This window comes from Pinus tabuliformis, chromosome 7 (genome assembly GCF_031772625.1).
Source record: "Pinus tabuliformis cultivar Carrire ecotype Pingquan chromosome 7, CPIR1, whole genome shotgun sequence".
In the NCBI taxonomy this organism is placed as follows: domain Eukaryota; kingdom Viridiplantae; phylum Streptophyta; class Pinopsida; order Pinales; family Pinaceae; genus Pinus; species Pinus tabuliformis.
In genome coordinates, this window is record NC_142293.1 from 12,004,942 (window position 1) to 12,077,030 (window position 72,089).

At 38.4% G+C, this 72,089-nt stretch overlaps 1 protein-coding gene across 2 annotated transcripts; it reads right to left on the bottom strand.

Moving 5' to 3' along the window:
* Positions 1-24,321: 24,321 nt before the first annotated feature.
* On the bottom strand, positions 24,322-28,430 carry LOC149244886 (uncharacterized). 2 transcript variants are annotated; one of them, XM_089455515.1, is made up of 5 exons: positions 28,210-28,430; positions 27,361-27,984; positions 27,126-27,215; positions 24,690-24,757; positions 24,322-24,569 (listed from the first exon to the last, which is right to left on the bottom strand). In XM_089455515.1, the coding sequence occupies exons 2-5, from the start codon at positions 27,973-27,975 to the stop codon at positions 24,431-24,433; spliced, it is 912 nt and encodes a 303-aa protein (XP_089311641.1). In that variant the 5' UTR covers positions 27,976-27,984; positions 28,210-28,430; the 3' UTR covers positions 24,322-24,430. The 2 variants fall into 2 exon arrangements, with proteins under 2 accessions (XP_089311641.1, XP_089311642.1); XM_089455516.1 differs by lacking the exon at positions 24,322-24,569 and having other exon boundaries at positions 24,686-24,757.
* Positions 28,431-72,089: the final 43,659 nt, after the last annotated feature.

The following is a 72,089-nucleotide window of genomic DNA, read 5'->3' on the forward strand; positions in this document are numbered from 1 at the left end:
AGGTGATAGTTGGAATTGATGTCAACATGGTAGTGTAGTGTTGCATTGATTGATGGTTGACATTGATGTCAACCTGGGCTTGTGTTGAAGATGATATGCATATGCTTGATTTCTTGATGGTGTTGGCTTTGATGTTTGGTTGGCCAACTAGGTCTCCATGTATATGACACTTGTGGTGTTTCTCTTGAGATGGCCTTGATGCTCCTAATGATGTCTAAACATGTATTAGAGGCTATTATGATGTATCAAGTTCCCTTCTATAACTGAGCTTCATGATTTATGCCACTTGATATTGTTTTATTCACTCATGAGTTAGTTTATGCACTTATGATGACTACATCATGTATGAGATGAATAGGAGGTTGCAAATATGGTTTTGAGGCTTGTTATGGCTTGGAAAAGCTTTACACATGCCATAGATGTTGATCAAGAAGTTAGAGGCAGTTCTAAGTTAAAGATTTTGTGCTTTCATTGATCCTCTGCCCCAATCGCTCCCTTGCAAGCTTGTCGATGTGGCTGAGAGCTCCAGTCGCAGGGAACAAGGATTATCCATGCAACTGAAGTCGAGAATTACAATGTTGTGCTAGCGGCTATGTTTGTAAGATAATATTTCCCACATTCCTCGCGCATATCAGATGATTTAATTGTTTTTATGATATTTCTTGTTCGAGAATTTTCATTAAAGGTTCTAATTGACTAAATCAACATGTCAAAATGAAGTTTGAAGTGTGAATGCCTTAATGGAGTGAGTAGTGGAGATAATGGCACAAATTGTCTAAAAAGAGGAGCAAGGGACCAATTTAGTGTGAGATTGTGCACCTAGTGTCATGTAGAGGTAAGATAGAAGCTACAAGTCGAGTTCATAGAGGATGAAAGTTTACAAAAGCGCATGACAGAGATCATGGAGTGAGGAGACTCATTGATAGGGAAACTATTATTTTTGGTGAGGCAGAGTTTGAGATAGAGTTTACAGAAGCCTGCAACAGAGGATATCCAGAGGGAATGCCTTCATTTGATTGTGTTGGTGTAGAAAACATATCACTCTAAATATATATGTCATGGCCTATTTTATGTAGTAGCTAACATGTTTATGATTACAAGGAATTCTATTATAGGATTGTTGCATATATTTAAAGATTTTGTATTTTTGTTGAGTAGTGTTTGTAACTTGCAAAAAGATCTTGTTTTGTTCATATGGTTGATTCCATGAGAGAGCTTTATCTCATCTATGCTACTAATAGAGTTGTTGAGTTGATATACTGCTTGTAGTTGAGTTGTTGAGAGTAGATTTTTTGCTGATGTATTGGGATTTTGATGTTGATGTATTGAGAGTTTATTAGAGAAAGAATGTTATTGTTGTTTTGTGTAGGGGTCCAATTTGAAATATTATGAAATGTGGCCCTAGTGATTAACATATCGATATAGCTTGGTGAAGAAGGGATGGGTGTTCCTTGTCGATGGGTGTCAGTAGATTTAGTAGAGGAAGTAACATTCTCATAGTCCAATGGGTGTTGGGTGAGGCTTGTTGGGGGTTGAGGCTTCCAGTGGATGGGTGTTCACAAATTCGATTTAATATGAGAAGCTTCCTTGCTGGACATATCCAACTATGATGATGTAAAATGATTTGTTTGATTAATGAAATTTGAAGTAGAGTAGTAGCAACAACAAAGGGTGGTCTTTGACTTGAGGGGGTTTTCCACCAGAGATCCTTGTGTCCATTGTGCATGTGATTGTTTTTATTTTTTTATGGTTTTCATGTGATGATAATGGTATTTAGATTTATTATTTACTCAATTGGTTAATGTGTTATATGAGATAATCTACTAATGGTGTAATGTGTGATTGTGAATTAGTAAATCGAAAAAGAATTTTAAAATTATACATATAAAACTTGTCACTACTAATTCACCCCCCACCCTATTCTAGATCTTCTGTTTCTTGATATAAAAATTTAATTCTGGATAGACATAGGAAGCTACTCTTATGATTCTCTTCACTACATATGGCATAAATTTAAATTCCATCCAATGGTCATTCCTTCAGTGGATGCATTCTTCTACATTTTGGGTAAAAGATTGTTAATGCTAGTTTTGCCTCCTCCTTATTCTTCTTCACATGCAAGGTATCTATCTGGGAGCTCAGTTCGCTTAATATATCAATTTTGAATCTCTCCAACATGTTTCCAATTTATGATCTAGTGACTCTTCCACCAATAGTCCTATCAATCCTAGCCACCATATCTGAGTTCTGTTGCCAATCTTAGAAGTTCCTCGTGAATATTGCCAACAAAGTTCCACAATGTCATCATAACTTTTTCTATGGGATATATCCTTCTGTCATCAAGTTGATGAGTTCTAGAAAATCATCTTTGATCCCTCACAATAATAAGACTTGAAGTGTCTCCAAAGACAACTCTCCTTGCCTTGATCTTTTCGAATAGTAGCAAAATCTCTCAGCATAGTCTTCAAGGCTTTCATATTTGTGTTGGTTCATTTGGAAGACTTCTTCTCTTCACTCCTTTCCTTGATATTTTTCCAAGAACATATATTTTTTTTCCTATGTCTTGAGGCTTTCCTACCCTAAGTCCATGAACCAACGTAATTTAATGTCTTTAAGGATAACAAGAAAGAATTTCAATTTATATATGCTAGAGACATAGTCATAGCTTCTCCAATGCACATCGAACTCAAAGAGAAAGGCGTTAGTGTCTTCTTTTGAGAGGTAATGAAAATTTAGCAAGGTTGAATGTGTAGTATTTTTTACATGGCCTGCTCTTGTGATTATTTAATGGGGAATCTAAAGGAAGTGTAACACCCTCCTCCCACACTTACCCAAGTTCAACGGTCCACCCAGGTAAATATGTGATGTAGAGTTACTATGGTATGACTCAACCTCCTAGGTATAATTAAGGAAGTGGAATCGATAGACTAAAATCTTACTGACCTTCCTCAAGAGCTACAGCACCCCCTGGAGCCAAACAACCAATCCAAGTGCCCAATCCATGAGTTAAATTTCTCTTTCACTGACCTGGGCTCTCAGTTGCTTGCATAACAAGGAAATACAGTGACTGGAAGCCTCCAATCGCATGAATAACCCTGCCTCCCAACGACTGCAGACTAAATTACTTAGTTTTGTGCAAGTGACCGCGAGATAAAAGCCACTTTTTTAGGGCTAGGATCTTGAGTTCTACTGAGAACTTGATATAACTTTTAGAAATGATAAATTACAACAAGACAAAGCCTTTAAAACAAAACTTGATCATGGACTTGACCTAACTATGCCTAACCATGACAAAAATTTCGTCAAACACATGGTGAACATACAATGTACAAGTCATAAATGCATATCTAAGCATAGGGGTCTCATACTTTATTAAGAATCAACAAGAAGGTCTAATTCCCTCTCATAATAGCTGCAAAAACATCTATTAGGTCATGAATTTAATAACCATTCATTTACTAATCAAAATATGTTAAGAGCCATAACTAAAATCTATCATAAAACCATGTTTGTAACGAACATATAACCAGAATAATAATGATGATAGAACAACCATAAAATCCACATAATAACACGTATAAATACTCATGAATTACAAGAGGAAATGAGCTCATATTAACATATGCAAATCCAACCAAGTCAGGGACTTCCACGTACCACCCAACCATAGATTGGGCTGAACCAAATCTCTCTTTAATCCATATTCGAAGCATGAATATGGGATCTCATGGAATAAACCAACCAAAATCAAACCAGGTATTCTAGAGACCAAACCATCTCAACCCTCGACTAGTGATTCCACCTCACGGTTGGAAATCACTAATCATCACTAGATCAGTCTCTACCTAAGCTGTCCAAGGCTCCAAAGTGTTTTATTCAACCCGGCTCCAAGACTAGTAACTCAACCGACAGATGGCTCCAAATCGTTTGTCCAACCAAGGCTCTAGGACTAGTAACTCAACCCACCAAGGGCTCTAAATCATTTGTCCAACCAAGGCTTCTAGGATTAGTAACTCAACCCAAGCTATTTCAGGGCTTCCAAAGTGTTTGTCCAACCAAGGCTCCAAGAACTAATGACTCAACCCAAAAACAGAAAATAAAAATGGCAAGAACATAAAACATAAAAAAAATATACACAGAGATTTTCCTTTGGATCCCAAAATCGGGACTACCAGATTGATTTTTCATTATATTCCTTTCAATGTTACAATATATATATACATGCCGAAGCATCCATAAACCCCAATCCATTAACATAACCGTAGTTCCCTTGACGAGATCTATAAAATACCATGGACCGAAAACCATTGTGCCCAAAACCATGTGTGAAATCCATGCACAAAACCATAGGTAGGTCTGCCCACCTAATATAGGGTTCAAAAAAAAATTTCCCAGGTCGTTGGCTTGGACCCTGTGCAGGGGGGCTACCGCCCCCCTACATACTCCCATGTGACCTTTTGGTGCAACGTACAAGGGTGGCTACCGCCCCCGCTGTAACCCCCCCCCCGCGCGTGGGCTAGTCGTGGAAAGAATATAACACAACCCAACACACACTGACCTCTTTGCACGTCTGTGGACCTGAGACGTCCCCCTAAAACTTGTATGTTTTTCTTGGTTAATTCTCCACAATCGAATAGTAACTTGGGATACCCTCATGAAGAAAGGCAAAATGGGGCCTGCCTGTTGTGCCCTCTATAAATCCAATTTGGAGGATTGTTTGCACTTATTCATTCTCTGCCCTTTCATTTTGGACATTTGGAAGGAGGTATGCTCTCTCTTGGGGATTAGGTTTGGTGGAGACAGTTCTTCTATCATAGCATGGATTTGCACATGGGAATGCCAAACAAAAGCATATAGGGCTCTTCCCTTATATGTTTTTTTGGGGCATCTGACACTCCAAGAATGATTTCATATTTGAAGGAATTCCTCTTGATGTCAAACTATCTTATCTTCGTATTGTTGCCTATTTTCAAGAAATTGGCCCTTGGAGCCTTAAGGAATCCACCAAGACAATTACTTTGGTGGATTTGTGCAACTCCTGCTGGATTTGGTTCTTTTGTGATTAATTAAGCTTTCCTTCTTGTTCTGTGTTTTATAGGTTATATATCTTTTATTTTTTATATTCTCTCTGTACTTGAAAGCATGTGGTAATTCTATGACTACAGTTCTTATAAGAACACTTGTGTAGCTAGGTAATTTAGTTTAACTATAATAGTAATGGAGTCGTCTAAAGAGGCGAAGGAATTGCCCGGATGGCCAAAAGTTGCCGGAATCCGGGCAAAAAAAAATCAAAATTTTTTGTAGAGACATTGTTTGAATCATATTTTTGATGGTGGAAATACATTCAGCACCATCAAAAACATTTAGGACACCTAAAATTTTGAAGTTGTTAAACTATAACTCGGATTTACAAAAATCCTTGCCAGATTTTCTCTAAATATGACGAGAATTTCTATAACTTTCTCGGCAATTCATCCAACTAGTTAGACTACAGCAAATAGTTTTTTTATAAATGACAATTACCTAATATTACAGAGTAAGAAAGATTATGTAAAACATTTTCCCGCTTTTTTCTCCTGAAAAAATAGTCAGGCACGATAAACCCACCTCCCTTCCTAGGCTAGGGTGAGGCCAGCATTGAACACGGGATACTTGTAATCCGTTTCCTTCATGCAAATCTCGCCTCGGGCTTGAATTCCGTGCAATCCTTTCCCCAGACGGTGGCATAAATGAAATACGGAAGCTTTGAGCCCTTGGTCACATGACTCCCATCTGGTAGCTAAAAAGACGTGGTCCACTGCTTTCCTGTAGCACACGGGAACAGGAGGATAGAGCCTCATAGCTTCAGACAGAGCGGCATCCAATCTGGATGTTGCTTCAATTCCGTGAATTCTGGTCAGGTGTTGCCCGGACCCACACTTTCTCCTTGGAAGTGGAGGACCACGACCATGAATTGATTGATATTGTTGTTGTTATTCATTTGCCGTACCAAGTATAGTTATTAAGATTCAACGCTCCTCCTGGTCTTTCCGGAATCCAAGGTTTAGTAATGAAATACCAACCAGCTGCTTATCATGGTTAATGCGCTCATTATTATAGGACGAGAGACGCTAGACGCTAGTTGCTTTGGTTTGAATGACGTCTTTGCATGGCATTGGTGTGTTACACGGGTGGGAAGGTAAGGAGAATAAATGAGAATGAACAACTTATTTTTACTTTAAATTTGGTAGTGCATTATAACTTTAGGGAAGGTAGCCATAATAAATGAGAATGTAAAGTTTATGGGGCTTTGGATTGATGGTGAATGGGTGTACTGTTAACAACGTACTTCTTGCTATATAGGTCACCGTTTAAATTTCTCCTAAGTGCTTAGATAGTATTATATATATAAAAAATAAATAAATAAAAATACAAAACTTGAGAATAAGAGTTGCCATTATAGAATATAGAGTTATCATAATGTGGTCTTATAAATGAATGACTTACCTTTCTTTCTTAAATTATTTAATGTTTTATGGTGTTTAAAAATGTTGGTATAAAAGATATAAGATGATGGTGAGTGGTAAATTTCCCTTTTCTATATTATATTTTTCATTTCCCTTATAAATCTCTGACTTACCTATCTTAATGTTTTATGGTGTTTAACAATGTATCTCACGTAGAAGATGATGGTGAGTGATCTTCTTTTTTTTAATGAGTTATTTGTTTGCTAGATATCTTATAAATGATTTTTTAAATTAAAAATATTTTTTTATAAATTAATTATTAAAAATTAGAGTATGAGTTCATCAAAATCAATATTCATTTATTATAATTTAAATGAAAAATAAATCAAAATCAAAATCAAAATTAAAAAAATAAAGTAACATAAATTATAATTATAATTATTAATTAAAATATTTTGAATTTATCAAATTACACAAAAATAAAAATAAAAAATATTTTTAATTATTAATTAAAATATTTTTACTTTATGAAATTACACAAATAAAAAATTTGAAAAATGAAATAATAATAATAATAATAATAATTAAACATGCTTAGTAAAGAGGATCAAATCTCAAATCGAATATTTTTGTGTTAATAATAATTATGTTCAAAATTTTTGGATTACTCATATTAAACATTTTTATTGTCCACATTTCAAGCTAGCAAGTTTGGCTCATCTTCAAAACAAAGATATGAAATATGATTACTTAGAAAAAAGAAAAAACGTTAGAGTAGATGAACATTAAAAAGTGAAATATGATAAAATCAACTATTAAAAATTAAACAATCACAATACTGTTTAGATAATCTTCGGCAAAATCACATAATCAATCTTTTGTCGAGGCGTTTCGAACCAACCAGTGTGGTTCATCATCAATACTCAATAATTTTTTTGTTAAAATAATATAATAAATTTAATAAATAAATACAATAATAAAATTATTAATACATGAAAATATTTATAAAAAAAAATCTATATTTAACAAAAATGAAGTTGATTTTTAGAATAATTTAATAAAATAAATGTATTAATAAAAAACTAAAATATAAAAAGGGAATGAACGTTAAACCTAAACACACACACACACACACATATATATATATATATATATCTGAGAATAAGAACATTGAGGATGAAAATCACTTCCTCTTAGAGTGCCCCGTTTAGATCTCAATTTCACAATTTTTGTTACAATACTGACCTTCCTAGCCTTTTACAATGTCAAAATTATAGTGAGCTCGAGAGGCTTCTCTCCAAGCTTTTTGAGAATAGGAATACAATTTTAAATCAAAATAAATAATTTGTTTCTTTAGGTCCGATAGACCAATGTTTGGTCTGCGGACTTTAACCACCACCATCATCATCATCATCATAAATCATGAATAACAAAAATAGAAAATAGAAAATAACTCAGTTTTAATAACACAATTTAATAATTAAAATAAAAAATGTAATTAAAATCTAATATAAAAATAAATACATACATATTAATAAATTTGTTAATATATTAATATGAAGATTAATAATATATGGAAAATTATAATAATAAAAAATGGGAGAAGGAGAAAGGAGTAAGGAAGAAGCTAAATTAGAAAGAAAAAAAAACTTGATATCCAGTTTTTGTTAATCTTCTAGTTATTATCTTTGTTCAAATTGATTGAGTGTTTTTAATCTCTATAGGTTATCTGAACTTTCTGTGACAATAGATATTCATCTTAGCTAGGATCCTAAAATCTTCAATGCAAATATGACACTTGTTTTCTCAACCTGCTTATAGGAACATGACCAACAATGTTTAATGTCAACCATATGTTATTGGATCAAATCTCTCAAGTCTCAAACCTTTTTGAAAGCTAAAAGAGATTTATTTCCTTTCAACACTAGTATATCCAAATTTAAGAAAAATCTAAATTGATTGTAATGATATTATAAATAAAATACAAATAGAATGAAATATATATATATATATATATATATATATATATATATATATATAAAAGTTTATAGTTATTATATTATATTATATCCTAATGTATTCATATATATATTAATATATATAAATGATAAAGGCAATGATATTTTGTATGTTTTTACATATTACATTATATTATATTTTGCATTTATTCTACGTCTGCTCTCCAATCCAATATGGTAGAGATGTGGTAACGTAATGTAATGTATTATAAACATTTTTACTTGATCAAAATAAAATAAAAATAACCCTACATTAAACATTTTTATATGGTCACAATAAAATAAAAACAGCCCTATGTAAACTAAAATAATAAGGTAAAATTGACTTGATGGTGGATTTTGAGCTCCATGTTTATGAGAACCCATGGTAGTATTGACCCATGGTATTCATGTGGAATCTAATCTATTTAAAAGAGGAAATTCAACCATCTTACACCCATAATAACTTTAGATCTACCAAGCACACGAGGGATAAAATACCTTGAGATGCAAACCTCTTTTAATCCCCCTATAAATAAAAATAAAATAAGGATGTTTAATCATGTCAAACGTTTCAGGTGAACACTCCATCCATCATTAGGGACTTTAAAAATTGTAATCACTCCATCCATCATTAGGGACTTTAAAAATTGAATGATTACAAATAAGAGTTGTCAATCCTTTAATCGAAGGAGGCATACAAAATTATCCGTTTAAGAATGAGACTAAAATAAGAATGAAAGTAGTCATTAAAAAATAATAATATTATTGAATCTCCAACAACAAATGCTCAAGATCTGATAGAGTGGATAAAATGTGTTGCAAAAGCGAGAAGGATCATACTAGAAGGATTTTGAGATCATATTGTCTCGAACCTCCCCGAGAAGGATACACCATATGCAATGTGGCAAGCCTTGATCAATTTGTTTCAGAACAATAGTGACCACATGAATTTGGCATTGAAGGACAAGCTTTGGAAGATCAAGATGGAGAACGGCGATACAATACCACAATACCTGCAGGTTCACCCAATGTCGAGATGAACTTTGGAGTGTCGATATTACAGTTGCTGAAGATGATCTGGTCATCCTATCACTTATAGGCCTTCCCAAGAGCTGGCACAACTACCAATATTTGGTAAATGGGAGGGAGAATCTACGAAAGTGAGATTTGTGGTTCGACTTGGTGCAAGAAGAGATAAGGTGGAGCGCCATAGATGGAACCTGTTAAACACACACATGGCAGAAAGAGTATGAAAGATAAAACATGAGAGTACATTTATTATTAATAAATGATATACATTTATAGTACATGGTGTGACCATTTGGTTCCACATCCCAAGGTCTCTTGGACTTCCTTTAGGCTGTTTAGCTTCCACACTAACCCATAGAGGATTAGGTGTCCAACATTCCCCCCTTAATCCGAAGGGTTATGTATGAGTCCAAGAAGAGAGTTGTAATCGAAAATGTGCAAAAATTCATGGCAACACTAGGCTAAATGTGCTCTCTGAAATGTTGGTATAAAGGGCAGTGGTTTAAGGATGACCACCAACACTGGAATGCTTAGTGCAGTTCCCGAAACTCTTCCAATTCTGGCATGAAGCTCAAGTCTTCTGCTAGAGGAAGTGTTCCTGATGTTTTGACGAGGGAAACCTTCAACCATGAAAGGGAGGTCTCACCTCGCATAAAAGGGAGAACTTCAACCTGAAAAGGGAAGTCTCAACCTGTGATGGTTTAAGGATGACCAACAACTCTGGAATGCTTAATGCAATTCGTGGAACTCTTCCGAAACTGGCAAGAAGTTGAAGTCTTATGCTAGAGGAAGTGTCCCAAATTACCAACTGAAGGCATGCTTAGGGGCATCTTTGTCTCTGGCTACAGCTCTGAAACTGGTGTAACAGGTTGTGGCTCAGGCTCGCTTGATGTGGCTTTGAAGCTTGTATATGACCATCATTTTCCCCCCCTGTCAGATACAAGGCGAGAATATGGAGAAAACTCAACTGCAAGACTGTTTAATACTCTTGAACAAGTTCTGACATGTGACTGAAATATCTTCTTGGCTATTGATGCCCATTGCCAAGAAGCGATCCATCCAATACGAATCTTTGTTCTTGTAGGAGGTTTTTTTCTGAAGCATCTGTTTGAAGAATGACTGGTTTTATGACAGTGCTTACATGGATGAAGATCAAAACAGTGATCTTTCAGATGGCCAACTTGGTCACAGTTTTGGAATTTCACAATATGTTGTTGTTGTTGTCGCTATGGAAGGGGGGCAGAATCTGGAACAGCTGGAGGTGAAATGTCATGAAGGAATCCAGCACTCTGAAACTGGATGGGCTTTGAGTAATCTAGAATATGAAAGCACTCGTCCTTCTCATATCCAAGACCTGTTCTGTGCTTGTTATGGACAAGCTCTTCCCAAGGTCTGATGATGGGCTTGAGAAGTGTTGGCTGAATTTTTGCATCTGCATGTGACTTTGCTACTTTATTGGGCACTGGATATGAATCAATTTCAATAATATTGACTTGTTGCTTATGGGAGTCTGTTTCATTGTTTTGAACAAAAATAGGTTCAGAATGATGACTCCAATGTTGTAATTCTTCCTGTTGTAGTTGAGATTCAAGCTGTAAAAAATCAATCTGTTCTTGTGCATATTGTAGACAAGTCTGAATTTCTGAGAGAGAGGCTTTGCTAATTTGGAATGTGTCATTAGAAGTAGATTGTATTATAGTTTTTGAGAACTCTAATACTTCACCAATTCGATCCATTTTTCAAAAAAATGCAGTGCCTTGATGATACTTTGAGTTCCTCATAAAGCTAAAAGCTTCTTAGAAAGATATTTCAAGTTTCTTGAAAAAAAATCTGTCAACCACTCCTTAGAAAAATGGAGCATTACTTTAATCAAAAATCCAAATCTGATGCAGAGACTAGCCAAAACTATTCCACAGTTAATAACAAATCTCCCTTGGCGAGGTGTGGTTCGAACTTCTCCAAATCATACTATGAAAATAGTCATTAGGAAAGGTTTAATTAATTTCTTATGCCATATTCCATTTCATATCATTACATAAGAACTTGTATGCTTCGACTCTTTTAAAAATCGATTATATAATTACTTGAAATATGACAATAAGAAAATCATGGGAGCACGGTATATGGGCATGATCCCAGCTGCTTCAATCCCAACGGTGCTCGATTTTCCCAAAACTACACAATCCAACAATTTTAAGGAGGATTCGCGTTACTATTCGCTGCCAAAATATATTATGCTAACAACAATGTTGGTTAATGCTGATAAGAGTCGTCGTTGAATAAATCATCGGAACGACCGCCCTTCAAAGTTCAGTCACTTACACAGAGGGCATTCGAATTGGTCAATGCTCGTTCCGCACAACACATCACCACATTCCAATGTATATTCAACACAGAAATTCGTCCATGCAACATATGTTGGACCCAACATGCAACACGTCCTACGTTCACTGTTGTTACATGCTTCTATTTTTTTTTTAGTCCAAATTGCAATCTTCAATCAAAACATAAATCTTCATTCATTTTTGTAAGCGTCCATCCATTTCATTCGGTCTTCTGCACAGAATACTGACTATCAAAAAAATTCAACACACGGGCTAGCTTATGCAAAGTCTCACAAAGAGCATCAAGGCATAAAGTCCAACATGTGCCAATGCACCAAAGTTCAAATTCAGGAAAATGAACAATCAAGGAGTTGGGAGTGCACCAGTGGAATTTGTGGTAGCAATGTTATAATTTATTCTCTTTTCATAAATCATAAAAAACATCCATACACAACCCACAGTCTTCAAAAAATAAGGTTAATGCATATACCATATATACGATCTCCACATCATAGAATGCACAATTCAAAACCATGACATACGGTTATAAGTTGTCAGGCCATGACTTTTGAGGTTTTCTAGTCTGTCTTGCATTTGAGAATCATTGTTCTAGAGACGTGTATTCACTGAACCAGGAAAATTAGAATTCCCCATTTCCCAGCCTGCAATTTCAAGCTTGAAAAAGCCATGGATGCCAACGACCATTCGCATCAATTTTCTCAGGCTAAATCAGGTGCTTGGTGGTTGCTAGCCTGCAACACATACTCAACGAAGAGGAGAAATATACCAATGCATACACAATCAATTTGATGTATTCACACCAGACACAGTCAACATTCACCAAACGCAGGAGTTACCAACACAATATAAAATGCAATGCTTCCACAAATCTGCGTACATAACTCAATATGGGTTTCATCCACACTGTCGAGCCTTTTCAAAATGGATACGGAAGAGAAAAAGAACATCTCATCTAATCACTAGCAGTTGTAACGAGAAATTAAATTTATGGATTCCATTACCACATATCTATGACTGGCAAGCGAAGAAGCGGTGTTGTTGGAGGAGGCCTTTGAGTTGAGGCTGGACCCAAGGCTTCTGTCTGTGCTTGTATCAGGTTTTTTTTTTTAGTTATGTTCTTTGAAGAAGAACGGGTGGAATTTCTGTGCAAAGATCTTAATGGTTTCGGTTCTTCGACAATGAAATCAACACTGGCTCTTCTTTTACGTGCCCAAGTTGCTGCATCGGATAAAATCCTCAACAGATTGCACCAACTCTTCGCGGAATGCTCGTTAAGATGGTGTTGTCACGATGTAGAATCTTGCATTCGATTGCATGTTTTTCAATCTCCGTCAACTCACGCCAAGTATGAAACCCTACCGAAATTTTGCTCAAATTTCTCGTCAATTAAGGCCAGAACTCCGATCTAAAGAATTGTTGTTTGAACAATGCACCACTTTTAATCATTAGGGCATCAAATCTGAGCCTCATAGTATTCTAATGGGCCAGAGTAGTTGACCAGGATTCGAGTCTTCGATTTGGGATATGGAAAGCACAAAAATGTTCACGATGTGCAGACTTATGAATCGGGAACCTTAGATCCCAAGTTCAATGGGAACAATGGAGCAGCCGCAGCCATATATTCCAGGAATAAGTTGCTCAGTCATGTAATGAGTGTGATTATGCTGGGTCTTGGTAGAGAAGAGTGGTTGCAAGTGTTGCCTGTGGCATTAGTAGCAGGATTTGTTAAAACTGACAAGGAATTCCAAAAGGAGGAGGAAACTTCTGGAACTACAGTTACATTTGTTTTGGTTGATGGATGGGCGAAACAAAACACTTCGATGCCAAGGTATGAGGGGCATATGGATGCAGAGCGAAGGGGTGTTTAAACATAAGCGTAAGAGTAGCCTTCACAAGCGTTTAGACAACGAATAGTGGTATATAACCAAACACTGAGGGAGACATTCATTCATGCGCAGAGAATCACCATTGTTCAGAGTCAGGAATTTGTGCTGGCAGAAGGCAGATGTGTCAGGCTGCAGAAATGCAGAACATGGGCAGAATAGGCAGAATAAGCAGGTGCATTTTTTTATTTTTATTTGAGACAGTGGATAGAGAACCCAACACAAATCTAGCTGAGAGAGGTCAGCCAGACAATTTGCAGCATGAAATAGGCATGCACACAATAATGACAGTTCTATCTGCAAGAATGTAGAACTGACATGCACAGAGAGGCCACAACTAGTGGCTCAAATTTGAGCAGGGCAGAAATTCGCCTGCAGCTCTAATACCATGTTAAACACACACATGGTAGAAAGAATATGAAAGATAAAACATGAGAGTACATTTATTATTAACAAATGATATACATTTATAGTACATGGTGTGACCGTTGGGTTCCACATCCCAAGGTCTCTTGGACTTCCTTGTGGCTGTTCAGCTTCCACACTAACCCATAGAGGATTAGGTGTCCAACAGAACCCCATCCAAGCATGATGATGAAGATAACTGTGCCTTAGCTGGAAAGGCGAAGAAAGGGAAAGGAAACAAATTCCAACCCAGAGGAGATTCTAGTCAAAGCAGAAAGAAGGACTTGATGAAGATTAAATGTTTTCACTGTCACGAGATGGGACACTATGCCACGAAGTGACCAAACAAGAAGTCCAACAAGAAACCTTCAAGAGGAGCAGCAGGTTAAGTTCTTGCTTCACAATTCGAGTTGGATTTCACCCTCATTGCTTGCATGGTGACATTGGGGATGGGTAAAGTGTGGTATATGGATAGTGGAGCCTCATTCCATATAACCAAAAACAAATAATTTTTCAGTGACTTGGAGGAGAAGGACCTCAAGACATACATTGAAATGGGAGATGATGGAAGGTATATCATGACCAACATCAGTACTATTACTTTTCAGAGTGAGTTTGGTTCTCCTCTCACATTAAAAGTTTTCATGTATGTTCCAGGTCTGAAGAAGAATTTAGTTTCAGTTGCTATGTTAGAAGACCATGGCTACGATGTGATATTTAGAAAAGGAAAGTCTTTCCTTCATCCCAAAGCCACAAGATAAGTGAAGCAGATTAGAGTTCAGGTGAAGAAGCTCTATAAATTTGAAGTAGAAGATTGTGCTTCTTTGAGCACAAAAGCAGAGAAGGTGTAGAGTCAAGACATCAATGAATTATGGCATAGAATATTGGCTATCTTCACCATGGAGCTTTGAAGATCATGCAATAGATTTCTACAGTACTTCCCAAGGGTGCACTAGAGCAGAGAGATACATACAAAGCGTGTACATTGGGGAAGTGTTGATTTTGGGTAGCATCGGATGTGCTCTAGCCACGAAATGTGGTGGAGAGGTTGGGGCACATGAGATATCCAATACCCAGAAATGGTTATGGAAGATTCTAAACATATCAGGAGATATTAAAATAATTAATATTTTTAATGGAATCCCTAAGTCTAAACTTCGGGAAAATAAAATATTAATGTGTATTAATATGAATCTGTGTTAGAGTGGTCCAAAAGACATGGATCAAGCCTAATCTAATCTTAGCCATTGATTAGGGACTTAATCTTGGCCGTTGATATGTCAACGAGAAAAGTATAAGAGGAGGCTTGAGGGTCACTTGGAGATCACACCAGATGGTTAGTCATTCTATTCTCTAGAGTGGGGTTTGCTAAGAGAGATAGAATCAGTGATCGGGAGAGCAGCTGAGGGGCATTGAGTACAGAGAAATAGAGAAGGCAGATATTGTGCTGGGAGAGCAGCGCAACAACCAAGGAGGGTGACGCAGAGCCAACAAGGGCTCACGTAGAGCCACGCAGAGGCGGCCAAGTGCTGCGCAGAGCACCAAAGGGGCCAGCGTAGCTGACACAGAGGCTCCCAGAGCTATTGCAAGGCCTCCTGGGGCTAACACAGGGCTAGCATGGGACAAAGAGGGGCCGACGCAGTCCAGATTGGGCAGACGTTGGGGTTGCAGGAGCAATTTTGTGCTAAGGAACTGCCAAAAGGATTTTTCGAGGTTTCAGCCAGGAGATTTCTCTCAAACTGTGGGGTATAGCTGCTAAGGAAATTCTCTGTTGGGTAGGCCAGTTTCGGCACCCAGATTGTACTTTGATATTGCTTAATAAGAAACCCTCAGATAGCTGCACCGATTTTCCCACATTGGGTTTTTCCGGGGACATTGGTCTAAAAATAATGGTGTCATGTGGTGTGTTTGTTCTTGCTTCTTTTAGTTATTGATCTGTAATATGTTGAACATGCACTAATGTTTATTTTCAGTATTTACATTGTAAATAACTTGTTAAAGAAAAATAACAAGTAGGTAGGAATAAATAAAAAAAAGTGCATGAAGGGTTTCTAAACTAAGTAAACTTAGAAACTTCAACATGGTATCAGAGCGTGATTGTATATCACAAGAGGACTAAGGGACATTAGCCGAGCGGAGCAATAGCAGCAGAAAACAACTGTCCCGAGGTGACAGAAGTTGTTTCGAGCGGCACAAAAGCTAAGAAGTGTGACGCAGAGCCAATCAGAGCCATGCATAAGAAGTCGGGAGCTGCGCGGAGCCTCAGAGAGGTCAGTGTTGCTGACGCAGAGGGCTAGAGGGCTGATGCAGGGCATCCCAGGGCTGACGCAGACCCATCTGGGGTGACACAAAGCCAATGTGAGGTAGAGAGGGGTTGATGCAGTTCACAGAGAGGCAGTTGTTGGAGTCTAAAAGGCTGCAGAAATATTGCAGAGTGGAGCTGGTGAGGTACTGTAGTCAGAACAGTACCTGACGGAGCAGGGCCAAAGGAGTTGTTACCGAGGATTTCTAGCCGAGGAACCTAGATCAGCAGTGCAGTTGCATAAGACGATCAGAGTAGGGGGCATCTCGACAAGCGGTAGAAGGATTTGCAGGAGGGAAATTAGGACTCAGAGGGAGTCCAAAAGAGAACTTCCATACGGGAAGTAGAGACTTAGAGGAGTCGAACAGAGAACTTCCAGGAGGGAAGTAGAGGAGCGTCATGGCACTACATGGGGTAAGAGACCAGGATAGACTTGACGGAGCATCGAACTTTGTAGTATGGAAGGCCAGAATCTTATCAGTGCTTGACAAGAATCGTGTCAAGAACTTCGCCTTGAAGGTTATAGCTATCCCAGTCGACCCCAATGATAAGAACAAGTACGAAGAGGCGATGGTGAGGGATAAATGCATTATCCTTGACGGGGTCAAGGATCATGTGGCACCACATATAGCCGAGAAGGAAACGACAATTGAGATGTGGGAGGCTCTCAAGAACCCGTACCAGCATACTTCTATGCAGAGAAGAATGCTGCTCGAGAACCAGATGAGGTCGTATTAGATGAAGAAGGGACAATCAATTGACTCCTTCCTCAGAGGACTGAATGAGATCCGAGACCAGTTGACTGCTATAGGAACGACATCAGATCAGGAGCTTATGGTGAGGACAACCCTGAATGATGTCTCAGAAGATTGGGAAGTGTTTGTCTAGAGTATCCTGGGAAGATGAACTCTCCTACCTTGGGACGAGATGTGGGTAGCTCTTCTCCAGGAAGAGATCAGAGGACAGTCAAAGACAGGTAGCAGCAACAAAGGGATCAAATTTCAACAGGAGGAGGAGGATGTGGCCCTAGCATCTGAGGGAAAGTAGGAGAAGCGGAAGAAGAAAGATCTCTCTGAGATCAAGTGCTTCCACTGTGGGGAGATGGGTCATTATGCGACGCAGTGCCCAAGGAAGAATAGTAAGGGAGAGTCTTCCAAGACTAAGGCAACCCCAACACGGGCATAGAAGGAAGTTTTGACAGACGATGATTGTGCCATGAGTGCACATGCACTACTTGAGCGGAAGTGGGGAGACATCGAGTTGTAGTCAGGTGGACTACAGGCAATGAGGGGCAAGATCATTGAGGTACCCAGCCTCTTGGATTAGACCTTGCTATGGGAGCCCCGTCGAGGAGTAGCAAGACTGGTTGAGTGGGTAGAGACGGATGCAGATGGAGCGGTAGAGAGAGCTACAGTGCATGGGTCCCGAGACAATGCAGAGCTAGCAGGCTGGAGCGGTGTGAGAGGCACAGGAGTGTTGCACCAGTGCAGGAAGGCACAGATAGGTGTGAAACGGTGCGAGATGCAGGGAGGTGTTGTAGTAGTGTAGAGGTCAGAGAGAGGGAGCACTTGTCAGTAGCAAAGGGAGCTTCAGCATCAGTGGGTGTTTCTAGCTCAACAAGGAGGTTAGTTGGGAGATCAATTACTTACTTCTCAGTAACTGAGTTACAGTGCAACAATGGGCAGCACGATGCAGCATGATGAGAGGAGGTGCAGTGCAGATGTAGTGTTGGGAGAAAAGACCAGCAACAACACAGATGCAGAGGGAGTTGTCGTACAGATGCAACAGTGGCAGTGGCAGAACCATGGGTAGTAGTACAGGAGGCAACGGTGCAGAGGATGTTGGGTAGGAAGGCCTAGCATCAACACAGGTACCGATGCTAGATGATCAGAGTAATACTCAATGAGGAGTATTGCTAAAGCACAATCCTCGCTAAGAGGGAGTGTTGATTTGGGTTAGTATCGGATGTGCTCTAGCCACGAAATTTGGTGAAGAGGTTGGGGCACATGAGATTTCCAATACCCAGAAAGGGTTTGGACAGATTCTGAACAGATTAGGAGATATTAAAATAATTAATATTTTTAATGGAATCCCTAAGTCTAAACTTAGGGAAAATAAAATATTAATGTGTATTAATATGAATGTGTGTTAAAGTGGTCCAAAAGACATGGATCAAGCTAGATCTAATCTTAGCCATTGATTAGGGATTTAATCTCGGTTGTTGATATGTCAACAAGAAAAGTATAAGAGGAGGCTTGAGGGTCACTTGGAGATCACACCAGATGGTCAGTCATTCTATTCTCTAGAGCGGGGTTTGCTAAGATAAATAGAATTAGTGATCGGGAGAGCCGCTGAGGGGCATTGAGTACAGAGAAACAGAGAAGGCAGAGATTGTGCCGGGAGAGTAGTGCAGCAGCCAAGGAGGGTAACCCAAAGCCAGCAAGGGCTCACGTAGGGCCACGCAGAGGCAACCAAGTGCTGCGCAGAGCACCAGAGAGGCCAGCGTAGCTGACGCAGAGGCTCCCAGATCTGATGTAGGGCCTCCTGGGGCTAACGCAGGCCAAGAAAGGCTGGATAGAGAGGGGCTGACGCAGTACAGATTGGGCAGATGCTGGGGTTGCAGGAGCAGTTTTGTGCTGAGGAACTGCCAGAAGGATTTTTTGGGGTTTTAGCCAGGAGATTCTCTTAAACTGTGAGGTATAGCTGCTAAGGAAATTCTCTTTTGGGTAGGCCAGTTTTGGCACCCAGATTGTACTCTGATATTGTTTAATAAGAAAACCCTCAGATAGCTGCACCGGTTTTCTCGCATTGGGGTTTTCCGAGGACATTGGTCCAAAAATAATGGTGTCATATGGTGTGTTTGTTCTTGTTTCTTTTAGTCGCTGATCTATAATATGTTGAGCATGCACTGGTATTTATTTTCAGTATTTACATTGTAAATAACTTGTTAAAGAAAAATAACAAGTAGGTAGGAATAAATCAGAAAAAGTGCATGAAGGGTTTCCAAACTAAGTAAACTTAGAAACTTCAATAGGAAGTACACAAAATCCACCTTTCATGATAAGGACAATTGAGTGCAATCGATCCTTGAAAGAGTTCACTTATATATGTGTGGACCGTTCTCGATAACCTCCACGACAAAGCATAAGTATTATGTAATATTTGTAGACGATTTCTCACGTAATTGGTGGATTTTCTTCATCCAGAAGAAATATCAAACGTTCTCTAAAATTTGTGAATTTAAAGCACTTGTTGAGAAATACACTGGCAAGAAAGTGAAGGCTCTCAGGAGCGATAACAATGGAGAATATGTGTTGAATGAATTCAAGAACTTTTGTGCATTAGAAGGCATTCAACGGGCGCTGATAGTGTTAGAAAATTATGTATTACGGAGCAATGGAACACATAAAATATTGCAGAAATATAAACACAAAAAACACATAAAACAAGAGAGACACAGATATACGTGGTTCACCTAGTTTGGGCTACATCCATGGAGAAACAACTAGTCCTTATTTTATTATATTATCCAGCAAACTGAAGAGATACAACCTATAGAAGATCCACTGTAACTCCCTCTTCGCTCTCAATCTCCTCTCTCTTCCTCATTCAAAATACAAATCTACATAGACGCAATACAATTCCCTCATATATAGTGAGAGGTTGCCTTCTAGGGAAAAAAACCCTAAATTAAACATAAGTTCTACCGTCAAATCATCCGCCTAATGAACGGCCCAGATTGACTAGAAATTACTAGACTTTTTCAAGGCAATTTTACATCTATTTTTAGCTTCAAGGGCGCTGCCCTAGAACCCCCGCCGGGGGACCGCTGGCCCCCGAACCCCCTAGCCGGGGGGGATTTACCCCCCCGGACCCCCGTGGGGGGGACAAGTCCCCCCCGCACCCCCCGGCGTGGAGGGGTGTACAGTCTTCCTGGGGTATACATCTGGCTGAAACCTTTGAATACAGAAGATAATCAGGTTCCACACCCAACAGATAACACCCCATAACCCACAACAGAATGGGCTGGTTGAAAGGAAGAACATAAGTATTATGGGAGTTGCACGAGTGATGTTACATGATCAGGGCCTACCATTTCACTAGTGGGATGAAGCATGCAACACAACTATATATGTATAGAACAAGAAGCCTCATCAGATTCTCAGGATGAGTACACCAAAAAAATATTTTTTTTGGGAAGAGAACAGATGTGTCATGCTTCAATATCTTTGGTTCATCAATTTACTGTCATGTTACCAAGGATGCTAGAGCCAACAACTAAGTGGGCCATATTTGTGGGGTACACTGGTACACCTCACAACTATTGGGTGTACTTTCCATCTCATAGGATGACAATGGTTCGTAGAGATGTGAAGTTCGATGAAGAGAAGGCCATGAGATGTTCCCTTGAAAGGGAGCTTCAGTTACATGAAGATGAGGAGATTTCAGCTCCAAAGGAAGAACCTCAGGGTGATGTGGAGCAACCACATGCAGAGGAATAGGAGTGGAAACACCCACTCATGCAAAGACTTCCAGAGATGGAAGGAAGCGCACCAGATAAGCTAACAGATTAATGCACGATGCTAGAGAGAATGTGGGGCCACCCACATCACAGCGCATGCATAGGAGGTCACCAAATCGATACACTGGCTACATGGTTCTAATGAACAAGAGTGTAGAGATTGAGTTATCCTCATTCGAGAAAGCAATGTAGAAACCAATATGGGTTGATGCCATGTTAGAGGAGTATGAATCCATTATCAGAAATAATGTTTGGGAAGTGGTCCCAAGACTAGCAAACAAGTCATTGGTGAGTTCCATATGGCTTTATAAGGTAAAGCAAGCAGAAGATGGGAGTGTAGAGAAACACAAGGCCAGATTTGTGGCTAGAAGGTTCTCTCTGGTGGAGGGAATTGATTACAAGGAGACCTTTGCTCCAGTATCAATGCACTCTTCAATCAGATCTATTCTAGCACTTTCAATGCAAATGGGATGGAATATACATCAGATGGATGTGAAGACAACATTCCTCAACGAAGTGATTGAGGAAGAGGTGTACATTGAGCAACCGGAAGGGTTTGAGACCTTTAATAGAGAGTGGCATGTGTGCAGACTCAAGCGAGCATTGTATGGATTGAAACAAGCACCTTGTGCTTGGTAGACTAGGATTGACAACTATTTCACCAGGTTAATCTTCACCAAAAGTGAAGCAGATGTAAACCTTTACCGTATTGTGGTTGAAGGTAAATTGTTGATTATAATTATATGTCGATGATTTAATTCTAACAGGTGATGAGAAGCTAGTAAAATCTTGCAAAGAGGATCTTGCAAGAGAATTCGAGATTAAGGATCCGAGGCTCATGCATTATTTCCTTGGTATGATAGTATGGCATGGAGATGAGGAACTGTTTTTCTCTCATGGAAAGTATGTCAACAAGATACTGAAGAATTTCCACATGGAAAGCAACAAACCCATGGAGACTACTCTAACAGGGAATTGGAGGAAGGAAGATGCTACTTCAAGTGAATTAGTGGAGGCTATTATTTACAGGCAACTTGTGGGTTCACTTATGTATTTGGTGAACACACGACCAAACATATGTTTTGCAGTTAACCAACTTAGTCAATCAATGGTTAAGCACACCAGACTTTATTGGAAGGCAACTAAACATGTGTTGAGATACCTCAAAGGCACCATTAAGTTTTCTCTTTGGTACAGATAGACAGAGGGAGTGAAGCTGCAAGGTTTTATAAATGTAGATTGGGCTGGAAGTCCATCAGATAGGAGGAACACATCAGGGGGAAGCTTCAATATTGGGTCAGCAGTAGTTTCTTGATACAAGAAGAAGCAGAGATACTTTCACTCAGTTCAATAGACGCTGAGTACATGATTGCTAATGTTGTGAAGTATTTTGGATGAGGAAGATCCTTGCTGGGTTATTTGGTCAGCAGATGGATCCTATAATGATTTGCTATTACAATCAGAGTTGTATCAAACTCTCTGAAAATCCAGTTTTTCATGATTAGTCCAAGTAAATCGACATATCGACATCCAGTATCACCATCTACGAGATTGTGTGTAAAGGAGAAGCATGTTGTTGGAGTACATTCCTTCAGAGGAACATGATGCAAACATCTTGACTAAGGCATTGTCAAGAGGCAAATTTGAGTTCCATAGAGGTAGGATTGGGGTATGTGATAATCCGTTTCTTGTTGAGAGGGAGTGTTGAAAACACAACAAGAAAATCTTGATTTTATTTTTTCCTTGAATTAAATTAGGAATAAAATTGTAATTCCAGATCACAAGAAAACTTGTAGGAGTTAATTGAGTTAATTTGACTTATTTGTCTTAGTTAATTTGAGTTTAGGGTCTAACTTGAGTCATGTAGAGTGTCTCCTACATTATAGGATCCCTGGTTGAGTTTATTCTGAGTTGTAATTATTAATTCAGTTTAACTGAGTTAAAGTCAGTTAAACTAGTTCCAACTAAAGGAGGAAATTGTAGAAGGTTAGACACTGGGGCGTTACTTCATGTGTTCAACAAGTTAAATAATGATTCGCTCATAAATAACTCATGCATGTCTATTTTAGAGTTATCTAGTTGAGATTGGAGTTCAAGGGCAGTGTACTATCAATTGTATAATCATCTGAATTGTACAGGTGGTGCATGCAATTAGAGGAAGGCCTATGAGGATTGCACAATTCATATTGAGGAATTTCCCTAATTAATAGGGGGTTAATTTCCAAGGAAACAAAGAGGAAATAAGGACTTGGGCAAGCAGAAAATTGGTTAAATGTTGGCCTAGGCTTGTCTTGGAAGCTATGACACAGATAGAGATAGTGCAAAGGTTGCTTGGGCTTGAGAAAAACATTGTAATCTTCTCATATTTTCTAACTAATGCAATATACAGATAGCAGGGGTTTTTAATTGTGGCATTCCCTAGGAAATCATTGTGTAATGTGTTGATTGAATTCTTTCTCGTGTATGCTTTGTGATTTCGTGATCGTTTAATTGTTTCCGCTAATGAGTAGAGTAGATTCAAGTATTGTTTTAGTAAATTGCAATTAGCAGTTTGAATCTACAAGGAGTTTCTATAGAGTGCAATTGTGAAAGTGAATAAATATTTTGCCAACTAAAAAATGTAGAGAATTGAGTTGAGATGCTACTTCAAATGATAAATTTACAGGAAATCTTTGACCTATTTCTACTATTCTCATAGGTTCTCTAATATATATTTTATCAATTTAAAACATAAAAAGAAATAAACGTTTTTAATTTTATGTTAAAAAATGATAAATTAAAGAAAAAGTAACAATTTTATTTTTACATTAACACTAAAAGTTAAAGGTTCAAATTCCGTGATTCACCTCTATCTAAGAAGAGACACATATAGACACCTAAAAGTTATAAGGGTAGTGATTGATTGTATATTCCTCTAAATACAACAAAAACAAAAAACAAAAAAAACAATTAAACATTTATATTTAATAAAATAAAAAATATACTTTTATTTTCAGAGTGAAAAATTAAATAAACATTTTTATTTTCATGCCTTATTCATTACTAAGATGAAAAACTTATTCACATAGTTCTTTTGTATTTTAACATTTGAAAATTAATTAAATATTTTACTTTTTATAAAAAGTGAATAAAATTATATATATATATATATATATATATATATATATATATATATATATATATATATATATATATATATATATATATATATATATCTTAATTTAAAAAAATATTAAAGTTATTAATTTATACGAACCACATATTATACCATGTTTTTAATTGTGCTCAACTTCAATGACAGAAAATATTGTGATACTTCAAAGAAATAGCTTATCATACTTCACCATAAAAGATGCAATGTGTATACTTCTGAACGGAAAATCGAAACCTTTAATAAAGCCAGGCAAGTTTGAAATATACTTAGAATGGTAATTGTAACATGATGTTCAATCAGTTTCTTGACATGTGACCCAAAAGAAAAGAAAAGCCCTCTATTATTTACATGTCTTTGCCTGGATTGGAGTAATGTTGCTCAAGGAATTCCAAAAGATGTTTGTTGTACTCGCACGGTCTTTCCAAATGTACCAAATGGCCAGCCTGATCGATGCTTGCAAATTGTGTATTGTCACCCAATTGCCTACAAAAATATTAAAATAAAATCATTAGAAAAAATGATTGAAATGATTCTAGTAAAACTATTTAAAATAAAATAAATAGTATAAAACGAATATTTAAAAAAAAAATTGAGAAAACTTACTCTCTCATCCTTTGGGCCACTTCAATGTTGAAAACCTCATCATTATTACCCCATAAGAGCAGAATTTTCTGACAAGCACATACATAGTCAACATATATATACAATGTTAGATTTGATTGTTGGAATATAAACGTGGAATATGAGTCTATAATCTCATAAAAAGAAAAAAATAGTTTTTTTTAAGAGTATTCAATTAGATATTTTTTCTTTTTCATTAGAATAAAATGTAGTGATATGATTTTTTCCAAAATTATTAATTTAAGTTGTTTAAAATGTGTTTTTAGTGTATAAATGAATTCAGCGTTCTCAAAATTAGTGGGATTTTTCAGTTCTGTAGATTACATTCTAACCCATTAGATTTTAGTCAAAATTGTCCAAAAAGAGATAAAATGTCTAACAATTAGATTACCAAGTTTTTTTTTAAGAATAGTGACATTCTTTTAATTTATGTTATAAATTTTTTAAAGTAAAATAGTGATTATCTAATTTAATTATGGGATATTTTTTTATACCAGTTATTTATAACTCAATCCCACTTTGAGAGTGTTTAAATAATTTATTTTTATGGTGAAAATGGAATTAGCAACATCAAGAACCTCTGGGACACCCAACATTATGAAATTGTCAAACTGTAATCCATATTTCCAAGAATTTCCACCAAATTTACTCAAAATCATGCAGAATTACCTCCTTAAATTACTCTATTATCTATTTTCTTGACTAATATTTATTATTATATTTTTACTAAAATTGTAATAAATCTCTATTATTAATATTTTATTTTTCTTTTATAGTTTAATTACTAAAATTAATTTTGTTATAATAAAAGTAGTAGCAATTATTTAAACTAATTAAATTGAGATTTACAAAATAATAAATATTTAAATAATAATGATTGTCTCAGTTAACTCAATGAAAATTTGTTGAAGTAATTAGTATCTTCTATTAATTAATATTGTGACTATTTTTTCCTATTAACTACGTAATACTACTAGATTTTGCTTGTATCTAAGTGACCAATTTCTTCTATTAACTGCATAATCTTTGTTTAAGTGAGAAATGTCTTTTGCTCAATATTATTATCATAATTGCAACTATCTTTTAATTTTGACATTATTATTATAATTACAACTATCTTTTGATTTTGATATTAAAATTATTCTTTTGTATAAGTGACCAATATCTTTTACTCAATATTTTGGTAATGATGTTATTCTATTACTCAATATTATTGTAATGATGTTATTCTATTGTTATAATTACAATTATGCTGTGTTTTGATATGCTCGCTTTGATCTTAATAATTGAAACCTAATATCTTTTAGATAATATTATAATATATTGCAACTATTATTTGATTTTAACATTAAAATTATTCTTTTGTTTAGATAAATAATATTTTCATTATTACTTTATATTTGATATTATTATACACCTATCTATTTTATATTATAATACATGAAGTGATATATTTAACTATAATTTTAAAAAAAATGTTTAAATAATATTATAATATATTGCAACTATTATTTGATTTTGACATTAAAATTATTTTTTTGTTTAGATAAATAGTGTTTTCATAATTACTTTATATTTTATATTATTATACAACTATCTATTTTATATTATAATACATGAAGTGATATATTTAACTATAACTTAAAAAAAAAAAGTGATATATTTGACTATAACATGTGACTTGACTTGATTTTATATTCAAAGTCAACTATTAACTTTGCCCTTTACTAACCCCAAATCCCTAATGTATAATGTATACTTGAAGGGTAGAATATAGTCTGGGATCCCAAATCCCTAAGGTATAATGTATACTTGAAAGGTAGAATATAGTCTGGGATTGCCATGTGGTGCTTTAAGCGCTATTTAGACTAGCTACAGTTAACATTCTTTTGTTCTTTCGTTCAGGTGCAGATGATTACTATGAAATATGAGATTGTAATGGCCCTAACTTGGATCTATTGTAATTACACCTATTATTCCATTGTAGTGATAGGAGAGTGGTTTTGATTAATGGTTTTGTGTCCAATTGGATATTCACAACTAATATACTATTGTGCGTTTCTTGTAGTGAATCTTATCTGTTTAGACTAGCTACGCGTTTCTTGTAGTGAATCTTATCTGTTTAGACTAGCTACTCAAATGATTATTTGTCTTGGTGGCTACCAAGAATTAGCAAATACTGTTATAATAATGCCTTACGCAGAGTACTGTAATTTCGGATTACAACCACTAGTGGTTGCCCGGATAAATAAATTTTGATCTTACAGCAGGTTGTGATATCAACCATCCAGACACGCATTGATACTTCCAGTTGGAACTTGCCCATGGAAATGACAATGGTTTTCAGAGTACTTAGAGCTTTGCAGAAAATTAAAAACAAACAATCCATATATTAAATCTGTCATGGTTCTTGATCACCTGACTAAGGCTTGGAACTTGGGCTTCTTTGTTACTTTCAACCAAAGCTGTTAATAGCTCCCCTCTCTCCTCCCTGTTGTTGAACATAACCTGCAATCATTTCTTTTCAATTTGATCACAAACTGTAAAACATGGATGGAATAACAGTCTATTTATAAATCCAGGTATTTGTAGTTTATGGCAATTATAAATCTATATATTTGTAGTTTAGCAATTATTTCATATCTTTTTGTACCTCTAGAAAGTCATTGTAAAGGAAATCTGGGAACCATATTTTCTTGTAACATGCCACAGAAAACAATGCCTTGAGCCCTCTAACTGATGTGGGAAGCAGCAGCTCAGCTGAAGAAGAGAACCCAAGTCTGTTGAGTGAAGCCTGGCTAATAGAATCAGTCATGGCAATCACGGACCCACTGATGACCAGACAATTCACAAGCTCTGGATAAAATTCTGCCATCTTAAATGCCACCATTCCTCCATAGCTAAACCCCACCATGGCACAACTATCTACCCCGAGTTTACTCAGCATTTTCATCAGGCACTCTGCCTGAAAGTTCTCAGACCTTTCCTTCCTCACAGTGGTAGACTTCCCAAAAAATAACAAGTCAGGAACATATACAGCATAATGCTTACTAAGTGCTCCAACCTGAAATTGCCATGTCACACCTCCCTCTGCAGCAAAGCCATGGATCAAAACCAATGGTGGCTTTGTAATTTTGGTGGGCACCCAACAATGAATTGTTGTTCCTTCTTCAATCTCAATCAACTTGGACTCCACTCCTGCCCATTTCAAAACTCTGGTCAGCAGTGGCTTCTGTATCTCCACAAGATTAATCCCACAGATTGGCATTTTGTGTATCTGCAAAACAAAACAAACAAAACAAGAAAAGTTAAAGCTGTGTTTTGTGTATATACTTCAAAAAAACTCAAAGCTATGCTATATGTGTATATACTTCAATGGAATTCAATGCTTTCCTATGTGTATATACCCAACAATAGAACTGATTGATAAAAATCAATGTCATTATCACAATACAAAGATGATAAAATCACTAGTATGATTATCTCAATACAAAGAATTTACCAAGATCAGCTTCTCAACACAAATTCAATCTGATAAACTGAATTGGGCCTCTCAACACAAATTCAATCTGATAAGAACAATAAGTATGAAGATGGTAACAAGGATAAAATATCTTTCTGCTGCTTCGTCTTTACAGCAGTCGTCACACATTCCTAGGCAAAAAATTGCTCTGAGTGCATTACAGTTGCAGCAGCCAGGCAGACGACTGCAAAACAAATGCTTCACGTCCATGGACTTGAAATTAAGAAAACTATATATTAGTATATAATTATTTTTATTAAATGCTTGGGCAGCTCCAGAATTCATCCATCTACTTTGATTCGACATCTGGTTTTGGGTTGGGTGAACGATAATGGTAACGTGCCGTGTGTGCCACATCAAATTTAATTTTCAATCCTTGATGTTGAACCCTCAAAATTAAAATTTCCCCTATTGTTAGTGACCTTTTCTGTTATGTTTTGCTTCTTGTGCAAAGAGATTCCTTGGACTTTTCAAGTAACATGAACAACCACTTCACATAGACCAATAATGTGGAGTTGAAATTGAAGGGAAGTTGGACAGCAACTCTGAACTTTTTCTCCATTTGTTTGTTTGAAATGTTTGGGTTTTAGGAGAATCGAGTTTACAGATGAAAGTGGACAAGAACTTGGAATTTCCTTGTATGACATGATTGACATGTGAGTGGAGTATTAGGTGGTTACATAACCTTATCCCACTTAATTCCAAAGCTTTTGCATCAATCTTGTCGAACAGGGCATTCAAGGAGGTATTTTTCTTTTAAAAAATTTGGTCAGTTAGTGAAGAGATGTAACTTGTTCATGAGCATGGAATGTGAAAACTCTGAAATATGGATAAGAAGTCTTGGTGGTACCACATTTTCTCCTTGGAGGTGGACGACCATGAATTGATATTGTTGTTATTCATTTGCCGTACCAAGTCTAATCTTAGTTGTATGCATAGTTATTAAGATTCAACGCTCCTCCTGGTCTTTCCGGAATCCAAGGTTTAGTAATGAAGTGACCAACCAGCTGCTTATCATGGTTAATGCACTCATTATTATTATTATTATTGGACGAGAGGCGGTAGTTGCTTTGGTTTGAATGACGTCTTTGCATGGCATTGGTGTGTTACTGCACTCATTATTATTATTATTGGACGAGAGACGGTAGTTGCTTTGGTTTGAATGACGTCTTTACATGGCATTGGCGTTGGTGTGTTACAAGGCAAGCCAGGGTGGGCAGGTAGGGAGAATAATAAATGAGAATGAACAACTTATTGTATCGGTGCATTATAACTCTAGGGAAGGTAAACATAATAACTGAGAATGCAAGACCTGAGAATGAGAGTTATTTCATGTTTTATGCTGTTTAAAAATCTTTGTAAAAAAGATATAAAATGATGGTGAGCGGTAAATTTCCCTTTTTATATTATATTTTTCATTTCCCTTTTTGGTCGATATTTTATGAATGCATTTTTTAATTAAAAATAAATTTTAAAATAAATAAATTATTAAAAATTAACTTTAAAACTTGTGTGAGTTCATTAAGTGCAGATACATTATTTAGGTTCAAATATTTAGTTATCATTATTCAGATGGGCAATAACCATTAACTATAATAATATTATAAATAATATGAAAATATAATAAATTTAATTAGGTTTTGTGATTCATAAATATTGAGAAATTTTTTGGTAAAATTTAAATAAGAGATTTTTAATGAGACTTTTTTTGTCCTGAAAAAAATTTAGCCGTAATTTTTGTAAATCCAAGTTATAATTATCAAATTTCAAAAAACAACTCTTGTACATCTCTCTCTCTCTATATATATATATTTACACTATTGTATTAAAAAAGTAACATATATATATATACAACTCTTGTGCATCTATATATATATATATATTTACACTATTGTATTAAAAAAGTTATATATATATATATATTAAAAAATTAAAGAGAATGCAAGACAAGTAAAGCATCATAAGGTGTAAAGCACGTGGGTAAGTGATTTTCGCATATTTTATAAGTTTCAATCAACTTTTTTACCGAATTATCTTCAAAGTTATTTTTAATCTGGTATATTTTATAATAATAAAAATGTTCTTAAAATTATTTATTTGTATATTTTACTTTATGATAATGATGATGGTTAATGTCCACTGAGACCAAACTTTGGTCTAACGGAACTAAAGAAACAAATCATTTAGTTTGATTTAAGATTTTATTCCTATGCTCAAACACCTTGGAGAGAAGCCTCCCGAGCTCACTGTAATTTTGACAATGTAAAAGGCTAGGAAGGTCAGTGTTGCAACAAATATTTTGAAACTGAGATCTAATGTGGTTGTAGGCGGGGCACTCTAAGAGGAAGTGATTTTCATCCTCGATGTTTGTATTCTCAAATAGATTTGGTTATACGCGGGGCACTCTAAGAGGAAGTGATTTTCATCCTCGATGTTCGTATTTTCATATAGATCGCAGAACATTTCCATCCATGGTGTTTTAGGAACTGCCCAACGACCTGTTTCACTATGGAGCTCATGAGAGTTCGTTCTAATCTTGGCTATATTAATTTTCTTCTTTGAGCTAGTTAAAACAGAGAGATACTTTTGATCTTCTAGGGTGAGGTTGATGACCTCCTTATAATATCTTAATTTTCTTTTTGCTGCTAAATCTTTCTCTCACCACATTTTTTCTTTGAACTTAGAAGTAACAATATTATTAACGTTATTAATGTTTTGCAATGCAACATTCTCGTCGATCTCCCAATGGTTTAACCAGGCCCTGGTGTCTTTATACCAACCTCATTTGAGCATTAGGTGGTTTTGGCTGGAATTTAAAGCTAGCTTAGGAAGTCTATGGTCTCCTATGTTATTGAGTTTGTGCTTGTACAACAGAAGCCTAGTCATAACTAGGCTCTCGATAGGGGAAAGACCCACTTCTATAAGGAGAATAGGATAGGGTGTGTTGCTTTTAATTTTGAGGTTATACATTATAAAATGCTTCTATATTTGCTCAATCTTTCTCCAGGATTCTCTAGAGATGCTACAACCCCAAACCTCACATCCATATAAGATAACCGGAGTGACTAAAGTTTCAAAGAGGAACTTCTTTCTATCCCACATTACGAGGTTTATCGTTTTACAATTATTTTCAAGACCAAAATAAGCTTTCCATCCCCCATTAATCCTTTTCTCAATGCTATAGTTCCAGTTGAGCTTGTGATGAATATCAATTCCTAGGTACTTGTAGGAAGACACTTCCTCCAAGTTACTATTGTCATACATAAAATTAGCGTAAGTGTCCTTCTTAGATTTGATAATCATAACTTTTGTTTTGTCAGTGTTACAATCATACCCATGGTAGAGCAAAAATCCTTAAGAAGTATAAGTTGCTTATCAAGATCAGATGGGCACCTGTGAGAAGAACAATATCGTTAGAGTAGAGAAGAAGGGTGATGACTATCCCAACTAAGATCATGCCAACACATCCTACTTCCTCTAAACAACCTTCTAGCTTGTTGATGTAAATGCCAAATAAGGCAGGGGAGAGGGGGCAACCTTGTTTAACTCCGATATTACACTTAATATCTTTCGACCACCCCTCATTGCTCTTTAACTTGGAAATTACATTCTCGTATAACCTTATAGCGACAACTCTCAACTCAAAAAGAACCTTTAGCTCTTCTAATATGTTTCAAAAATTATTTCTAGAAACCATATTTAATAATATAAATTTTTTTACACTTAATTATTTATAAAATTTAAATTTAAATTTAAATAATTATTTTAAAATTTGAATATTATTATATTAAATAAGTAAATCATTTTAATTTTATTATAATTAAAAATTTAATTTTTAATTATATATATATATTCTCGTTAACATTTACATAAACCAACATAAAGCCAATAATATATATTAAATAGGAATGATAAAGGTAACTATATTTTGAATGTATTCACATATTATATTGTTTTTTATATTTATTATATTTTCATGTTAAAGTTATTATTATGCATCTAATAGCATAAGATAGTGTGAGATATATAATATTTATGATTATCAATATATATAATAATAAAGTATTTTATATGGTATAAGATAAGTATTTTACTATTTTTAATATTTAACCTAAAAACATATATTATAATATATATAATATTAAATATGTATATTAATAACCATAATATAATATTTGAGAATATAATGAAAGCAGAAAATAATATAGCATGTAATAGCATTTAAAATATAACAACATTAAATGTTCAAACTAAATAAGTTTTACCTTGTATTATTTTCGATTTATTATACTTTTACATGCTATATTGCTTTTTCTTCGCATATTTATATGATGCTTTATGTCTTCACTTGTTATATTACATCTCTATTTATTATATGTTCATGTATATATCAAAAACTTATCGCTAAGCACATCTAGATTTTTGGAAAATATATCACTATAAATATTGGACTTTAATAGCCAAGAGTTTTTATATATACATGAACTTTGGTCGGGCTTTCTCAAAGTTCCCTCACTACTTTTGAATAAATTGGTACATATTTAATATCTTGAAAAAGCAGGATCTTGACACACACATTCTTGAGCTTGCCCAACAAATGAAATTATGATTAGGTTACTTTCTTGATTTAGTCTTTCAGGGTAAGATGGTTCTTGAAATTGAAGGCTTATGTGCTTGGTTCTTAAATGTTTAAGAGAATATGCCTACTCAAGTTCTTCATTTCAATCTTCTCCATTGAGATCTTCAACATGCACAAGAGGACGCTCTTTAGTTAGTGTCCTCCCAGATTTAAGGTGGATGCCATGGTAGTCCAAGGAAGATATGGAGTAAGTTAGGTAGGTTGCAAGCCTAACAACTTGTGCTAGTTGAGCCAACCTACCATTATTGGGGATAGCTATGGGTTGTAGAGGTAAATATGGTTGAGGAGGGGTGGATGTGGATGTTTGCATCATATGAGAAGGAAGGGGTTGCATAGGTTATTTCATAGGGGTTGGTTAAGGGCCTCCATATGTAGGATTGCTCCACCCTTGTGGCCAAATTTGTTGAGGGGTAGGAAAATCCATCCATGGTTGAGAGCGTAAGTACCATCACTGAGAGGGAATACTGCATGGAAGGGTTAGTCCAATAATAATTAAAAATTTGATATGGATCTTAGATCATACCTTGTGGCTTTTGCAGCCATGATTATTTTTGTGTAATAAAAATAATCTATTCCAGCTCTTCTGCTGCTTGATAGAAAATTTTCAGTGCATATAGAGATATGAAGTTACTTGTATGTTGCTCTTCACTACATATGGCATAAATTTCAATTTTATCCAAATTATGGTCATTCCTTTAGTGGATGCATTCTTCTACATTTTGGTAAAATATTGTTAATGCTAGTTCTGCCTCCTCCTCCTTCACTTGCCAGGTATCTATCTAGGAGATCAGTGTGCTTAATATATCAGTTTTGAAGTGCTCCAACATGTTTCCAATTTATGATCTAGTGACTCTTCCACCAATAGTCTGTTTATGGTGAAAAATGACCTCATCAACATGTAAGGGAGACCACTCGGCCGGGAACTTAAATCTACTCCTTTTCCATTTGGAATGGTGGTTCTAACTGGTTTAATTGGGTCTAGTTACCCTCTCTCCTTCTTTGTTGGCTTATAGTATGTCTATTACTTGCCAATAGAAAAGAGACATCAGATCTACCCTCTTGCAGGGCTCATGTGAGAAGGTGATCCTTAAGTTGAATTAATGTCTCAACCAAGCCACTCTAAAGTTTGCTCTTGTGTAAGAGGACCTCTAAAATGTAATAATTAAAACTAAATGTAGATCTACTCTGAGTAACAGAAAATAAATCCTAAATATATCTTGATTGAAAGAAGGATTAGTCTCTCTATCAACCAAGAGCAAGGTAAAATGGGATTTGGACCAACTTTGATTTGGAATAAAAATGAAGTAAATAAGCCAAAGAAATAGTTCCAAGACTTATTACTAGTTCAAACAAGTATATGTATTTAAGCTATTTGATGAATAGTCACGAGGGCTCTAGTGCAATATGCATCCAAATTCAAATAAAATCAATTCAAACTAAAACATATATGACTACATTAAGGAAATAGTTCTCATAAAACAATCATTATTAAAACCAAGATAAACTTGACATGAATTTGCTAAATAGTTAACAAGTATGTCGTGTTTATCTATTCGAATTCATTATTTAACTTTATAGCAATTAGATCCATCATTAAAAGATAACTTTCAAATGATTTAAACAAGAATATATTAAATAAATTTACAATAGTGCAAAAACACATACTTATCTGGATCAAGAATTGCATCAAATGGCCATCAATCAACCTCTATCTTTGACAATAGTGTACAAGAATTAAAGATCTTATCAAAGCCTTTGAGATATATTGGGCAAGAAGTAGGCTTCAACAAGAGCTAGGGAAAAGATTTCTATCATCTTAGGGTTTCATGGATTTAGGATCTAGGGTTTGCACATGTAAAACTAGGATTAGGGTTTTGCATGGTTATGGTTAGGTCATTTAAGAATTGCACTTAAGCATACGGTTTCAAGTAGTCTAGGGTTTCAGATTTCTATCATCTTAGGGTTTCATGGATTTAGGATCTAGGGTTTGCACATGTAAATCTAGGATTAGGGTTTTGCATGGCTAGGGTTAGGTGATTTAAGAATTGCACTTAAGCATAGGGTTTCAAGTAGTCTAGGGTTTCATTCAACCAATGTTATATTAGGGATTCCAAGCAATTAAGGTTAGGTCATTATTAGGGTTCATCCGTCTTCAACAATGTCATATTGACATCAATGACAACTTTAACCAACAATCTCCACCTTTATCATTGATGTAAATATTCACGCCCTTTCAGCATTCTCTACCCCTTTGGCATCAATGGAAAATGGGGTGTCCCAACAACACCTTTTTCCATAAAGTGCTTCCCTTATCATGCTTCTTCTTGTTATGTTGCTCCCCTTGTCTTCGAGCTTTCCTTTATTTTTTTTTTTGCAATGTAGTACAAGAGATATATTTTCATTTATTCATGATAAACCAACTCCCCTGCCTACATAAACTCCTCTTGCTCTTATTTTTTCTTATGGAACCCGAGACAAGAAGGATTGTTGCCTTTTGATCAAGTGGGAGGCATCTTCAACAATGGATGTGTAATGAAGACACAATATTATGCTTTTCTTCAATGGAATTACCGCCCCAAGCTTTGCATGCATGGAAGGGAATGAAGTAGATGATGTCTTTATGCAAGAGATACTAATTTGTCCAACAATATTTTCTTCAAAAAATTCTGAGAGATGATCCATCAAGAGATATATATATGTGTCTCATAGCATGATTGTACATGTGTGACATGTCAAGGGTTTACCAAGGCTTATCAAGGAAGCATCTTGTAAGAATAGTCATATTGTCACAAGCTCCACCTAACAATATGCATGGCCTTGGTAGAATCTCATCATCAAAAATTGAAATATCATATCTGCCAAAGATGTACTCATCATATCAACAGCATGAATTGATGCTTTGAGTATTCAAGACACATTCCACGTGATATCCTTGTGGTTCGGCTTGCTTCCTTCTCCAAACTTGTTTAACCTTCTTTTCATGCTTGGTGGATGGCAGGCCATGGAGCTAATCGTAGGTGGATGGCCATCAATGGTTATACAAGGAGAGGGATGTAGGTGTCTGTATCGCCAAGAAACATTGAAGTGGACATGGAAGGAACCAAGTTGCGACACTACTTGCATATTTTCCACAAGGACTGTATCGTTCATTGGCTCACACCACGCTGCAGTGGTACTCAACACGACAAATGTCCTGTTTGTCATCAACCAGTTTATTATCCTTCCCCGTCTCTTGTAGTGAATTTACTGAATGTACGAGAGCCTGAGTCACCCAGAGAAGCGCACGATGATGATGGCACCCGGATTCCATGGGAAATTATCTTATAAGCACATGATGATGATCATGTCCCCTGGGGGAATTGGCAATATGAACATGATGATGATGACGATAATGTCATCAAGGAAATTCTTAAATTTGAAGATGACAAGACTGGCGAGGAGGTGGAGAATGAAATTGATCCCCATGATCGGAAGGCCATGGAATTAACAATAGGCATATGGCCATCAATGGTTATACAAGGAGAGGGATGTAAGTGTCTTTATTACCAAGAAGAGATTGGAGCGGGCACAAAAGGAACTAAGGAGCTTTGACCTTCCTAAATCCCCTTTGACTCCTATCGATCTCGCTACTTGTGCTCCACTCCTTAAAATGCGGAGACTTTACAATATTTAAAAAAAAATTAACAAAATTTGACCCACGGGACCCCATCCCAATAGGCCCCCAACACAAAGTTGTGACTCGTCCCGAGTCACTATGCGGGTGTTGCTGCAACCTTTGCTTGCAGGCCACTGAATTCTATCTTCAATGATTGAAGATCTGTTGTTCCCTGCATGACCGCCTCGCGAATTTCTTCAACCAATTTCTCTGTCATTGGACCTTCGACTACAAGGCCCATGGTTCTTTGTGTCTACTGAAGAGCTTTTAGCTTACTTTTAATAGTCTATGACATTTTTCTTACCTCATCATCCCATGGCTGCATCCTTGAGGAAATAATAGAGGCCTTCTGATGTAGCTCATCAATTTGTGCCTATATGAATTTCCCTTCTTGAATTCTGGTGAACCTCTGCACATGTGCTAAGGTCTGTGATGTCACCTTGATCTCAACAAACTGCAGTTTATTTTCGTAGATGTCAACTTCGATTGTCTGCAAGTGTGGATCCTCCTACGGCGAGGTCCACATCTCCATTGTATACTCAAATAATTGGTTTCATTCCTTGACTGTAGCGGCCATAATGGTCATATCTGCTTTAATAGCAGCCTCACGCTGCTCTCTGACTTCCAGAGGAGTGGTTGGCTGCAACTTCAGTTGAAGCTCTGAAATCTGCAACTGTAGCTCAAACCGTACCTTTCCAATTTCCTCCTTGGATGCCTTCACTACAACAGCTAACTTGTGAATTTTCTCTATTGAGGCCACCTCTGCCAGACTATGGAGCTTAGGGAGGTCGCTGCCCACTTTGGTAAGGACTACTGATTTCACTGCCTCACCACGTCATGGGCCTGCAAGGCCTGCACTATCTATGCAAGCATCTGTTGATTGTTAGTTTTTACCTCATCAATAATCAACAAAGCTCATTTCTCCCGGACGCGGAGCTCATCTGAAACTCCTTGGTGCAACTCATGTAAGGTCTGGATAGGTAGTGCTACAAGGTTGATACTTATATTTTTCCAGCACTGCCCGCGCTCCTGGTCGTCGGCTACCTCCAAATGGAGAGAGCCCCCTGGTAGTTGCATTGCTTGGAGCTCGGATGTGATTTCTGCAGTGGTAGTAAATCTTGGCAAGCTCGCTTGATCCATGGTCGCTTGGACCACACTCACCTAGATCACTCTCGTCTAGACCTATAATTCTTTTAGGCCCTGTTGCACTTTGTCCAGTACCTACTTGTACTGGTCCTCGATGTGCCCCCATATATTTTCTGTAGCGGAGTGGACAACATCGCTAATTTCATCAAGATCCCCCTCCGTGAGGGCCAATGGTTCAGTACCCGCAGTCTTGTCAGATTTCTACTTCTTGCATGGCCCTGTCGAACTACACTTTTGCCTTTTCTTGATCCTGAAGGGAGACTCTAAGTCCTCCGATCTGAGATAGGGGTCTGCGCCTTCTTCTTCTTCATCTACGGTTTCGACCTCTACATCAGTGTGCTTTGTCTCAGGTTCCTTGAGGTCAATGGTAACCTGCAATGCTGCTATTTGCACATCTTTTTCCTTTTGTGATTTCTTCTCTTTTGTAGAAGCCTTTTCCTTCTACGCTTCCTTCTCTTTTGTAGAAGCCTTTTGTGCTTCTTTCTCTTTGTCTTTCTTGGCTGCTGTTGTTTTCCTCGTTTCTCCTTCTACGGCCTTACTTGTTCCTGCATCTTCGCTAGATGGGGTGAGCTAATCACTTGTACTTTTGTTGATGACCCCCATAATATCTTCCTCCGCGACTAAATATGAAAATTTGTTCCATGCTCCCGCGACATCCTTTTTCGTGTGTATGGACAGATTGTGAAAATTTTCCTTGAAGTCTGCTATATTTTTGTACTACACATGTAGTCTGGGTGACAATCGTGGCCATTGGTTGAACACCATCCGCAACTCTGACTTGATCAAGACCCATAACATCTTGGTTTCAATGATACGATTAGGATCCTTTATCGCCCATAGCGAGGAGAATTTCACAGCTTCACACAAGTCTGGATCCTGCATTGGGAACTGGTTATCCTCAGGTGTCCTCCATGCTACCAGCACGATCAATAGTAGTAACCACGTGTAATGGAATGCCTTTCTGTCCTCCTGGGCTTCGCTGCAATCCTCCAGGAATTCATGGTATAGGTAATTTACCTAATTGAATTGGACCCCTTGGATGCACTATGTAACTAAATATACCACTGGTGCCAACACTTAATCGACACGACACTTCCGCATTTTTTTTCCTTCCAAAATCTGTGTAGAAAATTACACAATGCCATCCAAGATAGAGATAATGGCGTAGCCTCCCGGCTTCTTCACCAACCTGAAGTTTCTCTTCATATGATCTGCGAGATTCTTCTCCGGTGACTTCCCCACAAAACCGTGTGCGGGGTTCGCGCCCTGATAAAGTAACAAGGTGATTATGTGGACCAACATATCATCAATTGGAATGAGCCCTCCCAATGATAAGCACCCATCATGAACCAACGCCAACAATTGATGCACACAAATAATATTAATTATGTTTCGGCTAAAGTGTGGGACATATAACATATTGAGAAATCATGCGCACTCAATCCTGACTACCCACTTCATTGGCTCAAGCCTTGTGACACCTGCCTCCTCGTAGTAGACCGATTTCAAATATTTACTGGGTTCTAACTGCGGAAACTTCGCATGATCGCCCAGATCCCAGTCCTCCATATTTAGAAATGGTACTTAGGCCAACAAGTCACCCTCAACAGGTACTTCCTCCAGCAGTAATGGTGTGAATACCTTGTATTTCAATGAATCAGGGTCCTTAGTGACCTTGGCAGTGGATTTCCTAGGGGGTACATAAGGTGGTAGCCGAGTAATTGGCACTGCTTCCTCTGCGTTGATATCTTCAACCCCTATATTCAACTCTTCTTCATCCATATCCAGGGATTTTTTCGGCTTCTTATTCTTATCCATACAACCCTTTTGTCTAACCTCATTTGGGTTTTTACGGGGTGATTTCCGAACTGGAGCTTTCTGTGGCTTCTTTTGCTTCTTCTGTCCTGCTGCGGAGGTAGTGGGTTTTGGCCTCGATGAACTATGCGTTTTGGTAGGGACTAGTGATGTTGTAGTCATTTTTTCAATCCTCTCCCATAATAGTTTCTTCTGCCACTCAGGCCAGTCTGCCTCAAACCCTAGCCCTTTCTGCAAAAAATCCTTCTCTACTTCTTGCCAATCTCCTATGGACATACAATAATTGTCGATGTTCACACTTAGGCATAACATCTCAAGACAATATCTCTGGAAGCAAAGTGTTAAAATGGGGAGGGGGATGTTGTATTTATAGCCCTTTTTGAATTCAAATCCATAGGTTCCCTCTAGATCTCCCACATTAATGCTCTTTTGGTGGAAATTTTCCAAATATATTCTCCTTAAATGCTTTCCCAGCTCCCTTTAACAGAAAAATAGTCATCCAATCACCTACAGTGTTTTCAATGGTCCCTTTCTAGCTAGGCTACGTGAGAGCCACCTTGCTTTTTTAGCTCCATCGGTGCAGCTCCAATCCACGCCTTTCTCCTAATCATTGCGCAGCACAATCGTTTTTCCCCACTATTCTCCTGGCATAGTGGTTTATAGTCCCATACTTCCTTCCAACTACCTGAATTACTAAGACTGTCCTGAATCCATATAGTCATCGTGTAGGGCGGGATCGCCCTTGTACAACTTCAACCAAATTCCATTGATTCTTCTTGGAAATAACTCCCCATTTAGCTTTGCGCGCTGAACTTCTCCCCCATCCGTAATCTTCTTGACGATGTATGGACCCAACCAATGCATCTAAGACTTTCCTGGGAACGTAGTAAACTTGCTATCATATAGCAGTACTAAATCTTCATTTTTGAAGGTTCGCTTCTTAATCTGGCGATCATGCCACGCCTTTTCTCTAGCCTTCTACACCTCCTAATGGAAACCTTCCAATAATCGATCTTCTACTAACTCGAGTATCTACGCAAGGCATTCTTACATTATATCCTGATCTTCCATCTCCATGACTGCAACAATCCACAAACTGGGCAATATGTATTTCATTGGCATCACCGTTTCTTGTCCATAAACCAAATCGAAATGGTGTCTATCCAGTCAACTTATTACAGGTAGTTCTATATGTCGAAAGAAGAACTAGTATGCACACATCCCAATTGTTCCTATTCGCGTTACAGATCTTGGTGAAAGAAATATCCAATATCTTATTGAAAGCTTCAACTATTCCATTTTCTTGAGGATGGTATAGCGTGCTCTTATAATGATACATCTGGAATTGTTCTATCAAAGAAGAAATCGTTTCATTCAGGAAATGTGAACCCCTTTCGCTCATCAAAATCTTAGGATAGCCAAACCTAGAGAAAATATATTCAAATATAAAATTTGAAGCTGTAGCTGCGCTGCAACTTTTTACAGGTTGTGCCTCATCCCACCTGGTCAAGGATTATGTTTCCATGATGATGTAGCGCACACCTGTCTTCTTTCCTGGTGACTGAATAGGTCCCACAAAATCTATTTCCCATTTGTCGAATGCCTGTAACGAGACCTGCGGGTTCAGAGGCAATTCATCCCTTCACAATGGCTTCCCAATCCTCTAACATACATCACATTCCCTACAATATTGATTGGAATCTTTGTGCATAGTTGGCCACCATAGCCCAGCTTGTAGGATCTTCTGTGCAGTCGCTCTTCCAACATAATGTCCTCCAACAACTCCTCCACGCACTTCGTTGAGGATACTATTTCTTTCATAATCCATTACATAGGATATTGTTTCTTTCATGATCCGGTACATACCTACGCAGAACTTCATCCGACCCCATTTTATACAAGTTCCCTGCAATTACAGAAAAATCTGCAGCCCTGACCACCAATTCCTTCTTCTTTTGCGTCGTATATCCTTCAGGAGCTACACCTATAGACAAGAATTGGATTATATCTGCAAAATGTTCGTCTGCAACGTGCACAACAAAAAGTTGCACGTCAGGCAATCCTTCATCAAGGCTTGTAGGTTCTTCGCCATTCTTAATTCGTGAAAGGTGATCAGGTCCAACATTTAATCTTCCAGGCTTCCCAATTACTTCAAAGTCATACTCCTGAAATAGCAATAACCACCTACAAATTCTCCCCCCAACATAGGCTTGATGACCAAGTACTTCAAAACTGAATGGTCCATGTACATTTTGAAGTGTGCACCCAACAGATAATGTCTGAACTTCTCAAGTGCATATACCATTATGAATCATTCGCACTCTGTGGTTGAATAATTCTTCTCCACCTTAGACAATTTTTGGCTCGCAAATGAAATCGGGTGGTTGCTATCTCATGCACTTGGTTGGGTTAAAAATGCTCCTAGCGCTATGCAGGACGCATCCACATGTACATGGAATTATTTCTTCCAATCAGGGAAGATTAGAATAGGTGTTGTAACCATATTTTTCTTCAAAACATCTAAGATTTTTTGGCAATCATCATCCCAACAAAATGTCACATCTTTGTTCAATAATTTATCCATGGGTGCAGTGATCTGTGTGTATGCCTTAATAAACTTTCTATAGTATCCTGTATGGCCCAATGTTGCGTGCAACTGTTTTACATTCCTCGGGGGCTCCAAATTGATAATCACTGCAATTTTGGTAGGGTCCACCATCAACCCTTGCTTACAAACAACATGGCCCAAAAGTATTCCATATGGTACACAAAATATACACTTCTTCAGATTTAGGGAGATCTGATACTTCCTACAAGTATCCAGCATCAAGCGAAGACTTGAAACATGCTTTTTAACTAACCCGAACACCGTCCAATCATCAAAGTAGACCTCCAAAATTTTGTGAATAAATTCTTTAAAGGTAGCGAATACCACCCTAGAAAAGATCACAAGGGAATTATTAAGTCCAAAGGGCATAACTGTATACTGAAAAGAGCCCCATTCTGTGGAGAAGGTATTCTTACTTCAATCTTCTAGCGCGATCTTGATATGGTGATATCCTGAGAATCCATCTGTAAAAGAGTAAGTTTCTTGACCACTAATGTTTTCCAAGACTTCATTTGTGAACGACGTAGGGAATGGATCATTTACGCAAGCATCGTTCAACTTCCTTAGATCGATGCAGATCCTGATTTCCCACTTTGTCTTCTTCTCTTGAACTACTATAGGGCTAAACCAGTCTGATTCTTCTACAGGTTCAATAATAACTGTTGTGAGCATCTTCTCCCATTCTTTGCACACCTTTTCCTTATATTTAGGATTCAATCGATATGGGGCATTGCTTTACCGGCTTCACATCTAGCTTCAAATTGATCTTCATAACACCCATGTCACCTGTTAGCACTCCTCCGGATCTCCAAGGCTGAGGAAGAGTCTAGCTGAGGTAACCACAGACAAACCTTTTGACTTGGTATCTAGCCCTACCAAGCTGGAGAGGGATCTCTCCACAAAATCGCAGCCAAGAGGGCAGGATGAATTAGGGTTTTAGGCTAGTTATGATGTGCAGAAGGGTTTGATTGTTTGAAATGATTGGGTTTTTGCTGGATGAGGATATTAGGTCAAAAAACTAGGTCAGGGAAAATTATATATGATTGCAGACATTCAAAGGGGCAAGATAGGTAATAGGCTAGCACATTAGGGTTTTTTGGGATGAGATGATTCAGACAGGTGAGGAGCTAGGAAGAGCATGAAAGATGTATTCTTCCTAAACTGAAGAAAGATGAACAAACTATGAAAACTTCCCCAAAACAAAGCATGTGAGATGATTTATGTTTATCAACTTGAAAGAGATCATAAAATATACATGAAATGGAATATGGACCAACAATACATTCATACAAATGCAACTGAAGAAAAAACAATGCTAGACAACCATACCACGAGTATCCCAAGGAAATAGCTGCAAATCATCTATTAAAACTGGCCAAATTCTAATACAATAGTGTCTCTAATCAAAACAACAACATCCCACTAAGTCCCACCTGTGAAAAGACACAAATATACAAGATATAGGCCTCAAAACAAACTCCTCCCAACCTTAGGGGTCGAATCCATGAGAGGAGGAGGAGTTCCACCAAAATCTAAATTGATAGCTAGAGTGTAAGGTGGTCAAAGTGACTGATCCCTAATTACAATGAAACTGATTCATTACACCTCATGGAGTCTATTTACCTAATGTATTTACCCTAGGTAATAGTAAAAAGACCATAATTACATTTACAACATCAATTACATCAGTAAAAAGTTGATTTCCCAAGATGAAAATCAAATCTGGAGAAAAATAGTGAAAAATCAGGCAACTGGTCAAACGCACCCTCTCTGTGTCAAACACGCCCTCCATCTTGCAGGCTGATTTTGACTGCCTTCTCAGTGTCCAAATTGAGCCTAGGATAGCTCATTGGAAATCTTGTCCTGTCTAGTTTCAAAATATACCTTCAGTTTCCAAAATGGACTTTATTTGACCCTCCAAAAATTGATTCTCCCAAGACTGGTCAAATGCGCAGTGCTAAGGTGAAAAAGGAGGCAGAACATTGATGTTTTAGGTGTTTTTTCACCTTTTCACCTGCTAGTTGTGCAAAACAAGGCTTGAAAAATTGTTTTCCTGCATGTCTTCCCTGTTCTGAAAACAACGGTTGTCTTCTTTTGGCCAAAAAGTGCCCCAAACAAAATCGCAGTGCCAAGGACGCTGCGCCCTTGGCATTCTAGCTGTAAAAAAAAAACTGTGTATGATTACTTGAAAAGCACAAAAACTTCAAAATTACCCCAAAACTTCTCACAATTGGTGAAATGATTGCTGATCATGTAGTTTGAGCATGGAGTGATGCTTCAACAAGGATGTCAAGTCTTCCTTCCTCTTCTTTCTTATTTAGGGCTTGAATCTTTGCATTAGCTCTCCTAAGATTTGCCCTTGCAATTTTGTTCCTCATGGCATAATATTTTGCCATTTTATCTGAATATCATTTTCGTTGTTGGCCTTGTCTAGTTTTTTCTCCAAATTCTAGTTTACTTTGTCAAGCCAATGCTCCTCTTTCTCATTAATCATGATGACAAACTGTTCATTCCATGTGAGCTGATTTGCAAGTTCAGCATCCTTTTGTCTCTCTAGTTCTAGAGCTCTTTTAAGCCCTCTAGTCCTAGGTATTCTCTTTGGTTCTTCTTCAGGTTCACCATACCTGTCATAGGCCTTATCAAGCAATGCCTTGGATTTCATTTGTTCTATTCTTTCCTTGATGAGTTGAATCTCCATGACATCATGCTTGGCTTGAAGTCGCTGGTTTTCTTGCTCATAATATGAAATAATATATTTAGACCTCTCTAAGTTGGTATGGAGCTCCTTGATGAGTGCATATTTTTCCTTGATGACTATCCTAATGTACTCACTGCCATTATGCTCATCTAGGTCAACAAGGTCAAAATCCTGTTCTGTCTCATGGAGGTCCTCCTCCTCATGCTGAATCTCTGCCTCTGTCATATTTTCTTTGCCTTTGTGTACCTGCTTTGTTGGTGAAGAAGGCAGGGCCCCTCCCACAATATTTGGGTCAAACACCTTCCTATGATCTCTCTGATAAGTATGTTCCAATATGCCCAAATTTTCCCTCTTAAGCTTGATGACCTCAACCTGTTTAGTCTGCTCCGGCTCACCGATCTCATCTCTGTTAGGTGACTCAATGTGCTCATGAAATGGTTATGTTGGAGGTGATGGTGAAGGAGATTGATCTGATTATGATGCATGATCAATGGGCTAAGATGGAGGAATGGATGTGGAAGGATGAGATGATGAAGGCACATCTTGAACATTCTGAATAGATGGGTCAGTGAAAATGTTATTGGCTATGAAGGTACTCCATGCAATGTTCAATTGTTTGAGGTGATGGAGGACAATGATTTTGATGAGGGAGTGGTGGAAAATACTTCTCATTTGATGCTCATATTCTCTTTTTTGGACAATATATGCCATCTTGTCAACGCTTCGAAATAGATAATAAGGTATATTGAGCATCTTGACCCTTGTGAAGTGCATGAGTAGCCGGATATGATAGGTATAAATTCTAGAGAACCTTCCTTCACAAGTAAAGTATCTCATGATGATTTTCATCATGGGAACATATCTATCCAGGAGGTAAGAGAAAGGAAAAAGCCTCTTTCTATCATTCTTGTATCTAGGTTTGATATATGGCTCATAGTAATGCTCTTCCAAGTTTGTTTGCTTAAACCATTTTTCCCCAACATCTGGGATTCTAGTGGCAACAGATATGATGGTAGTGGACATAGTGAAAGTGACACCATCAAGGGCTAAGTGGTTGTCATGGAGATTGGAGATGAATAGTCTACTCAACATAGGGTGATGTTGGACCTTGGAAAAATGAAACCTAGAGACCAAATGAAAATCTTGAGTGAGCAAACTTCATGGTGACTTGACTGACATAAAGACATGATGAAATGAGCTTTTGTGATTGATGTATGCTCAGTAAGTGATCCAAAATGGATTTTGGATAGAATTCTAAGTCTAAGTGTTCCTCACAGAGGAAAATGAAAGTCCAAGGATGTTTCTGGAAATAGCCCCATTGCTGAGATCTTTTCCTTCTAAATCTACTGCAACTTGAATGGGCTAAAATAGACTTAGGATGCAAAAGTTATCACAGAAAGAAGTTTTCCTTTGTTCTTTGGAAAAAGAGGCAAAATCCCCTAAAAATGGCAAAAAAACCCTTATAAAGGGAAATCTTATCGGAGAAAGTCCAAGAGGCGGACTTAAGCGGAAAGGGAAGAGACCCTCGATTGCCAATCCCCAACATATCGGGTCGGAGGCAGGCATGTGAAAATAACACAAGGAAAGGACCCAGGCCAATGCGACATTGCGAATGCCGATATCAGCGTCGGTGATGCCACAAGGCAAGGGAAGGGCCCTTGGGGCTATGCGACATGCGATTGTGATATATCGCATCGCAACATTGCATCGTAGCGATATAAAGGGGTGATAGCATGCTGGACCTGACGGATTTTATAAGCACGGTTCGATAAATTTTGAGTTCCGATATATGTCGGGTCTTCTGTGTATTGATGCATTTCGGGATAAAAACCGAAATACAAAGGAAAAATGCCCAAAGCGATAAAGCCGGACCCAAAGGGGAATTATAGGTGCAATTCATAAAATTTGAGTTCCGTAAAGGCGGGATTTTGGGCGGGCCTTAGGCGGAAAGTGGTATTGGGTTGGCTCCGCTCGATCCCACACACTGGTCGACACGTGGCTAGTGGAGGAGAGAGGAAAACTGCCTTTTCGGGCGGGTAACCTCCGTACTCCTAAGCCACCCGAAAATGGATATCGACCGTTGGATCGGAGATCCTGCAGATCAACGGTGGGGATTGCGATAGCGGCCAAAGGTGGACCCGATGCGATATTAGGGTGGATGCGATAATATTTGAAGTCCGATAGAAGGAATTTTGATGGGTTTTTCAATGTATTTCCTGTGTATTTGGGATTTTTCCCAATATGCCTACGTGATGCGATATGCTGCCTAATGGCGGACCCAATAGGGTTTTTAGGGGCGATTTAATGGAATTTCACATCCAGAATTCATGCCCGATAGTGTATTTTCCAGGAAAACCTCTGTGTAATGGATTTTCTCTAATTTTGGGTTTTGCCTAAGGAAAAGCTCTGAAACCTCTGTAACCGCTCCAGATCATCATGCCACACTGCAAGCGGGCGTTTTTACAAGCAATGATGCATTTTGAAGCCACAGAGCCACATCTTCAGATGGTCAGTAGAACTGAAAAGGTGCAGGGAAGCTGCAGAGGTGTAGAGAGATGATGATACGCAGAGAAATGGTTGGGGTAGCCGAAAAGTTGGAAAAGTACCTCAAAGGAGGCAAAGAGCTCAATTGAGAAAGGAGAGAGCAGAGAGAGCAAAAGCTAATGCGCAGAGCAGCTGAGGGAGTCGCTTGGAGGTCAAGCAAACCATTGATGCACGCAGAGGCCGAGAAAGAGCTTAGAGAAGCCAGAGCCGAAGAGCTAAAGCCAGAGCCGAGAGCCAGAGCTAAAGAGCTAGAGCCAGAGCCAGAGCCGAGAGCCAGAAAGCCGAGAGCTTCAGAGCCAGGGATGAGATGGTGTTCTAAGCCCATTGTTTTTGTGTAAAATAGTGGAGTTGAGTGTGGAGCTTGTAAAAGAACTTATACCATAATCCCAGAGAGCCTAGTCGAGTTGACTAGAGCTCACGGAGACGTAGCCCAAGAGTTTTGGGTGAACTCCTAATTAAATTGTTGTCTTATGTGTTTGTTATTTGTTGCACTGTTTTACTGTTATATGCATGTTATATCAGCATAAACAACAGAATTTTAAAGCACATAAACAGTCAAAAATAAACACCAGCATACACCTTATTTTCAAGCACATTATTAATTCCGCATTGGTTAATCATAATATCTTGGGAATATTTAAGCTTTGGAAGTGGGAGAGGTTCTTGTAAGTTCACAAGAAGCCTTTAGTGCCCCATTTTCAGATCAAGTGGTATTGGAGCTTAAGATTGGTTAAACCTACCTTCAAAGAAGGTTATATCAGAATGCTTGATTGATAGAGCAAAGATTGCTTGTCTGAAAGGTGTTTGGACAGTCAAGGATTGATTGTATGCATGGTTGTAGACTGACTATTGTTTGAGTTTGCAGAGGTGAAGGGAAAGCTATTGATAGCTCAGTCTAGGGAGGAAAAAAAGGAAGAAGGGTTGAAGGCATTCTTCTTATCCCAAAGGACCTCAAGGCAATCCTTGAAGCACAAGAGGTTTGTTGCAAAAGGTTGCTTGAATAAGCTCTTTGTTAATCTTGTTTGAAGTTCTTTTGTTCATTGGCATAATGACTACTTCTAGAAGTGAGTCCTCAAATTCTTCTTTCTTCACAAAATTCTTTGATGAAGACATGAAGCAAGACTTGGCCACCATGATGAATATTGTTGGACACCTAATCCTAAATGGGTTAGTGTGGAAGCCGAATAGACCAAAGCAGTCCAAGAGACCTTGGGATCTGAAACCCAAGAGTCACGTATTGTACTATAAATGTATATCTCATGTTAATAAAAAAATGTACTGCATGTTTGATCTTTCATATTTTCTGGTTGCCCGTGTGTGTTTAACATGGTATCAGAGCAGGCGTATTCCTGACCTGCGTAATTAATGTGAGCCATTTGTCTTATGGCCTTTATGTGCAGATCATTTCTGCCATCTATTCTGCATTTCATGAATATTTTGTCATGAATATTTTTCCAGCTAAATTTTAGCTGCAACCTGTTATTTCCCAGCGCCATTTTTATTCACCTGCCTTCTAAAAATGCTCCTTGTTTAGACCTGCCATCTCTGCCGCCCTAGCAAGAACACACCTCTGACTTATCATTGTTGGCACGTTTTTTACGAGTGTAATGTCTCTTGGTCTTCCAGAACTGGAGCACTCCGGCGTCGAATCTCTATGATGAGGGCCCTCTGTTAGAAGACCTGCTGCAAACATTGTGTCAGTGTCATAGACATTTTATATTCTCCTGTAACTCCTGTTTTCCTGCCACATATTCTGTGCTGAATCTTCTGGCTGCATTACTTCTCTGCGCTGAATTGAAGGCTGTGCATTCTTGTATCGCTCCAAATATTGTATGCTGGTGCACTTCCGGGATATTCCATACCACGCCTTTTTTGTGATACGCTGCCATTGTTTGAATCCACTCCCGGTTATTAGCACTGTATATCAGCTCTCGGTTGGCATTATCCAAACCACCTAATCCTGTGTTCAATGTTGTTTTAAACAATGCAAGCACCGGTCATATGTTGACCCTCCTCCACACTCTACTCCCGCAATAATCATAACTCCTATAATCATGATGCTGGCCTGTCCGTTGCATTGTCCTGGTGCATAGAATCGTTGGGCGGAAGCGTAGTGAACCTGACATTACAACTCTCAAGAAAGAAGGTGAATTTGAAAGGAAAGTAAGGCTGCTGTAGCATAGCTCGGGACCCTTGAAGAGGACGAGTTAAGGATAAGTGTAGAGGCAATTTTCTCAGCTGAAGGATGCATTGAGTACTGAAGGTAAATTATTCTCTAATTTTGTGATGACCGTGAGCACTGAAGAGACACTGGAAGGCAGAATCTCCCTTGCGCTAGCTCACATTGTTGCCGTAACTTCATTTGCTGGGACTGTGTGCCAATTTTAGGATTAAATTTGCGTCGTATTGAGGATGTGTCTATGAATCGAAAAGCTGAGCCAAATAACCAGGGCCAACTGTCAAGAAAATCTATGGGCAAAATATTCTTAGCAACAACAGAGTGAATTTTGTTTCAGTGCCTTTGACGACACTCGGAACATCTATTGTTTGTTTATATTTGTTCTAATATTTCAACACTTGTTGATCTTGCTGAGTACTGGAATGCATAACTAAAGTTACTAGATGCTTGCATTATTTTCATATTCTGTGTTAGGGTGAGGATGGTAATGCTGCACATAATTAAGTTGACTAAGGAGCTATAGCTTTCATGAAAACTGAGGAAAAGGAAAGCAAAACGTGTCAAGCAATTCACTGCGTGATTGCACCGTGAACAACAATATTTCATTATCACGTTTCTCAGAGGGAAATACAACTGAGGCAAAATAAAAGACACAGAGGCCAGTCCATCGACTATCTTCATTCTTCGCGAGCCTCGTGTTCTGAATTATGACAGTGGGAGGCCAGACAATATCATCATCCGATGGCTTGAACTTCCGCTTCTGGAGAATGATGGGGGTAATCACCAGAGTCTTACTATTAGCCATGGTCGGCCCAATAAAAATATGAAAGAACCAGAGTTACATGCCAATTTACGAATACAAGACTACCAGACTTTGCCAAAAGGCAAAGTTGCCCACTATCTCTCTTTAAATATGCCAAGAGCGAGTGGAGAGTTACTGTGCAAAATGGAATTGGTAATGGAGTTGTGGTGTAATTCTCGCACAGCCTTGAAGCTGACTGGTCATTAATGGAGTGACACTCTCTCTTCTTTCTATCTCCGTTCGCCAGCTTTGCGATTTTGAAACAAGTAGTGCACGCTCTTGCCTTGAATGGTACCATACGTCCGTAGTCGATTGGCAATCTCATCAATTTGATCGGGAGTGGGATTGTGGATCCCTTCCCTGTACATTTCTTCTGATAAATCTTTTTGTTCTTTTGTCAGAATCCATCTAGTGTTTATGGTGGATTGACTTTTTGCGTTTTCTTTGCTTTCTTGACCTCCCTTCATCTCCTACTCAAACACTTTGTTGAGAAGAAAGTGATTTGTGGATTTCGATTGACAGCGTCCATGCCCCTTCATCAACATTATATCTCTGTGAAGGATTCCACATTGCTTGGGTCATTGTAGCCACCTGTTCTACCATACAACGTGGCCCGCAGAGTCTACATGGTAGATGCAAAATCTCCTCAAAAGATTGTTGTAGAGGAGATTCCAGATATTCTCTTGATCCTGTTATACGGGTAGCCTGAAGAATTCTTTGGTTTGAAACTGCTTGATATTTATTGTAGAAACTTGAAAGATATGTTATAGATTTGCAATCAAGGATTGCAATTATGTATACAATGATGATGAAGATTGAAGGTGTAATATCAAGTCTATGGTGACTGAAATGGAATGAAATTCTTTATGTTCTTGACTTCAAGCTTTGAGCAGACCCAAAGCAATGTTAGAAGTTCACACTGGTCTTCCTATTTGAAGGGGTTTTGAAATTCAAGTCTGGCGGCTGAAATACATAGATATTCAAGTTATAAGACAAGTGTTATGACTTCTGCAAATGTTTGGGTTGTCATATATTGATTTAGATTTTTGAAGAGATCTCATTGTGTAACCAGTGATATTATTGTGAAATGGATAGAATGGGTGTTGTATTAGAATTACTGAATACTCTAATACATTCTACCACGGACAATACAATTATGATTGATAAAGCCATTGTCGCAAACATTCAAATCTGTTTGAAAAATGTACAAGAAAACATTGAATTTTTGCAGCTGGAGTCTCAGCTTCAGCAAGAAGAATTAAAACAGAAGAGTCATCATTCTGAACATGTTTCTGTTCAGAACATTGAGACTGCAACCCATCAGAAGCAAGTCAATAATGTTACTGTTCATTCAAATAAAGCAGCAGTTGTACATGCAGATGCAGAAACTCAGTCTGCACTTCCCAAGCCCATCATCAAACCTTGGGAACAGCTTGTCCACAACAAGCACAGAACCGGTCTTGGATATGACAAGGACTTGTCCTTTCATATTCCAGACTACTCAAAGCCCATTCAGTTTCAGAGTGCTGGATTCATTCATGACAGTTCACCTGCTCCTCATGATAGTTCAGCTTCAGCTATTCCAGACTCTGCCCCTCTTCCACAACAACAACAACAACAGATCGTGAAATGCCAACACTGTGACCGAGTTGGCCATTTGAAAGATCATTGTTTTGATCTTCATCCATGTAAGCACTGTCATAAAACCAGTCATTCTTCACACAGATGCTTCAAAAACAAACGTCCTGCAAGAACAAAGATTCATCTTGGATGGATCGCTTCTTGGCAATGGGCATCAACAGCCAAGAAGATATTCCAAACACATGTCAAAACTTGTTCCAGAATATTGAACAGTCTTGCAGTTGAGTTTTCTCCATCTTCTCACCTTGTATCTGACAGGAGGGGAAATGATGGTCATCTACAAGCTTCAAAGTCACATCAAGCGAGCCTGAGCCACAACCTGCCACACCAGTTTCAGAGTTGTAGCCAGAGACAAAGATGCCCGTGAACATGCCCTTAGTGGGTAATCTGGGACACTTCCTCTAGCAGAAGACTTCAGCTTCTTGCCAGTTTCAGAAGCATTCCAGGAACACAATTGAGAACACTTCCTCTAGCAGAAGACTCCAGCTTCTTGCCAGTTTTGGAAGAGTTCCAGGAATTGCATTAAGCATTCCAGAGTTGTTGGTTATCCTTAAACCATCACAGGTTGAGACTTCCCTTTTCAGGTTGAAGTTTTACCTTTTATGCGGGGTGAGACCTCCCTTTTATGGTTGAAGGTTTCCCTCTTTAAAACAATAGGATCACTTCCTCTAGCAGAAAACTTCAGTTTCTTGCCAGTTTTGGAAGAGTTCCGGGAACTGCACTAAGCGTTCCAGTGTTGGTGGTCATCCTTAAACCACTGCCCTTTATACCAACATTTCATAGAGCACATTCAGCCTAGTGTTGCCATGCATTTTTTGCACATTTTGTATTACAGCTCTCTTCTTGGACTCATACATAACCCTTCGGATTAAGGGGGGAATGTTGGACACCTAATCCTAAATGGGTTAGTGTGGAAGCCGAATAGACCAAAGCAGTCCAAGAGACCTTGGGATCTGAAACCCAAGAGTCACGTATTGTACTATAAATGTATATCTCATGTTAATAAAAAAATGTACTGCATGTTTGATCTTTCATATTTTCTGGTTGCCCATGTGTGTTTAACAAATATGGTGAGAGAAATGTATGAGGATGGAAGGAAGAGTAGCATACTTAGAGAGCAGTTGAATTCTGTGGAGGAAGAGAAGCAGTTGCTTTCTGAAAAATTGCAGGAAATGGAGAGGCAACTTCATATTGCAAATATGAACCTGAAAAGGATGCATGAGTTGGAGTCACAGCTCTTTGTTTCCAAAGAAGCCTTAGTCAAGTATCAGCTTGAAGAAGAGGTAAATAGTTCCTGTTTGTCTTCAAATTCTTCTAAGAATGCTTATATTGGTTCTTTTGAAAAACATACCAGAGGCATAGGTTCCAAGTTAATGTCCAAGATGGGCTATGAAGGAAAAGGCTTGGGCAAGTATGCACAAGGTATTGTTGAGCCAATAATGGTTGAGGAAAGGCCCAAGTATTTGGGTCTTGGCTATGGACAGTCTTATGGAGGGAGTTCCAAAGCTGCCATGAAGGCCATTGAAACAGTTCCAAGAAGGAGTTTCATTGCAGGTCCTCTACCTCAAGAGTGTGAAGATTGTATTCAGGAGGAATGCAATAGCTTGAAACATCATTTGCAGGATGCAGGTGTTCAGAAGCACACACTTGAACCAGAGAGTTGTGGAGACTCTAACAACCTTGAAGAGATTGATGGTGTTCCAAAGGGAGCCACTTCTTCATTTGCTTCACCTCCTCATGAAGGCAATAAAGGTGAAAGAGAAAGGTATAAATCTAGTTCTAAACATTTTCCTTTTGATTGTGCAAAGCATGATAAATTTCCATATAGGTATGGGAAAAGAATTGCATGTTCCTTTTGTGGTTTGGATAACCATAATGTTTCTAGATGTTGGAAGAGAATGGCCACATACAGGAAACTTTTGAAGGAAAGGAAGCAAGAAGCCAAAGGTCCATTGGACAAGGCAAATCATGCTGTCAAGAGGATGCACATGTGTTGCACTTACTGCCATAAGAAAGGGCATCTTGCTGAAAGCTTGTGGACTCTGAATCCAACAATGCTTCCACAAAAGCTGAAGAAGGTGGAAAGAGAAGATGGTAGAAATGGAAAGGAAGATTCCATGAATGATGTGTCTTAGGATGATTCACATGTTGATGCTGATGTGCAGACAAAGGTAGTACCTTTGAAAGGGATTGGTGAGAAATGGTTAGAATTCTTATCCAATTAAGATTGCATGTCTATTGATGCATCTATTTGCATTTCTTTGTTAATGGAATGCAAGTTGCAGGATTTTACCAAGAAGGTGAATGGAGAAGTTGAGTAGGAGACTCACTTTGTTGCTACAACATTATATTTCATTTCAGCTTCGAAAGTACAGTGTGCTTAAGCGAAAGTTGAAGGATGAAATGCATGCATGAGCATGATATGCATGAACACAAGGATGTTGATGATTTCCTTTTTTTTTAAACATGTATGTGTAATTAAATTGTAGGGTTGATTGCTTTGACATGCATGTGATGCAATGTTGACTTGGGAGAAGTTAACTTGGTCTCCAAGATGGAGATAATGATGAAGTGTTTCATCTTTTGAAAAAGAGTCCTAATGGTCTTTTCTACATGCTTGACTTGAAGGGTCATTTGTTTTAAAGGCATGTTTTGTGGGCTTGTTATCTAGTCCATCATTTGTATGTAGATGTAAGACATGGAAGTGTACGCAAGATGTGAAATCTGTTTCTTTTGTTGAAGCAGGAGGTTAAGCCATCCAGTGTTGTCTGTATTTCTATTATTGTTAACAGTTGTTGTTGACAACTTTTCAGACAGGTACAAATGAAAGTTTTGTGGAGCAGATGTATTTCACATTTGTTTGAGCCACCTTGGATCAATGATCAATGCAAAGAAGTTCAAACTACCTTCTGTGACCATTTCAGCAAGAGTTCTATAGGAAGGTAAGGAGGAAGAGAGTTCTTCCCAGGAAGACCAACACATCCCGGAAGGAGAGTGGTCAAAGGATTTGGTTCAGAGGCTCTATGCAAGGAAAGTGTGTGGAGGCTGAAAGAAGAGGGTGAGGTACTCTCATTTACTGTTCAGATCAGTATATCAGTCTTTTGGAGACCAAAAGTTCTTTGGTAGGAAGGCGTGATCTAAAATGGATTTTGGATAAACTTCTAAGTCTACGTGTTCCTCACATAGGAAAATGAAAGTCCAAGGATGTTCCTAGAAATAGCCCCATTGCAGAGATATTTTCCTTCTGAATATACTGCAACTTGAATGGGCTAAAATGGACTTAGGATGCAGAAGTTATCGCAGAAAGAAGTTGCCCTTTGTTCTTTGGAAAAAGAGGCAAAATCCCCTAAAAATGGCAAAAAAAAACCCTTATAAAGGGAAATCGCATCGGAGAAGGTCCAAGAGGTGGACTTAAGCGGAAAGGGAAGAGACCCCCAATTTCTGATCCCCGACATATCGGGTCGGAGGCAAGCATGTGCAAATAACATAAGGAAAGGACCTGGGCCAATGCGACATTGCGATCGCCGATATCGGCGATCGACGGATCGGCATCGGTGATGCCACGAGGCAAGGGAAGGACCCCCGGGGCTATGTGACATGCGATTGCGATATATCGCATCACAATGTTGCATCATAGTGATATAAAGGGGCGATAGCATGCCGGACCCGACGGATTTTATAAGCACAGTTCGATAAATTTTGAGTTCCGATATATGTCGGGTCTTTTGTGTATTGATGCATTTCGAGATAAAAACAAAAATACAAAGGAAAAATGCCCGAAGCGATAAAGCTGGACCCGAAGGGGAATTATAGGTGCAATTCATAAAATTTGAGTTCCGTAAAGGCAGGATTTTGGGCGGGCCTTAGGCAGAAAGCGGTATTGGGCTGGCTCTGCCCGATCCCACACACTGGTCGACATGTGGCTGCCAGAGGAGAGAGGAAAACCGCCTTTTCGAGTGGGTAACCTCCGTACTCCTAAGCTGCCCGAAAATGGATATCGACCATTGGATCGAAGATCCCGCAGATCAATGGTGGGGATTGTGATAGCGGCCAAAGGCAGACCTGATGCGATATTGGGGTGGGTGCGATAATATTTCAAGTCCAATAGCATTTTGATGGGTTTTTCAATGTATTTCCTGTGTATTTGGGATTTTGCCCAATATGCCTACGTGATGTGATATGCTTCCTAATGGCAGACCCGATAGGGTTTTTAGGGGCAATTTAATGGAATTTCACATCCAGAATTCATGCTTGATAGTGTATTTTCCAGGAAAACCTATGTGTAATGGATTTTCTCTAATTTCGGGTTTTGCATAAGGAAAAGCTCTGAAACCTCTGTAACCGCTCCAGATCATCATGCCACATTGCAAGCAGGCGTTTTTACAGGCAATGATGCATTTTGAAGCCACATAGCCAGATGTCTAGTCGAACTGATAAGGAGCAGGGAAGCCGCAGAGGCGCGGAGAGATGATGCTTGTAGAGAAACGGCTGGGGTAGCCGAAAAGCCGGAAAAGTACCTCAAAGGAGGCAGAGAGCTCAATTGAGAAAGGAGAGAGTAGAGAGAGTGAAATCTAATGTGCAGAGCAACTAAGGGAGTCGCTCGGAGGTCAAGCAAACCATTGATGCATGTAGAGGCCGAGAAAGAGCTCAGAGAAGCCAGATTCGAAGAGCCAGAGCCAGAGCCGAGAGCCAGAGCCAGAGCCGAGAGCCAGAAAGCTGAGAGCTTTAGAGCCAGGGATGAGATTGTGTTCTAAGCCCATTGTTTCTATGTAAAACAATGGAGTTGAGTGTGGAGCTTGTAAAAGAAGTTATACCATAATCCGAAAGAGCCTAGTCGAGTTGACTAGAGCTCACGGAGACGTAGCCTAAGAGTTTGGGGTGAACTCCTAATTAAATTGTTGTCTTATGTGTTTGTTATTTGTTGCACTGTTTTACTGTTATATGCATGTTATATCAGCATAAACAAGAGAATTTTAAAGCACATAAACTGCCAAAAATAAACACCATCATACACCTTATTTTCAAGCACATTATTAATTCCGCATTGGTTAATCATAATATCTTGGGAATATTTAAGCTTTGGAAGTGGGAAAGGTTCTTGTAAGTTCACAAGAAGCCTTTAGTGCCCCATTTTCAGATCAGTAAGACATCAAGGTGGGCCAACAAGTATTGATTTTCGAGGGAGAGTGAGGTTTTTGACTAGGGCTACCATCAATGAGTAAATTTTTGAATGAGGACCTAGGTGGAATGACAAAAATTTCTGAGCAAGACCATAATATGAATATAAAAATAGGAGTTTTGATCATTGATGGCAGTATGAAAATATTGACTCTAACATTGGCCTTATTATGGATGGTAGCTCCTTCGAGGTGTCAATAACACCATAGACCAAGTGCCTAACCATGTGGGCCAATACGGTGAAAAAATTAAACATAAATGCATGACTAAACGCTGACAACTCAAATGACACAAACTAAATCGAAACTGACTTGAAATTGACTGAAAAAATGACTCAAGACTTACTTAACTGAAACAAGTACTTACAAAGCTTATTAATGGCAGCAGACCATTGAGATTTGAGGGCTTCAAATACTAATGACAGCGACCTGCCTACTGAAGAAAATGTACAATCATGTGAGGTGATCCTTATTGTGTAACCAATCTAGCAGATGACTACTTACTGAAATTATGCTCTAACTTTCCTTGAGCAGGCGGAATGATGTACATTTAGGCAACTCACAATAACAACTGAAGCCAAGATTTATGTTGATGAAAAAACAACATTCATATTCTCCAATGCTTGCAAAAGATTGCTGAAGGGATCTTGAAAATCCTGAAGCATAACCTTGTCTTGAGATCTAGCAGCAAAAATACAAGTACTCCCTTCATTATGATCTGAAATACAGTCGGTTGTTGATTGATAGGAAGGCATAGGGAAGTATAACCTTCTGTTATTTGAGTGTTGACTGTAAATTCCTCGAGCATGAGAAATTTTGACTCAATTTCCAGCATACTATCTCTCTCAGGCTCATACTCCTCAAATTCATAGTCTAAGTCATCCTTAAACAGAAAACATTCTTCAAGATTATTAAACATGATAGCCCTATCATCTTCATGAAAGAAAACAATATCTATTAGTTGATCTCCTTGGAGGAAATCATCATCATAAATTGGTTTACTCACAACAATTTCCTGTATAGTTTCATCGAATATGAACATTGAAAAAGGAGATTGTCTTTCTTCATGTTGATCTATAAATCTAATTTCAAGACTGTCCTCCTTTAAACTTAGATTTTCATTTTCAAAAGTGGAAGAAGTTTCACTAACACCTTCTTGACTATGTGAACACTGCAAACCTGCATTAGCTTGGGTTGTGACATGACTTTTTAGGAGTTGATCTATCTCATCTTCAGATAGAGGAGAAAGTACTTTTTGTTTTCTTTTGCTAAAATAGTAATTGTCTTCTTTCCCTCCTAAAGATTCAAAAGGATGTTGAATATGGTCTTGTGTATCAAAGTGACTAGCTTCTTTAGATTGTTCTTGAAACTCAAAACTGAAATTTCTATCATTTACCACAGAGTCATCCAAAGAATATTTTTCACTTACTTGAACAAAGATCTCGTCTTGTTTTTCATAAAGGGACTGGATTACCTCCTTTTAAGACTTTGTTCTGATGGGATGAGAACACTTGGGTCGATAACTTCGTTTTCTTCATTCAAGGTGATCTCAACAATAGAGGTCTCCTTCATGGGATCCGGAACAACATACTCTTCATCATCACAATCTGAATCTAGATCTGGAATAGCCAGCTTGACCTTATCACAATCTAAAATTGGAACTTGATTTTCCTTCATACCATCTTCTACTGCAAGCAGATCTGAAATAAGACCTTGTCTTCCATCATTTTCAACTGTAGAAAGATCTTCAGCCTATTGCAAACTTTCCTAAGCATCTTGACAAGTATCCTCTAAGCTTTCTTTATGTTGCTGAAATGGATTTTCATACAGGGCTTCCATGATCTCATCGTCCATGAATTCATCATCTCCATAAACATTCTCAAGATTTTCAATAAAACTATCAACATGTTTACAACAATTCTAAACTAATATTAAGGATGGACAAGATTCTTTATACCTTTCAAAGAACATGGTATGAAAATCCTTTAAACAATAAATACAAGTAGGCGGAAAAATTTCATACCAAGATTGGGCTTCACCTTCCAGAGTGGCCATGAATATCTTCATCAAGCAGTCTTTAGGAAAATCAATCTTTAATCTACGCACATGCATATGAAATCTCACCAGATGAAGAATCGCATCATAACCTTTCACATCTTTGAACATAGGAAAATTACTTTGCAAATTTACCTTAGGAATTTTATTTGGGAAACCTGGAATGTGATCTCTTTTCATTTGATCATACCTTCCTGCAACAAATTCCATCTTGAAAGTTCTTCAAGCTACCAATCTTGATGCAGTGGAGTCGCCATGAAATGTGGATTTTCTGGATCTTTCAGTCAATGGAGTTGCCAGGTAAATGGTACAACCTTCCTATGTGTCCAACTACTGTTCACCATCAACAATTAGATTTAAATCATTTTCGTTCTTTCCCGGGGTAGATAGAGCTTTCATTCCCCGACAACAGCGCTAGTATGTTAGCACTCCTCCAGATCTCCAAGGCTGGGGAAGAGTTCAGTTGAGGTAACCACAGACCAAACTTTTGACTTGGTATCTAGCCCTACCAAGACGGAGAGGGCTCTCTCCACAAAATCACAGTCAAGAGGGATGGATGAATTAGGGTTTTAGGCTAGTTATGATGTGCAGAAGGGTTTGATTGTTTGAAATGATTGGGTTTTTGCTGGATGAGGATATTAGTGTTGACCTAGGTTGTCATTGATGTCAATATGGCAATATTCGGGATACTAGAGGATGACATGAAGCCAAGGGGATGCAGAGTAGATTCATGAAGAGACAGGAGCAAGGCCATCAGGATAGCCGAGCCATATATATATATCATATTTATATGCGGAAACAGACTTATATGCAAGGAGGTCTTTGAAAGACACTGCCAGGCCAGAGGAGCAGATGGAGACGAGAGGAGCAGACAGAGCCACCAAAGGAGCAAATGGAGCAGACGGACCGAGAGGAGAAGATGGAACAAGAGGAGCCAAGAGGAGACGGACCGAGAAGAGCAGATGGAGCAAGAGGAGCCAAGAGGAGCCAAGAGGAGCAATATATATAGAGCCATCGGTATATGCCAAAGAGGAGCAGATGGAGATGAGAGGAGCGCACAGAGCCATCAGAGGAGCTAACAGAGCATGAAGCACCACCAGAGGAGCCATATATATATATATATATATAGATATATATCATAAATATGCGGAAACAAAGCAAATAGGGCCATCGGAGTCATTGGAGAGCCATATCAGAGCAAGAGGAACGTTGCTTGTAATATATGCCAAAACAGAGCTATCAGAGCCATACTTATAGACCATACATATATGCCAAAGAAGAGGAGCAATGGAGCAGACAGAGTTAGCGGAGCTACAGGAGCAAACAGAGCAAATGGAACAGAGCATATATATATGCCAAAGAAGAGGAGCAAACAGAGGATATCAGAGCAAGAGGAGCCATATCGGAGGAGTGCTGCATGTAATACATGCCCACGAAGAACCTACAAGAGGAGCACACAGCTATCGGGAGCCATATATCCATGGGACGCAGCAATCACAGCTATCGGAGCAATAGTGCTTAAGGAATACTGTATCGGAGGCGGAAGACTTAGATACATATTGTTTAACACTATCGGGCTTGTAAAACTATGCATATATGTGTTTAAACACAGAAATCCCTCGAAGGCGGCGAATTCCATTTCCGCAAAGAAATGGCGGATAAACCATTAAATGGAACATTGGGTGGATGTGAACTCTTATTAAGATTGGTCCAGACCCATATCGGGTCCGAAACCAATATCGCATCGGAGGAGTGGAGCCTTTCGGAACCGCCGAAGTGTATGCTCCGATAGTCCGGAGCCGAACCATTATAAAGGGGAGCATAAAGTAATATCGGGTCTGCAAGGGCCTTTTTGGACAGTTAATTGTGCGCTCCGACAGCCGGAGCCGAAATATTATAAAGAGCCGATTGAATGGGACGTCGGGTCCGCAGACCCTTTGTATTACAAAACCGCCGATGCGAACCTGCCGAAATGACGGACCCGAAATCATTAAGAAGCAGAGTATAAAGGGCCGTCGGGTCCACAGAACTATCGCATCACAAGAGGCCACGATAACCCCGATATCCCAGACCTGAAGTCATTATAGGAAGGGATGTAAGAGGTGTCGGGTCCGCGAGGGCGTCGGGGGTTGGAGTCAAGTGGTTATTGCGATCGCCGAACGGACGGACCCGCCGATAAGTATAGAGGCGGGTGTATAATATTTGGGATCCGCATATGTGAACTGGAGCGGGACTTACGTGTTTTCCCGTGTATTAATATATGTGCATGTCCGCGGGGCTTTAAAGCTTAGCCCGATAGTTAACACAGCGGATGGGTGGTGGCTTCCGATAGTATTAAAAGCGCCGATAAAAAAAAGGTGGCTCCGATTCTAAAGTGTGGAGGCAAAAATACTGTAAGGAATAGTCCCGATAGTGTGGGAGACCAAATCATGGCGATTATAATTGGGATAAGATGTGGCTATCTGTTAAATGAAACAAAACCCTGTGTATGCCTGCTATTATTGTCGAAAGGACGTGGCTGTCCGTTAAATAATGCCATCCCTGTGTATGCCCACAATCATTGGCAAAGCAGCGCTGTTACAGTTTTAGCCGAGAAGATATGTTCTCCGGTGGATTGTTTTGGACCTGGCCATTGATTCAACATGTCCCGTGAGCATGAATAGACAAAGGAAACAGAAATTCGGGAAGCCGAAGAAGCAAGCAAGCGAAGAGGAAATGACAGTGAGCGTTGAGGAAGTCTAAGAGGCCGTGTAAGAGGAAACGAATGGACAGAGGCACGGGAATGCATAAAAACAACAAGAACAGAAGACTGTGGTTGCTGTTGTTATTGCAACCAAAATGAGAATGTGAGATAGCAGAAGCAGCAGCGGTGAATGCTGTTGAACGCTGTGGAAATAAGCTGGAGGAGACAGAGGCAGCGAGAGGATCCAGCAGAACAAAAAGAGGGCTGCAGGGCTAATAAGACAGCAGACAGTCAAAGGGGAGAAGCAGCTAGCAGAAAACATAAACTTGAGCAAGAAGTTGTTCTTTATGCAGAGCTTAGTGCAGCTAACAATAGACTGACTAGAGCTGTGTGAAGACATTATCAGAGAGCATGAAGGCTATTGGAGACTATGCGTGGGCAGTGTGCAGAGCTGTGAAGACTCATCCATAAGAAGACATGGTTGTCATTGATACTGTAGTTTGGAGATTACAATGAAGCTGTAAATAGACAGAACTCAGCAGAGAAGAGTTCTGAGAACAGAAGGATAGGAGTCCTTGGGGTTGGTGCCTCAAAAGTGAGAAGGATAGGAGTCCTTGGGGTTGGTGCCTCAAAAGTGAGAAGGATAGGAGTCCTTGGGGTCGGTGCCTCAAAAGTGAGAAGGATAGGAGTCCTTGGGGTTGGTACCTCAGAAGCAAGAAGGATTGGGGCTGGTGCCTCAGAAGTATGGAAGAATTGAAGTCCTTGGGAGTTGGTGCTCCTAAGTCCAAGATTGGTGTCTTGGAAAAATAGAGTTGGTGCTCTGGAGGTTGGAGCCTCACCAAAGTCCAAGTTGGAGCTTGGCAACTGATTGTGACCATCTATATATTGTATTTATTTTACTGCACAGTTATATTAATAAAAGCATTTATTCTTGCTGTTCATTTTGTGTTCTGAATATATATGTTTTAACTGGTAAAACAATAGTGGGAAAAAGAAATACTGATTCACCCCCCCTCTCAGTATTTCCAACAATTAGGTCAGGGAAAATTAGATATGATTGAAGACATTCAAAGGGGCAAGATAGGTAGGTAGGCTAGAAAATTAGGGTTTCTTGGGATGAGATGATTCAGACAGGTGAGGAGCTAGGAAGAGCATGAAAGATGTATTCTTCCTAAACTTAAGAAAGATGAACAAACTATGAAAACTTCCCCAAAATAGAGCATGTGATATGATTTCTGTTTATCAACTTGAAAGAGATCATACCATAGACATGAAATGGAACCAACAATACATTCATACAAATGAATCTGAAGAAAAAATAATGCTAGACAACCATACCACAAGTATCCCAAGGCAATACCTGCAACTCATCAATTAAAACTGGCCAAATTCTGATACAATAGTGTCTCTGATCAAAACAACAACATCCAACTGAGTCCCACCTTTGAAAAGACTGAAAAATACAAGATATAGGCCTCAAAACAAACTCCTCCCAACCTCAGGGGTCGAATCCATGAGAGGAGGAGCAGTTCCACCAAAATCTAAACTGATAGCTAGAGTGTAGGGTGGTCAAAGTGACTCATCCCTAATTACAATGAAATTGATTCATTACACCTCATGGAGTCTATTTACATAATGTATTTACCCTAGGTAATAGTAAAAAGACCATAATCACATTTACAACATCAATTACATTAGTAAAAATTTTATTTCCCAAGATAAAAATCAAATTTGGAGAAAAACAGTGAAAAATCACACAACTGTTCAAACGCGCCCTCCATCTTACTGGCAGATTTTTACTGCCTTCCCAGTGTCCAAGTTGAGCCCAAGATAACTCATTGGAAATCTTGTCCTATCTAGTTTCCAAATCTACCTTCAATTTCCAAAATGGAATTGATTTGACCCTCCAAAAGTTGATTATCCTAAGACTGGTCAAACATGCAACGCCAAGGTGAAAAAAGAGGCAGAACATTGATTTTTGAGGTGTTTTTTCACCTTTTCACCTTCCAGTTGTGCAAACCAAGGCTTGAAAAGTTTTTTTCCTGCATGTCTTCCCTGCTCTAAATCTAATGGTGGTCTTCTTTGGCCCAAAAGTGCCCTAAACAAAAGCGCAGCGCCAAGGACGTTGCGCCCTTGGCATTCTAGCTGTCAAAAAACTGTGTATGATTACTTGAAAAGCACAAAAACTTCAAAATTACCCCAAAAATTCTCAAAATTGGTGAAATGATTGTTGATCATGTGGTTTTTGCATGGAGTGAGGCTTCATAAAGGATGTCAAGTCTTCCTTCCTCTTCTTGCTTGTTTAGGGCTTGAATATTTGCATTAGCTCTTCTAAGCTTTGCCCTTGCAATTTTGTTCCTCATGGCATAATATTTTGCCATTTTTCTCTGAATATCATTTTCTTTGTTGGCCTTGTCTAGGCACTTCTCCAAATGTTGGTTTACTTTGTCAAGCCAATTCTCCCGGTTCTCATTAAGCGTGATGGAAAACTATTCATTCCATGTGAACTGATTTGCAAGTTCAGACTCCTTTTGTCTCTCTAGTTCTAGAGCTCTTTTCAGCCTTCTAGTCCTAGGTCTGCTTTTTGATTCTTGTTCAAGTTCACCATACCTGTCACATGCCTCATGAAGCAATGCCTTGGCTTTCATTTCTTCCCTTTTTGCCTTGATGAGCCGAATCTCCATGACATCATGCTAGGTTTGAAGCTGCTGGTTTTCTTGCTCATAATATGAAATAATATATTTAGACCTCTCTAAGTTGGTCTGGAGCTCCCTGATGAGTGCATATTTTTCCTTGATGACTATGCTAATGTCCTCATTGTCATTATGCTCATCTAGGTCAACAAGGTCAAAATCCTATTTTGTCTCATGGAGGTCCTCCTCCTCATGTTGGATCTCTGCCTCTGTCATCTTTTCTTTTCCTTTGTGTACCTGCTTTGTTGGTGAAGAAGGCAGGGCCCCTCCCACAATCTGTGGGGAAAACACCTTCCTATGACCTCTCTGATAAGTATGTGCCAATATGCCCAAATCTGCCCTCTTAGGCTTGATGACCTCAACCTGTTTAGTCTACTCCAACTCACCGATCTCATCTTTGCTAGGTGACTCAATGTGCTCATGAAATGGTGATGGTGGAGGTGATGGTGAAGAATATTGATCTTATGATGATGCATGATTAGTGGGCTGAGATGGAGGAATGGATGTGGAAGGATGAGATGATGAAGGCACATCTTGAACTTTCTGAATAGATGGGTCGGTGAAAATGTCATTGGCTATGAAGGTATTCCATGGAATGTTCAATTGTTTGAGGTGATGGAGGACAATGATTTTGATGAGGGAGTGGTGGAAAATACTTCTCATTTGATGCTCATATTCTCTTTTTTGGACAATATATGCCATCTTGTCAATGCTCTGGAAGAGATAATAAGGTATGTTGAGCATCTTGACCCTTGTGAAGTGCATGAGTAGCCGGATATGATAGGTATAAAGTCTAGAGAACCTTCCTTCACAAGTAAAGTATCTCATGATGATTTTCATCATGGGAACATATCTATCCAAGAGGTAAGAGAAAGGAAAAAGCCTCTTTCTATCATTCTTGTATCTAGGTTTGATATATGGCTCATAGTAATGCTCCTCCAAGTCTGTTTGCTTAAACCATTTTTCCCCAACATCTAGGATTCCAGTAGCAGCTGATATGATGGCAGTGGACACAGTGAAAGTGACACCAGCAAGGGTTACCTGGTTGTCATGGAGATTGGAGATGAATAGTCTACTCAACATAGGGTGATGTTGGACCTTGGAAAAATGAAACCTAGAGACCAAATGAAAACCTTGAGTGAGAAGACTTCATAGCGACTTAACTAACATAAAGACATGATGAAATGAGATTTTGTGATTGATGTATGCTCAGTAAGACATGAAGGTGGGCTAGCAAGTATTGATTTTTGAGGGAGAGTGAGGTTTTTAACTAGGGTTACCATTAGTGAGTAAATTTTTGAATGAGGACCTAGGTGGAATGACAAAAAGTTCTGAGCGAGACCCTAATATGAATATAAAAAGATGAGTTTTGATCACTGATGGCATTATGCAAATACTGAATCTAGCATCGGCCTTATTGCGGATGGAAGCTCCTTGGAGGTGTCTAGAACACCGTAGACCAAGTGCCTAACCATGTGGGCCAATACGGTCAAAAACTTAAATTGAAATGTATGACTGAATGCTAACAACTCAAATGACAACAAGCTGACTTGAAACTGACTTGAAATTGACTGAAAAATGACTCAAGACTTACTTAACTGAAACAAGTACTTACAAAACTTATTAATGGCAAGAGAGCATCGATATTTGAGGACTTCAAATCATGATGACAACCACCAGCCTACTGAAGAAATATGTACAATCATGTGAAGTGATCCTTCTAGTGTAACCAATCTAGTAGATGGCTACTTACTGAAATTTTGCTCTCACTTTCCTTGAGCAGGCGGAATGATGTACATGTAGTCAACTCACAATAAAACCTGAAACCAAGATTTATACTGATAAACAAAATAACATTCATCTTCTCCAATACTTGCAAAACATTGCTGAAGATATCTTGAAAATCCTGAAGCATAACCTTGTCTTGAGATCCAACAACAAAAATACAAGTACTCCCTTCATTCTGATCTAAAATAACAGTTGGTTGTTGATTGATAGGAAGGAATAGGGAAGTATAACCTTCTGTTATCTGAGTGTTGGCTATAAATTCCTCGAGCATGAGAAATTATGACTCAATTTCCGGTACACTGTCTCTCTCAGGCTCATACTCCTCAAATTCATAGTCTAAGTCATCCTTAAACATAAAACATTCTTCAAGATTATCAAACATAACAGCCCTATCATCTTCATGAAAGAAAACAATATCTATTAGCTGATCTCCGTGCAAGAAATCATCATCATAAATTGGTTTACTCACAACAACTTCCTATATAGTTTCATTGAATATGAACATTGAAAAAGGATATTGTCTTTATTCATGCTAATCTATAAATCTAATTTCAAGACTATCCTCCTTTAAACTTATATTTTCATCCTCAAAAGTGGAAGAAGTTTCACTAACACCTTCTTGACTATGTGAACACTGTAAACCTGCATTAGTTTGGGTTGTGACATGACTTTTCAGGAGTTGATCTATCTCATCTTCAGACAGAGGAGAAAGTACTTTTTGTTTTCTTTTGCTAAAAAAGTAATTGTCTTCTTTCCCTCCTAAAGATTCAAAAGGATACTGAATATGGTCTTGTGTATCAAAGTGACTATATTCTTCAGATTGTTCTTGAAAATCAAAACTGAAATTTCAATCATATACCACAGAGTCATCCAAAGAAGATTTTTCACTTACTTGAACAAAGATCTCGTCTTGTTTTTAATAAAGAGACTGGATTACCTCCTTCTAAAGACTTTGTTCTGATGGGATGAGAACACTTGGGTCGATAACTTCGTTTTCTTCATTCAAGGTGATCTCAACAATAGAGGTCTCCTTCAGGGGATCCGGAACAACATACTCTTCATCATCACAATCTGAATCTAGATCTGGAATAGCCAGCTTGACCTTATCACAATCTAAAATTGGAACTTGATTTTCCTTCATACTATCTTCTACTGCAAGCAGATATGAAATAAGACCTTGTCTTCCATCATTTTCAACAATACAAAGATCTTCAGCCTCCTGCGAACTTTCCTGAGCATCTTGACAAGTATCCTCTAAGCTTTCTTTATGCTGCTGAAATGGATTTTCATACAGGGCTTCCATGATCTCATTGTCCATGAATTCATCATCTCCATAAACATTCTCAAGATTTTCAATAAAACTATCAACATGTTTACAGCAGTTCTGAACTAATATTAAGGATGGACAAGATTCTTTATACCTTTCAAAGAACATGGTATGAAAATCCTTTAAACAATAAATACAAGTAGGCGGAAAAATTTCATACCAAGATTGGGCTTCACCTTCCAGAGTGGCCATGAATATCTTCATCAAGCAGTCTTCAGGAAAATCAATCTTTAATCTACGCATATGCATATGAAATCTCACCAGATGAAGAGTCACATCATAACCTTTCACATCTTTGAACATAGGAAAATTACTTTGCAAATTTACCTTAGGAATTTTATTTGGGAAACCTGGAATGTGATCTCTTTTCATTTGATCATACCTTCCTGCAACAGATTCCATCTTGAAAGTTCTTCAAGCTACCAATCTTGATGCAGTGGAGTCGCCATGAAATGTGGATTTTCTGGATCTTTCAGTCAATGGAGTTTCCAGGTCAATGGTACAACCTTCCTATGTGTCCAACTACTGTTCACCATCAACAATTAGATTTAAATCATTTTCGTTCTTTCCCGGGGTAGATAGAGCTTTCATTCCCCGACAACAGCGCTAGTATGTTAGCACTCCTCCAGATCTCCAAGGCTGGGGAAGAGTCCAGTTGAGGTAACCACAGACCAAACTTTTGACTTGGTATCTAGCCCTACCAAGACGGAGAGGGCTCTCTCCACAACATCACAGTCAAGAGGGCTGGATGAATAGGGTTTTAGGCTAGTTATGATGTGCAGAAGGGTTTGATTGGTTTTTTGCTGGATGAGGATATTAGGTCAGGGAAAATTAGATATGATTGTAGACATTCAAAGGGGAAAGATAGGTAGGTAGGCTAGCACATTAGGGTTTCTTGGGATGATATGATTCAAAAAGGTGAGGAGCTAGGAAGAGCATGAAAGATGTATTCTTCCTAAATTGAATAAAGATGAACAAACTATGGAAACTTCCCCAAAACAGAGCATGTGAGATGATTTATGTTTATCAACTTGAAAGAGATCATACAATAGACATGAAATGGAATATGGAGCAACAATGCATTCATACAAATGAAACTGAAGAAAAAACAATGCTAGAAAACCATACCACAAGTATCCCAAGGAAATACCTGCAACTCATCTATTAAAACTGGCCAAATTCTGATACAATAGTGTCTCTGATCAAAACAACAACATCCGACTGAGTCCCACTTTTGAAAATACTGAAAAATACAAGATATAGGCCTCAAAACAAAATCCTCCCAACCTGAGGGGTCGAATCTATGAGAGGAGGAGCAGTTCCACCAAAATCTGAACTGATAGCTAGAGTGTAGGGTGTTCAAAGTGACTTATCCCTAATTACAATGAAATTGATTCATTACACCTCATGGAGTCTATTTACCTAATGTATTTACCCTAGGTAATAGTAAAAAGACCATAATTACATTTACAACACCAATTACATCAGTAAAAAGTTGGTTTCCCAAGATAAAAATCAAATCTGGAGAAAAGCAGTGAAAAATCAGGCAACTCGTCAAATGCGCCCTCTATGTCAAACACACCGTCCATGTTGCAGGCTGGTTTTAACTGCCTTCCCGGCGTCCAAATTGAGCCCAGGATATCTCATTGGAAATCTTGTCCTATCTAGTTTCCAAATATACCTCCAATTTTAAAAATGGACTTGATTTGACCCTCTAAAAGTTGATTATCCCAAGACTGGTCAAACGTGCAGTGCCACGGTGAAAAAAGAGGTAGAAGATTGATTTTTTAGGTGTTTTCTCACTTTTCACCTGCCAGTTTTGCAAAACAAGGCTTGAAAAGTTGTTTTCCTGCATGTCTTCCCTGCTCTGAATCCAATGGTGGTCTTCTTTTGGCCAAAACGTGCCCCAAACAAAATTGCAGCTCCAAGGACGTTGCGCCCTTGGCATTCTAGCTGTCAAAAAACAACTGTGTATGATTACTTGAAAAGCACAAAAACTTCAAAACTACCCAAAAATTCTCAAAATTGGTGAAATGATTATTGATCATGTGGTTTATGCATGGAGTGAGGCTTCAGTAAGGATGCCAAGTCTTCCTTCCTCTTCTTGCTTGTTTAGGGCTTGAATCTTTGCATTAGCTCTTCTAAGCTTTGCCCTTGCAATTTTGTTCCTCATGGCATAATATTTTTGCATTTTTCTCTAAATATCATTTTCTTTGTTGGCCTTGTATAGGAGCTTCTCCAAATGTTGGTTTACTTTGTCAATCCAATGCTCCCGGTTCTCATTAATCATGATGGCAAACTGTTCATTCCATGTGAGCTGATTTGCAAGTTCAACCTCCTTTTGTCTCTCTAGTTCTAGAGCTCTTTTCAGCCCTCTAGTCCTAGGTCTGCTTTTTGGTTCTTGTTCAGGTTCACCATACCTGTCATAGGCCTCATCAAGCAATGCCTTGGCTTTCATTTCTTCTCTTTTTTCCTTGATGAGCTGAATCTCCATGACATCATGCTTGGCTTGAAGCTGCTGGTTTTCTTGCTCATAATATGAAATAATATATTTAGACCTCTCTAAGTTGGTTTGGAGCTCCCTGATGAGTGCATATTTTTCTTTGATGACTATGCTAATTTCCTCATTGTCATTATGCTCATCTAGGTCAACAAGGTCAAAATCTTGTTCTGTCTCATGGAGGTCCTCCTCCTCATGCTGGATCTTTGCCTCTGTCATATTTTCTTTGCCTTTGTGTACCTTCTTTGTTGGTGAAGAAGGAAGGGCCCCTCCCACAATCTGTGGGGCAAACACCTGCCTATGACCTCTCTGATAAGTATGTGCCAATATGCCCAAATCTACCCTCTTAGGCTTGATGACCTCAACCTGTTTAGTCTGCTCTGGCTCACGATCTCATCTCTGATAGGTGACTCATTGTGCTCATGAAATGGTGATGGTGGAGGTGATGGTGGAGGTGATGGTGAAGGAGACTAATCTAATGATGATGCATGATCAATGGGCTGAGATGGAGGAATGGATGTGGAAGGATGAGATGATGAAGGCACATCTTGAACATTCTGAATAATTGGGTTAGTGAAAATGTCATTGGCTATGAAGGTACTCCATGCAATGTTCAATTGTTTGAGGTGATGGAGGACAATGATTTTTATGAGGGAATGGTCGAAAATACTTCTCATTTGATGCTCATATTCTCTTTTTTGGACAATTTATGCCATCTTGTCAATGCTCTGAAATAGATAATAAGTTATATTGAGCATCTTGACCCTTGTGAAGTGCATGAGTAGCCGGATATAATAGGTATAAAGTCTAGAGAACCTTCCTTCACAAGTAAAGTATCTCGTGATGATTTTCATCATGGGAAAATATCTATCCAGGAGGTAAGAGAAAGGAAAAGACCTCCTTCTATCATTCTTGTATCTAGGTTTGTTATATGGCTCATAGTAATGCTCTTCCAAGTCTGTTTGCTTAAACCATTTTTCCCCAACATCTGGGATTCTAGTAGCAGCTGATATGATGGAAGTGGAAATGGTGAAAGTGACACCAACAAGGGTTACGTGGTTGTCATGGAGATTGGAGATGAATATTCTACTCAACATAGGGCGATGTTGGACCTTGGAAAAATGAAACCTAGAGACCTAATGAAAACCTTGAGTGAGCAGACTTCATGGTGACTTAACTGACATAAAGACATGATGAAATGAGCTTTTATGATTGATATATGCTCAGTAAGACATGAAGGTGGGCCAGAAAGTATTGATTTTTGAGGGAGAGTGAGGTTTTTGACTAGGGCTACCATCAGTGAGTAAAGTTTTGAATGAGGACCTAGGTGGAATGACAAAAATTTCTGAGCGAGACCCTAATATGAATATAAAAAGAGGAGTTTTGATCATTGATGGCAATATGCCAATACTGACTCTAACATCACCTACTATCCCTTTGAGATCAGACAACTTTCTTGGAAACAAATCCTGATATTCCCGCAATAACTCAGTGACCTTTTCAACTGTGTCCTCATCCCAGTAATCTCCTATATTCATGAACTTCGGCTGCACTTCTGACCCAATGTTCACTTGCTTGGTATTTAATGGTTTTGAAATATGAGACACCTCAACCTCAGGCCCAACGACTTCACGTTGTCCCTCTGACTCAGTGATATTGATATTCTTGGGATCTTCCTCGCATTCTTCTGTGGTAAAATTGTAACACTCCAGATCATGGTGCATCTGCGTACTCCAGTTAGGTTGTACCCATGATATAGGTTGTACAAGCGTTCTGAATATTGCAGCCTTGATTTCCTATAATGCTTCATCAATACATTCGAATTCGTCCTCAAAACTGAATGTTAGCAGAAATCTTTCCTTCATAATGTCCCATTCCACGGTTCCATGTCATAGCTCTGTTTCCAAAT

Excerpts from the sequence above, each read along its gene's own strand:
- LOC149244886 (XM_089455515.1), bottom strand. The coding sequence starts at position 27,975 with ATGCCAATCTGTGGGATTAATCTTGTGGAGATACAGAAGCCACTGCTG. Across the intron at positions 27,216-27,360 it reads TTTACAATGACTTTCTAGAG|GTTATGTTCAACAACAGGGA; the intron begins GTACAAAAAGAT and ends AAATGATTGCAG. Across the intron at positions 24,570-24,689 it reads GTGGCCCAAAGGATGAGAGA|GCAATTGGGTGACAATACAC; the intron begins GTAAGTTTTCTC and ends ATATTTTTGTAG.